At 37.7% G+C, this 72,089-nt stretch overlaps 1 long non-coding RNA gene across 1 annotated transcript; it reads left to right on the top strand.

Moving 5' to 3' along the window:
* The first annotated feature begins 15,972 nt into the window (after positions 1 to 15,972).
* On the top strand, positions 15,973 to 22,454 carry LOC116453220. The gene is made up of 2 exons (XR_004243715.1): positions 15,973 to 16,958; positions 19,411 to 22,454. It is a non-coding gene; the product is annotated as an uncharacterized LOC116453220 (long non-coding RNA).
* Positions 22,455 to 72,089: the final 49,635 nt, after the last annotated feature.

Here is a 72,089-nt window from a genome sequence, read left to right on the forward strand (position 1 = left end):
ACACAAATGCAAAGTCCACAAGGTTATTATTTCCAAAGAGAAACAAATGCAAATAAGGCAGATTTGCTATTATAAATGTTGTAATTTGCATGTCTGGATGAAAAGATAGGAGTTTGACTTAAATTTTGCAGATATAAGTAGAAGGTTCAAATGCTTTCTGCTGTAGGTGTTAACATTTCTGATTTATTTTGATTTTTGATTCATTAATTTTTATTTTTTTCTACAAATGCATGTTCCCATTATTGACTTTAAAGTATCTAACACAGGCTGCAATGTAAATTGTAGTGAGTTATTTTAAACAGAGTTTTACATTATACTATATTTAGGATAGTGAATCCCAGATTTTGAGGTTTGTATAATTTTTTGTCTTTCCTTTTATTTTTTTGTACAAAGCTTTGTTTGTTGACTTTTACTTTTGCAAAGTCACATATTTTAGCCAGTGGTAACTTCTTTTCCCACATCTGCATTTGATTTGTGCTTTTTTTCCCCAAGCTTATATGTGGTGATTAATGAATTGACTAAACTATGTATCTCTTTTTCATGTTTGCTTTTAAAGCAGTGGAAAGAAGTTCAAATTAATCATCAGTAGTCTATAAAGAATTTAACCAAGTTTCTCTTCATCCTGCAGTGTGTTTTTATCACCTGTATCAAAATATATTTATGGTGTCCTTCTCAAATATGTGTTCATCTGCTCTCTTACTACAATTTATTAATCTGACAAATATGATGAACGTTCATGACAGCATTGAGGAAGGGCATTCAGCAAGGTTCACTCAATCTCCCTGATTTTATAACACCAAAGTTCCACAGCAGAACTGCATCTTCAGTGATTTATTATATTGTAGCACTGATTCTGTGACCCATTTCTGCTGTTGTGATCTGTCTTGAGTTCCCAGGCATTGCAGGGCACACCTTCCTGCAGTTTTTGCCGTTGGAAAAAGAGGGGTGTAAAGATGAGAGACTTAGTTCAACCCTGAGTTTCATGGGTCTGTTCTCTGGGGCAAGGCACTGGATGAGGAGGTTACTGCATTTCAAGGAGGAGCATTTCTCATCCTTGAGTGGCACCCAAGCATCCGATAATGATGTGGGACGCAGAAAAGAGCTGGGAAATTCAGGAGATCCATTTGATTCAGTGCTCTGGCCAAAGCCAGAAACAGCATAATGTGACACCAGACTGATGGCATCTAGCTGTAGTGGTACTCTCAGAGATGGTGGTGATGCAAACCAGAGTGCTTTTGTCTGGTGGCATCCATTAGAGTGCAATAGCCTCAAATAGCAATTTTGGCACAATTTTCTCCATTAATTTATTATTATAACTATAATTATATTTTAATTTTAATTTTTTTTAATATTATGTCATATTTTCTTTGAACTTTTTCTCTACTTTTCTGACTTCCCTTGCTGACTTAAACTGTATTTGAAACTTTTCTAGTGGACTATTTCTGCCACCTGCTCTCTGTAGCAATTATTCAAATTATTTGCAACCCTCTGGTCCAGCAGGGGTGAATCTAGCACAGATTTCCTGACTGACATATTTTTGCCCTGCAATATGCCACAACTGGTACAGATCTATAATTTTGTGGGGTTGGGTGGGAGTGGAGGGTTATGCTTACATTTCCAGTTATTTCAGTGTCTGACCCATAGGAAATCATCATGTCTTAGATTTTACAGAATGAATAAAGAGAAAGAGTGGTTCTGAAGGTTCTCTTTTCTTTGCAACCTCAGCCTGTGCTAGAATCCTCCAAATCCTGAATATGCTAAATTGTTCATGGCACTGAACAAAGCTTATTGCATGCCTGCACTGCCTATTCCTTCTGTTACTGAGAATACAGGCCCCTTGTTGTTTTGCTGTGATTAAGGTGCTGCAGTAGTCTGCCCTGCCTCTGGTGATATTCACCTGCTATAACAAGAAGAATGATTTTCCTACTTCTTGTTCTGTGTCACTTTTTCCTAGTAAATCAGGGTTTTTGAAATGCAAACCCAAGTACTCAAAGTATCAGTGGATCTGCATAGACACTTCATAGTTTAATTTTTGTGAAAAATTAGAAGGAAGTCAGGAAAGGCAACGTGCATATAACTGTGAAGAGCAGACCCTTAAACTGCGTTAGAAAGTGCCATAATGCTATAAAGAGATAAGTAAACACCCTCCATGCTAATGGGCATATATGTCGGCTGAGAGCTAGCGGCAGTTCTGGTCCACTTGTGGCCTCCTCAATTAAGGAGACTTTAAGACCAGTATCAAAGTAACTCCACAGCCAGCAGAAGTTATTTTTAGCTTTCAGCAAGTATTTATTCATTTTATAGACAGACATACTTTCAAAACAACATGAGAGGACTGTGCAGCCTCCACCCTGCTCCAAGTTTCCAAAGCTGTATGGGGACTGCTAACACAATGTCCAGGCCCCACAGATGGAGAAAATGATGAAAGATTTTAAATACAGAGAGACACTTCATACCATGTACTATGAGAAGGGCTGTGGGTCACCACAGTTGCTCTTCCTTTTCTTATGGCTATTATTTATTATAGTTTTATAGCATTAAAAAAAATATTATTACTAGGAGCCTGGCTTTGTTTATCTTAAAGAATTTTGACCTCTTTGCATGTTGTGCAATGATACACATGTATGCATGAAACATTTGTTGTAAGTTCCAGGAGTTCACAGGTGGCACCACTGCTGCTTTGACAGACATTCCAACTGCAGAGTAGTTTTATTTCACTCACTGGGCTGATAACATCCAACCCTGCATACTGCCTCACTTTTGTGGAACTCAACTGCTTTTTGGACGTTTGGAGTTCCGTAGAGTTAAAATCTATTTAGGTGGCATCATCAGAGAGTTACAAGACCAAGAGAGGTGGAGATTGGTTTTGTGTAAGGGTCTTAATCCTCAGAACAGAAAGCCAGCCTCAAGCTATGTGGAAGGAGTGAAAGCTCTTGCTTTTTAGTACAAGGTCAACTTTAGCAAAGGTGTTACATGAATGAGTCCAAAAAGCTGGCAATTAATGTTTGCGTGGTTGTAACTTCTGAGACACCCATTGCAGATCTCCTTCTGGGCAGACCATGTGCTGCTGGAAAAGGAGTATGAGCTCTGGCTCCATCTTCAACTGGGCTAGAGGCTGAGGCTGTGCTTAAGGCTTCCAGTTACTGCCCATCTTGAGACCACTAACAAACTTAGGCGCTTTGAATATAGTTCTGAAAGTAATAAAAAGTGATTCAACCCAAAGAAAAATGCAGGAGAGAGATGAAGTTAAAGGTCAGCATAATTGGAACAGCATCTATGGGTTATCTAAATATTTAGATTAGGTGATCTAATGGTAAATTTTATGAATCTTTGCATAAAATGTTTCCTTAAGTTCATTGCTGCATGAAATTGTTTATAGTCATATAAGGAAGTGAAAAAGTTTCCACTTTAAAAAGTTTCCACCTGAGAATATTGGTAAAAATCATTGTCTTTGCAATCCTTACAAAAACATTTAAAACAAAGTCACTGCCCACTGGAGTTTTCCTTAGTGGAGCAGTAAACTCAGTATGTGTACATGCAGTTTGTCTCAGGGCTCAGCTTCAACTAGAGTGAATTTTCTTATCACACAAAATTTTCTGAGTTTATCTTAGAATATTTTCCACATCACATCAGGGTGAGTCAGAGGCTTTCCAAGGTGGTGGAGGGGGAAAAATTTGGCAGTTTAATAAACAGCTTGTTGATCAGCAGAGCTATGTGAGAGACCAAAGATTAAGCTCCCATCATGATTTGCAATAGCAGTTAATTCTGGATTTCAGATAGTCCAAAAGAGTCTTTGGTTATTTGTGGTTGAAATGTTCACTGTCTTATTTTAGCAAAAATTTAGTACTGAAGCAGAGAAGGCTTCTTATTTTTTTTTTTTTTTTTTACAGCTACTATATTCTCACCTAAATCTTTGCTTTGGTCTAGCAACAAATACACATCTCTACCTTTTTCTCTTATGGTGTACATTTACAGTATATTTTTTCTCTTTCAATTTGTCCTGTTTCTTATGCCTCCTCCCTTGCATTTTCCAGGTGTCTCCTTTCATGATCTGAAAGTGCTGCTGAATAAAGATGAGCCAATAGTTAGTCCAGTCCCAGACAGTCTTTTGTTCAGGTAATTGCTCGGAACCAAGCAGCTCTTAAGTGCCCTGATTCCCTGGCTGAGATTGACTGATGGAAAGATTAAGTAAGGCAGAGATTTATAGCCAGCCTAGTAAGAAGAAAGGAAAAATGTAGGCTCATTTAAATAACGTGGTTTTGGTTTTGTTTTTTTTTTTTTTTTCCTCTCTCCCCACACTGTATTGAGGACACATCCTGAATGTTATCCAAAGTCACGTAGATCAGAGCCAAGCTCCTTTGGCTGGAGAAGTGAGCACCCATCCAGCCACTCCTGAGTGGTGCTGGAGCTGTGCTGGTAGTGCACCCACAGCTGATATCACACCCCTCAGGAGAGCTAACTTAAGAAATTTTACCAAGTCTCTCAGAGAACATAATGTAGTTCTTACATTAAAGCCAGTAATTTAGATTTATACCTGATTTATTTGCCTCGGTTTCTCACTTGCTAAAGACATTTTCTAGTATGTATCAGATGACATAATCCATTTAAAACAAATGAAATTGGCCTTGAAACCTTTGTCCCCATCTTATCAGTATGACCACAGCAGATTCTGGGTAATTAAGTTTTGCAAAAAAAATTACAAACCCCACCATAACCTGATTTATATATGGAAACACCCATTGTAATCCTTGCTAAAAATTATTTAATAATTAATATTTAAATTTTATCAGTCTATATCTAAGAGACATATTTATGAGAAAATACATAAAATATATATTCATAAATATGGAAAAATGTCCTAGGGCTCAACAATGAATCTGATTAAGTGTATTTGCAATATTGCCAGCAGGTTTTTTAAAAAATCTTTTTAATGAAGCACTGAATAATGGAGAAACAATGGTATGTGTTGGCCTCTTTTTTAAAAGATTAGGATCTATAAAATGACTGACATTTTAACGTAGTTTGGAATCATAGTTAGATCATTTAATGTAAATTGCAATATCATATTCTCTCCTGAGTTATAGTCAGTATTACAACTGTAAAGCTCCTGGGTCAGTCAGTTTAGATGACTATCCCTGGTGCAGACCAGCAGCAGAGCTCTTTTTCTCTTATCCTACTCATCATCTATACTGATTTGTGCTTGGGAGGCGGGGCCAAAGCTCCCCCCTTTTCTTTCCTTTGGACGCTATGTGTGTGAGCAAGAGAGAGAGGAGAACCATACTTAGAGGTGGTTGCTTTCTCTCATGGCTTCCTCGGGGACCTTGGGGGAAGAAGCCTACAAAATTCACCACATCTATAATTCATAGTGTGGGATGTACAGGTTGTGCCTTTTCTAACATGGCTGTTCACTGGCTAGAAGAAACCCTTTGTGTTGACAGTCCAGAGACATTTTGGCTTAAGAAGTCAAAGAGAGAAAGAAAAAAAAAAGTAGTATATTTCAGTACAAAGCTTTTCATGCCTGTGTTATATGGTGTTAATCTTTGGGTTCTAATGTGAATAAGATTTGCCCTCATATTTTTAAAACTGCATTATAATTTAATCTCTGGTCCTCAGACTACTAATATCTGTGAAGGATATTCCCTTAGTAAGCTGTGTGGTAATGATCTTGATGTACAAACGAGCACAAATATTCTGAATTAAATGTTGAAGAGATGGAAAGACAACACAGAAAACACAGAAGTTCTTAGACTGATGTAATTAGATGATTCTATTATCTGTTTCAAGAGTTATCCAGCATGATTTATAATTTCTATTAAAAAATATCAGAACACTGTCTGGACTGTATCTAAACTGGTGAAGATCCCTCAATCTTTGTTTTATGTCATTCTAAGAAAAACAGTACATGTTTACCCATGCACTTCACCCTCTAGTCTTTGCTCAAAGCACAACTTTATCTACAATAACAATGAGGAAATCAATCTTTCTTGAATCCTTAATTTCCCATGGAATTAAATGCCTCTTTCTCTTGAGAGAAACGTTTCAGCTTGTTGGTTGGGTAATCTCTTCACTTTCCGCTCTTTAACCATGTTTTTAAAAAAAAAAAAATACAATACTAATCTTCACTCGCCTCTATGACTTTGTCCTCTAAGCCCTATGTAAAACACATCTATTCTCGAAGAGTAATTTACAGTTTAACATTTTTACTTGAAGCAAATGTGGGGTAAGAACCAGCTCTGTTGAGATTCTCATATCTGGGAAACAGCATATCTAAACTTAAACTTTAAGAATTATTTCACCAACAACATACTGTCTAACTATTGCGCTTTAATAATATATATTAAAGTAAAAATAAATTCTTTGTCACTGGCTATATTTAGAAAATATTTTTATCAGATATTCTCTGGGAACAATAGAGTGAATTCCAAGGGCTAACCCAACAAGATAGAATACTACCTTACTCTCTGAAAAAACCTCAAATAGAACTAAATATGAAGTATCTTTGCTTCCAAATCCTGGAAAATTTAATGGACAAGAATGAATGATACTATTTTTTTTAATATTTGGTCCAAGATATTAATTATCTAAAAAAATTTCATTTGTTGGGATATGAGAATGTTTCCCAGTCTCTGCTTTGACAGCTGATTATTGCAGATGTCTCCATAATAGTTCTCACTCCTTCTTTAAACCATATAAAATGTTAAAGACCACATGGATAAACTGAGTTTGAAGGAAAATTTGGGGTCTAAAATATTGGTTTGGTTCTATAAGAAGGGTCATGTTTTATGAACATGTTCTCAGTTCTGTTTATGCATGTAGAAGTCTGGAGAGAAATTTGAGGGTAATCCCATGTCTGGTGGAATGTCATTAAATTCATTTTGTGGTGAATCTACCCTGATCTCAGAAAAGGAAAATATCTACCCGACTCAAATTGCTACTGGAATAAAAAAAGTGGAGATGGGACAGTAGGTAGTATTTTTCACTCATGTGATCTGTCCTTTGCAGGAATGAAACAGGATTTATAGTCTTATAGTGCTATTTAAAGCTGAAAGCCTGTTTTTCCAAGCAGACGTGTGTATCTGCATTTGCAGCATGCCACTGGCTAGGTAAATGGGATCAGCAGTAAGCTGAAACTGAAAGCTGCATCTGGCTGACAGTTGCAATTTTACAAAACGCCTTTTTTCTCCTTCAGAGTCTATGTAGATATGAGTTTCAGCAATACTTGCCTCCAGCCTCTTTTAACTTTCTTTTTAATTAAAAAGCTTAATTGGGAGTAATAAAAATTCCAATTAAGCTTTTTAAATAAAACCCAAAAGCTCAAAGTGGCTGCGGTTGCAGATAACTGCTACTGCAACCCGTGACTAGCACTGCTATTTGAACAAGGCATTTGTTTCACCATAATTAATATTGTACTTTATGATTGTACCTCCACATCTTTCAAAAGTACTGTACCTTTAAGTCTCACAGAGTTACAGTTTGCATGTGAAATATGGGCATCCTTGTGAGTTTTGCTAAGTGCAGCACAGGGGCTCAAGTCTCTGGGTTGCTCGGCATATATTCCCCTCAGCATCATGCTGCATGTCATATCTGTAAGCAGAAATAGAAACGGTAACGAGTCCTGATCAGCCAATTTCCCAGTGAATTAATGTGGTTTTGTAGATTGTCTAAAATTCTCAGGACTGTTTACTGCTTCTCCTACAGCTTCATAGGGGTTTTCTTATATTTTTATTTTTCTATCTTTATTATTGACTGATTCCTAGCTCTTGTTTTGAAAGCCAACTTGTGTTGGCTCCAGGTACCACTGGCATTAGGTTCACAGGCTTTTCTCATCATCTTGATGGATCCAGGTGGCCTTGTCTTTCATTCTGTTTTTGCTTTCATTTTCTCAGCCATCTGTTTCTGACGAGGATGAATTACAGCCCTGTTTTCCAAGAAGTACATTGATAGTTGTAGCTCAAATGATTACAGTAAAAAAGCCCCCAGGATGGCTTGAAAAGCAAAATATTAATATAGAAAACATAAATGCATGTAAACACTCCAAGAACTTCGAGGAAAATAAAAATGTTAATCTTCTGCTCCGCTAGTATTTAATTTTTTAATGATGTTGAACATATTGAGTTAAATGATGAATAGGGTTGGTTAAAGAATGGCCACATCACAACACAAAACGTACCTTTTTTCCCAAATTAAAAGCTTAGTATAGAAATTTAAACCAAGGTTTTTTACTTACTTTTTGCCCTAAAATTTTGAAAAATACAAGTATTTCTTTCCTCCAACAAACCCCTTGGCTATCATTAGAAGGGATCACTCTTCTTTCTACCTCAGCCTGTTGCACTGGAAAATATTCCTCCAACCCAATTCTCTTGTGCAGTAATAATGTGGTACATACACTAAATGATGTGCTTCTGACAGATACAATGCCTTGTGTCACCAAGTTGCATCTCTGTCCAGGAAAAGTACATTTGGCATAGGTTATGGGAATTGAGAGAGACCTACTGTAGGTTGGGTTTGCTTGACTCAGTATCACTTCCTTTCTGTCAGGGTTTCATCTGCTGGGTCTGGGCTCTGACTAACAGCTTTATTCAAGAGAAACTGGCAGCTTGAATTACAGGAAGGTAGGAAAGATCATGCTTCAAATATAGAGCTTTTTTTTTTTTTTTTCTGATCCTTCTTTGAAAGCATTTTCTGGAATAAATCACAATATCTAATAAACCAATGGGTCTTTTACAGTGGAGTTTTAAGAGTGTACCAAGGTCTTACTGACTCATGTTACCTAGTATTTCAAATCCTCTTGAAGTTAGTTACAAAGAATAATAGCTATATGTTCAGTCTGAAGAGTTCTAAGATTTTAGTGACTTTGGATTAACAGGAAGATTTCAAACTATCAGTGTTTAAGCTTCACCTTTCTGTCAGTCATTCTTGACAAGGCCAGAATAAGGTAGTAACTGCAGTGACTTTAGAGAGGGTGGTTTTTCATTAGCTTAAGCAGAATGTCAATTAAAAAAGAATTGAGATAAAGAGCCAGAAACTAGATTAAGTTTACACTTCTTCAACGATGATAAGAAAAATCCATTTACAGGTTCTATTTCAGACAGAATATACTTTCTAAGGTAAAGGCCCCTTATATTATAGCTTCAAAAGTCTACTGGTAATTTCTGAAAAGATTTAATAACTATTGTGTCTGAAATATTGAAGAACTTTTTAACTGCTGGAAATAATTATTTCTTACCTGTAATGAATATACTAAAATTAATTTAAATTTAATTTCACACATTTTATGACAGAATGTTATCATCTTTCATAATTTCTTCTCCTTCTGTCTGACTACCGTAGGTATTCTCTAAGAACTGACAAAGCCTATTTAAAATGGGAAGGGAAATTTATCTTTCTGTGATCTCTGAATGGGGGAGGACTGCCTGGGGCTGATTTACGGCTAAGGAGTATGGGACACAATGGAAGCCTATATACACTAATTTTTTACTATTTCTGTGATCCATTGACAAGATTTTGAACAACTTAGTAGGAGTTATGAACTCAGAATTTAGAAGACTGCATGGGAATGGGGCAACACTGGCCTTTGGCCAGGCTTAAGGCAAAAGAGGCTCCTACAGGGATTCACCCTTCCGTATATCTTTGTTACTCCTTGTGACAACACTGAACTTTAGAGTTCACATGAAAATTATCATTTCAGGAAGGATCACATAGGTATTTATTACCCTTGACTCACATATTCAATATTTTTCTCTGCCTTCTTACAGGCTCGAAATGTTTTCTCTAATGGAAACTGAAACTGTGATTTAATGTTACTGTGTTCAGAGCCTAGTTAGTCATGGTTTTCTACTTGCCCAGAAATGCAGACTAATCCAGAAGACAAAAGTGTTGTGGGGGATGCTTCCCAGTGAGAAGTGCAGTCTGGGCCACAGTGTATGACAAAGGATAGGAAGGGAAGTTCAAACAGTTTGGGACTGTTAAGCAGTCTTGTAAACACCAGCAGGAGATCTATAATCCACTTCTGCACGCATTACAAAGGCAGCTTTTCTATGTTTAATTGTAATCTGAATAGACTGCAGTTTCAGAGCAAATGTCACATAAAAGCTTACATACACCCGAAGTTGGGTAAATCATTAATTCCTAGTATTATATAAGGGATTTACTCCTCCTTGCTTTGACTAAACCCTTAGCAGACGAGTCAGGTGTGGGGTTTTCTAGTAGTGAAACAGCTTTCAATTTAGGTCTGTTTGCCATGAAATGGTAAAATACTGGTTGAAAGAACCAGAACTTTCTATCACTAACATAACAGGTAGTTTCTCTTACAGGTAATCAAGTTTTCTCTTATAGGTAAATAAAGAACAGGAAGCAGGACACCCACCCAATCTAGAGGGGAAGTGAACTACCCTTCAGAGACATCCAAAGCCAGGAGAGATGCTGACAAACTCTGATTCTCCTACACTATTTATACAGCCTGACAGAATGAGTCACATTATGCTACTTTTTAATAGCTTTCTCACCTTCGTGAAATGAATTACATGCTTGCAGAGTTTAGACGGTAAACTAGGAGTCATAGCTATCATTAATAGCTTTGCAGGATCCTTAGCGTTCAGTACTCATGAATCAGCTGTAATATATTGTGACAGATAATCTGTCCAGAGGGACATCAGCATTGCATCTGAAGTACAACCCAGGCTAATCCTGTGAAATCAGCTTTGATACAGTCTGTAAAGTTAGGTCTTGCTATATCTCTCTGAATCAGGGCAAGATTCGGTTGGTTCTTCCTGATAAAGAAAATTTTAAGCAGCTTTTTCAGAAGTACTTCAATGCTTTGGTGTGAGTATTTTAAAACTGATGTTTTCCCCACTCTTTCTATTAGCTACCTACACATCATTACATCAAAACCTCACCTAAAGCATGGGCATGATGGAGGGTATTCTTTTGAACACAATATTCCAAGATTTCTTAGTGGTTTTGAAGGTTTCAGCTGAATCAATTTTTTTGTAACCAACTTATGCGATAGATTTTTTTTCCATTACAAAAGCTGGCATTAAAAGACCGTGGGATGATGTGAGGAGCTTTTGCAGCACTAAGCTAAATCTGTAAGGTAACAGCCTGAAACAACTGCAGATTACAGAAAATAGCCCCAGAAGGGGCTCGGAGAAGTCATCTACATAGTGTGCATGCTGAAGCTCATTTAGCACTCAGATTTATTCTGAGAAATGCTCATATATCCTCCTCTTACAAACTTCCCATAGCACTGGGGAAAGCTATAGATTAACAGCTTTCACCTACCAGTGGAAACCAGAAGTGGTAAAGGCCAGAAATTGTGGTGCTGGCCAGAGAGCAGGTGTTTTTAGCTTTTTTTTTTGCTGTTGGATGGACCTTCAAATCTGTATAGAAGGGAGCCAAAATTAATGTGTGTAAGTTCTTGCCTTTCATTTACTAATGTTAGAGCTGTTGTGTTTCAATACCACAGAAATTTGAGAGTGCTCTAAAAACCTCATATGGAAACCTCATGTGACCATTTGGTTAGTGCAACGTTTTCCAACCAAACCTCCACAGTTCACCTACCAATGAAGAAAGAAATACCAAAAAGAAGGTTTATAGCCTGTCAAATGCAAGTTTTACAATACAGCTTTTATATTTAAGGTACATTTATGCTTCTTGCTGCAGTAATACAAATGATGATGATGTGATTTAATGGGCTGTTAGCACAATAATGCTCTGTGCTTTAAAAGTGACACAAATTTCCTCCATTTGGAAGTCATCAATGTCTTTAAAGGCAATGAGATGTGTTCTTCAATTATGTATTTGCCTATTGTCTGATGGTGAATTTAGAATTTTATGGATTTCAAATATATTTTTTCTGACAGCTTTAATTGTTGACTTCCTTTAGCCAGCACCTGATAAATCTATACCAGGGGTTGATACAGACACCTTACACGGTTGAAAATGGCATTTAGCAGTTTGTGTCAAACAGATAGATAGATGTGTTCAGAACCTGAGCTTTCTTTAACAGGCAATATGATGCTGATAAACTGTGTTCCTTCCACAAATGGGCCATTACAAGAGTTAAAGTATGAAAACTAAATGTCTATACATAGGTGCTAAAGAATTAGGGGTAAGTATAAGGTGTGGAAACAGCTGGTTGAATACAGATTGGGTGTTACCTCGGTGAAATCAACAAAGACTTTGCAGTAGTTTAAAACAAACCTTGTGATTTGGTTTAAAACAGAGGGTTTCTTTACAGGAGGAAGCAGATCTAACATGCAGGGAGAAGTTTGTCTCACTCTGTAGTACTATGTACAGACAAATTTCTTCTGCCTGTATTTTATTTTGGAGTCAGATCAATAAACAAATCCATTTAGACCCCCGCATCTGTTGCATGTCTTCTCCTCAGGGGTTTGATGCAGCCTTGGGAGAGGCCTGATGGAGCACCTTCTGCACATCCTAAGAACTGCATCTCCTGTGGGATGTGAGGTGCTCATGCTGGGCCTAGGGAGGAGAAACTCATTTCTCCTGTCCCAGAGGAGAGCCAGCTGTGCTGCCTGACCAGGAAGTCTGGTTGGGATGGCTAAACCAGGACAGTTCAGGTATTACTCAGAAGAATGGCATCAAGATACTTATGACAGTACTTTTGAAGTAAGATCAGAAGACACAGGTCTCTATCTGGCAAACACTGTGTCACCCCCTTTCTGCAGGTTTGGGCAGAGGACTGGTGAATTCATTTGCTTTGGGATAGTTTGACAAAGGATCAGTTGCTTTCATCCAGCCAAGGCAGTACTTTCCACCACCAGGGTGTGGCATTATTGGTGTATCCTATTCTGTCAGGGAATAGGCTGAAGCTGTCTAAATATTTGTTACAAAACATTAACTAAAGCTTTAACTGCAGGAGAACTATTAATATCCTTTTTGTTTCAGAGGCTAAAGCAGTATATTTATGGCGCTCATGGACTGCTAGCTTGTGCTGGTTTCAGCTGGGATAGAGCTAATCTTCACCGTGACTGGTGTGGGGCTGTGTTTTGGATTTGTGTGGAACACAGGGCTGATAATATAGAGATTCTTTTGTTATTGCTGAGCAGGGCTTGCACAGAGCAAAGGCCCCTTCTGCTGCTCATAATGCCATGCTGGCAAGGAAGTTGGGGGTGCATGGGAGGTTGGGAGGAGACACAGCCAGGACAGGTGACCCCAACCGACCAAAGGGATGTTCCAAACCATGCGGCATCATGCTCAGTATATAAAGTGGAGGGAAGAAGGGAGAAGGGGGAAACGTTTGCAGCAACGGTATTTGTCTTCCCAGGTGACCATTCCACGGATGAGGCCCTACTCTGCTGGAGATGGCTGAACTCTTGCCTGCCCGTGGGAAGCAGTGAATGAAGTCCTTGCTTTGCTTTGCTTGGGTGCACAGCTTTTGCTTTCCCTGTTAAACTATCTTCATCTCAACCCATGCATTTTTAGCTTTTACCTTTCTGATTCTCTCCCCACTGCTGCTGTGGGGGAGGGGGTGAGTGGCTATGTGGGCCTTGGTTGCTGGCCGGGGTTAAACAACAACAGTCCTTTTTGGTGGCCAGTGTGGGTTGCGAAGGGTTTGAGAAAATGACAGGTTTGATTGGGATGTGCTAGACTGAATCTAGATCTGTTAGTAGTTAATTAGTAATGAGCAGGGTTCTGTGATTGCTATGCAGCTTACTTTCTCAGGAAAGGGTATACTGGAATCTAGTGCTCATTAGTGTTGCAGTGGGGATACTGCAACACGCATATATCAAACCAGGAGTCCCGTGGAAAGGAAATATATATGGACAGACAGATTCTTGCTAGATGTTTCAGAGATGTTTATTTCTCCAGCCGCAAGGCCGGGGCTCAGCGGAGGAACTGTTCAATCACGGGACCAAGGGTCCTTCTGCCCGCGCAGGGAACACAAACCAACCAATGGGAACGAGGCTGAGCAGGGGCAGGGAAACCCCGTGTCTGTGCCCTCAGGGCCCCTCTCCCAGGGCTCCATGGCAGGGGAGGGACCCCAACACCTCACCCGTTTTATTTTAATAAAAGGAGAATGAAAACAACTGGATAAACATTACAAGAACAGTTTCAAGACAAAACAAGCCACCCTCCTGAGTCTTTAAATGTCCAAACAGATTCTGTGGAACATCTTAGGGCTGACAGAAGGGAGACAGAACTCTCTGAGCATGCTTTGTGGGGAAACTGAGGCAGGAGAGGGTTTAACTTCTTCCCTCCCCCTTTTCATCCCCCACTCGGCATTGGAAAGGGATTTTTGGGGAAACAATTGGCAAAAGCATGGTTTTGTGAGGGAAACCATGGGTGAAAAAACGGATTGGGAATACACTGGGGGTAATAGGACATAGGGTAAAAGGGAAAGGTGGGATTAGGAAAGGGAGACTGTAGGGGGGTTTTACAATAGAGATACTGTCTAACATGACTACGATTTTTTGCATATATACTGCCTTTTACAGGAACACCATCAGGCCCAGTGACCTGCGATGCTTGTAACCCTTTTCTACCTCGTATAATTTTAAATTCCACCACCTCTCCATCTCCCAAGCTTGGGATGCATTTTTCAGGGTTATTCTTTTTAATAGCAGTTCTATGCACGAATATGTCTTGCTGGTTGTCACACCTTGTTTTAAAACCATAATTTTGCTTAACATTATACCATTTTACTATCCCTAAGGTCTTAGTTACTATGATCTTTTCCTTTTTCCGAGTGGCTGCTGTTTTCTGTCTTGCTGCGTCTTTGCTCTCTCCTTCAGTCGCTCCCGTGTTGGAATTGTTGGGGCTGCTGGTGCCTGCGCGCTCTTCCCGGGGTCGCGTTTGGGGCTGCGCGGGCCGGGCCGGGCCGCGCCGCTCAGCTCTCCGTGCGTCGCCTCCTCTGGTCGCAGCTTCGCTGCCGATGGCGGGCGCTGCATCCACGTCTCGGCCGGGCCCCCGGGCGACGACCCCCCCGCGCCCTGCTCCAGCGCGCGTCTCGGCTGGGCGCGGCTCCGTTCCACCGCCGCTGCCGCCAGCCGCTGCCCGCGCGCCGCCCCTCTCGGTCGGGCGTTCACGGGGCTCGCTCCACCACGCGCTGCGCCGGACCGGGCAGACACTGCCGGGTCCCGCCGCGCCTCGCTCCGCCGCCGACACTGCGGCTTGCTTGGCTCCGCCCGCACGCGGGAACTGCCTCGCTGCTGCTCGCAGAGCGCTCGGTGCACGTGGCCTGGGCCGCACGGTCCCTGCGCCAGGCTTCCCTTCGCCAGGACACAGCTGACATTGCTCAACAGTCTCGGTAACTAAATAATATTCACGAAAATATTCTTCCATCGGCATATATTTTGACTCCAGTATTAACTGTGTCCAAACGGTTTTCCAAAAGCCCTTGGTAAGAATTAAATCCCAAGAAACATAGAAAAAGTTCTTAAACAACCATGCCAGGAAGTGTTTCAGTTCTTTTTGAGCTTGAATCAAGCTAAAATTTACAAATTGTTGTTCAAGAATCATTTTAAGTTTAAGATAAATGTCCATATGCGGCTCTGAGAGCCAAGAGTCTTCCCACGGTTCCTCCATAGTTTAGATATGGAATAGCAAAGCAAAACCAAGAAGAGGAATCCAAAGTTTCCAGGGTTTACTCACACAAATCAGTCGCTTAGGGATCGGGGATCGTTCTGCTCTCATTCTCCACCATTTGTTGCAGTGGGGATACTGCAACACGCATATATCAAACCAGGAGTCCCGTGGAAAGGAAATATATATGGACAGACAGATTCTTGATAGCTGTTTCAGAGAGATGTTTATTTCTCCAGCCGCAAGGCCGGGGCTCAGCGGAGGAACTGTTCCAGTCACGGGACCAAGGGTCCTTCTGCCCGCGCAGGGAACACAAACCAACCAATGGGAACGAGGCTGAGCAGGGACAGGGAAGCCCCGTCTCTGTGCCCTCAGGGCCCCTCTCCCAGGGCTACATGGCAGGGGAGGGACCCCAACACATTAGTGTCCACTTTCTGCTTTAGATTTTGCTTTAGCTTTTTGCTAGGATTAGCTAAACCTAATGGAGCCTGTGTCCCCGTGTCTCTGTCACCTGGCACTGTTAGTGAGGCAATGAAACAAATCTACTCTTTGCATTTCCGCTGTGGTTTGGTGGTCACCCTGGTTACCTGTATGTGTTGATTCACATATAGCGAAACTCACTGTCATGGGAATTGCATGAATCGATTCCCATTCAATTCAGCAGAAGTTGAGTTGATGTGTCCTGGAGCCAGGCTGTGGAAAACCCCACGAGAGACAGCCTGTATACCCAACCTGTCACAAAAGACTGATTCACAAGATTTAAATTAAAAGCTTAATTTTCAAGTTATGTATAAGGAGTCAGTTATTTAAATAACACCCTAACAAAATTAATACTGTAAGGATTTATAATTACAGCCACCTTTTATAAATTTTAAAGGCAGAGAGGCACTGACAAAATATTCACAATGTTTCTGCACTTCACTGGTTTACAAAGAATGTTGCTAGTAGGCAGACTAGTGGGGCAAGGAAACACAATTGCTTACAACAGCCAAGCAGGTGTGCTTAATTTTTAAGCCTGCCAGCCCTGACATAAATTTCTTTAATTTTTTCTGAAATCCTCTTGTATGTCTAATTATCTTGTGTAGTCTCACAGGATGGATTTGATAAGGAAAAACATGAACTATTAATTTTTGTCTTGGGGTCTTAAAATAGCCAGTTAAGCTTGTATTAAGAGAAAAATGATATAAATCTTCTGTGCCAGAATACAATGCTCTGTGTCTCATTAGCATTCAGTTTATATATTCCCTCCAACCATAACCATTCCATGATTCTATGATTGTATATACTGTGCCTTCTAGCAGCCTTCGAGTTTTCAAACCGAGAGGAAACTGACCTTTACAGGAGTACAGGGTATACGAAAATGCTGGGATAACTGACCTCCCTATCAGCAGTTTGCTATCAGCTTTTGCAAGGTATGTTTAAGATATATTTATCTATAAAATTATGTACTTTCAAAAATTTAGAGATAAACAGACAACATGGTACATGACAGAAACACTGTAGCTGGTTAACCTAAGGGGTGTGAGGATAGTTTGTAGATTAAAAAATATGCCAGCCTTTCTGGTAAAATTCTTTTGAGATGCAGCACAACACAAGCCAAGGTTATATGGTTAGAAGATATATTTTCTTCTAAAGTTCTTATAGCAAAAAGATAAAAGCAGCAGCAAAACCCCAAGGAAATCATGCCTCTTATTATTATATACCTAATTCTGGCAATCAGATAAACCTCTAGTTGGGACAAGATATGGTTTTTTTTGTTTGTTTATTTATTGCTCTAAGTCATAACTGCTAGTCATTGCTAATTTACATCAAGACCTAACCGATAAAAGAAGTTTCATTATGACAATAATTTGAAGTATTAAAAAATGTCCAGTTGTGTTGCTAAAATGCTTATTTCATTGTTCTGGTCAAACACGAGCTTCCAGTTACCCAGTCTGATGACCTAGTGTGAAACATGACCTGATCATCTTCAATAACCACCATATAGATAGCAAAAATGCAAACAGCCTCAGGGATAAAGACAATGCTATCGTAGAAATTAAACTTTTCTATTCTATAACAGTAACTGTGAGATTGTTTTATTAAAATCTCAGGTTTGTTTTTGATTTTTTTTTTCTATTTTATCATGAATTGTGAAATACACGTTTATGAATTCTAGTAATGTCAGTCATTTCAGGGACGAGAAGAAAGGATGCTGAAAGGAAGCAATAAATTCCAGGGAATTAGTGGAGAAAACAGCAGAAAATAAAGATGAAAAAGAGTGGGTGATGGGGAGAGAAAATATTGCACACGAGTTTTAGGAAGAGGAAAGTGAGATTGGTCATGACAGTGCAATGGCAGAAAAAAGTGACTTATGAGTTAGTACTAAGAGAAATCTGTGATGTTACCAGAATGAGGAAATGAAAAATGTGTGAAATTTAAATGAGAGCTGGTGGGATGTCTGGTCTTACCTGAGTCAGAAGATCCATCATGTAGTACTGCCAATGTTTTGTCAAGTATTCCCTACACAGGAGTGCCTGGGCAGTTGAGAGTAATAAGTGGCAGGAATTTGTGTGTCAGGAAATGAATTTTAAGGGAAGAATGGGATCTTAATTTGACTGATTTGATTGCCTGGACCTACCTCTTTCTCCATTCTGTGAAACTAGAAAGTGTTCTCCCTGGACAGAGGTAATTTATAAAACAATGCTTTGTGTCCCTTCCTATATTGTGTACATAAAAAGAAATTAAAATTAAGAATGATAGAGAGGGAAAATGGATCTGAGTTAGAGCTAGAAGAATGTGTGTTTGCAGGAGTATGGTTAGAGATATATAATGTATTGTCTAGAAATTTGGAAATTCTGCTTGGAGTTGCAGAACAAAGTTGCATTGATCTAACAGTTATGTAGCTCTCTGGAATATTCTTGGATTTACGTTCAACCAGATTTATTGCTTTTGTGTCATAGAAACAATAAACTGAGCATCCTTTACGACACCTTTTCCAACTTAGTGTATCATGTAATGCAGAAGTACCAGTGAGTCCTGTCTGTATCTCTTTAATAAGTTGCAATTTAAGCAGGTTCCTCCATACAAAATGAATATTTAATAATAAAAATATGGTTCTGTTCGAAGTTCCAGCAGGAAAAGGTTTTATCAATTGTTTGGATCAGGGAACAAACTGATTACTTAAAGGGTTATTTTTATTTTCTTTGTAAACACGTGTTGCCATTTCTAAAAGAAAAAAGTAGAAGAAACATCTTGATTTAAACAAAGCAAAGAAGCTTTCTATGTGGGTTTTCTCTTCTTTATACTAAGTGTATTTCTTTCAAGTGGCTGAAATCAGTATTGCTTACTTGTGCAAACTGGAGCCAAGATCCCAACTTAATTTACAGAATCTCAGAATCAAGATTGGAAGAAATCTTCAAGGTCATGTTGTCCAACAGTCAGCCTAGTTCCACCATAATCACTCCTAAACCACACCCCCAAGTACCCCATCCAGACACCTCTCGAACAGTTCCAGAGACAGTGACTCCACCACTTCCCTGCGCAACTTATTCCAATGCCTAACCACTCCTACAGTGAAGAAAAAGGAAAAGGGACTGACAACTCTTAAATAGCCATGGAATGTGTTATTCGTACCAGTGGGAATGCACAGGGAGATAGCGGATATTTGTATAATCCGGTGTTGGAAACTTTGCTCAGTCAAAAGGGGAATACATTTGCATACCCTTTAGAAATGTAGCAAACCACTAAAACATACATAAATTAAATGGATTCTTCATATTCATAGGCTCCCTGCATGATGTTAGATTGTTAAGTTTTCATGGTTTATTTTGTTACTTTTAATGATGCTATTAATCATACCTTCTCATTTTCTTTCACTGCCAGGATTTGACAAGGATTTTCTTTCACCTTGAAAAAGTGCCTGTTCTGAGGAGTTTCTTCTCAGCACTCCTGTACACGCAGCACACCCTGCTGAGTGAAGGCAGCTTGTCTTCTGCACCGCACTTCTTTCTGAAAGATGGGTTCTTAGTAGTGAAAGATCATAAACAAATGTGTCTTTCAAATTGTTTTTCCACTTGAAGCCTTTATGATTCCATCAAAGAGGAAACTGAGCTAACTCAATAAGCAATGGACTGTAAGGCCATAAACGGATACATTGTTAATTTTTATTGCTGAAGTTTCTTCCTCTGACTCTAGTTCAAAATGCAATTCATATCTTATAATGATGAAGATGATTTTTTTATGTTTGCAACAGTAAATCCTTCTGACATTCTACTTAATATTTTTTGTTGAGATGTGTTGGCCATAGCAAGCAACAAGGCAGGGAGCATAGTAACGTCTCCATCTGAACAAATGGAGACCAAACAAGTTACAAATGGAGCTGCAAGTTGTTGGCCAGGGCTAACAGAGCACCTGGCCGGCTGCTCCGGGAACCTGCTCTAGAAAAGCCTTGGAAGAACAGATTTAGATGTGTGGTGAAGAAGGATACAAGGGTATGAAAGCAGGAAAATTTTTTTTTGTGATGGGTGCTCAATAGCCAGCTAAGCAAATACCTAAGCTTTGTCGATCTCTTGTGTCCCATAGCATTTTAGAGTGTTGTAATTGTGGACTGAGAGCCCTCTGAAGGGGCCTTAGAGACTGAGCTCTGGAGGAAAAGCTTCTCAATAGGTGGCAGAAGTTCAAGTTGTAGGGATAATTTCTCTCTGCTTGTACAGATGCTTCTACACTTTGTTTAATAGCACACTGTAATTTTAATGTTTGTTTCACCTCCAAGCCCTAATTTCTCATGTTTTTTGATTACCTAGCTGAACGAGACCCCAGTCTTGACTAGGTTCTGCCCTGATCCATCTGGCCAATATAAAACCCTGTTTAAAGGTTATCAAGGTACTGATTTTGCGGACTCCATTCACAATGTGGTTTGTCAAATAGCTCCGAATACAAAAACACAATCTGCTTCACCAGATTGTGTTTTTGGTCCTTCAGGTCCATTATTCTACTTCCAGCAGTCTCTTTGTCTAATGCTTCAGCAGAAGGGAGAGGAAAAACATGACATATCTTGCCAACAGTATGAGGGTTTTTATAATGGGAAAATTCTGTTTTTAATCCTATGTCATCAGCTCCTGCCCATTATACACATTTTCCCCATCAGAAGAACTTTTTTTTTTTAATGAAAATGACCACTTTCTTTTAAAGTCCAATGCAAGACTGTAATCCTGGCAGAAAAAAATTCACTGACCATCAGAAAACTGCCTGGAGAAATCTTCTCTCTTTTCCTTCAAAATTACTTATATACAGTGTTCTACTTCCTATAGATAATATGTATTTGAGGTTAACACAGATACTGTGGACATCTAACCATCCTTTGAAGGTACCGTTATAAATCAGAGAGAACTCAGTTTATCCCTAAGGTTAGCTTAGATTGATTTAGTCCGTTTTACTCTGATATGGTCCCTGACTTGCAGACTTTGTTGTAAATTGGATAATATTCCTCAATGAAATGAGTGTATGAAGTAAAAATAGGCACATCTATGCTGCATTTTCTTGTGGCTGTGGAAGATTATTCAAACTTGTTCATCCAGGTAGTCAACATTACAGTTTTTCAGGATTTGGAGTCCATAAAGTTCTTCCTTGGCCTACCACCAGTGACAGATCTAGTGAGGGATGAACAGAGATTTAACGTTTGAGTGCTACAATGGTCATTGTAGTCTCACAGCTAGACCTTTAAAAGCTTTGGTCAGTCATTGCCTAACACTCAGAGCATTTATGGGCTCTGGCTGCATTCCTGCCAGCGCTGTTCCCCGGCAACCTAAATCAGGAGTTTGTACCCTGGTGGTTCTATATTGGAGTTCACTCACTGTGTATCCACTTTCCTGCTTGTTGGTGTGATAATCTGATAGTTTGCCGTGTGGCTTTTCAGCCTAAAGAAGGAGGAAGCAGAGTTTTCCTTCCCTCACCCCTTACAGTTTGAGAAATTGCACGGGACACATTACACAGATAAAATGCTATCTTGTCTGTGGAGACTTGGAACTTCCAACAGTTGGGGTCCTCTGTCACATGCCTGAATGAAAATATTAATAAATTCTGGGCATCAGAATTTTTCTTTTTCTCCCCATCTTTTAGGCTTCTGTGTTGAACAGGTTGCTCAGGTGCTCTACCTGGGTCTGTAACATGTCAAAACAACTCAGCTGAGAATATTACAAAGCTGAGTTTGTGGCACTCAGGTTCCTAGGTGTGTTTCTTCTTAAGAAGGAAACTTTTAATGTGGTCACAAAAATATATGCTGAGTGCACGTCATCTGACTTTTAAAAGGTTTACTTAGGTCATAAGACAGCAGTAGGGTAGTATTGGGCCTCAAGATATCATTCACCCTTGCTTACTTGTACATCTGAGACTGGAAGGCAATGCAGTTTAAGCTCTGTTTTCTGTGTGACTCAGATTTCCTTTTGGTCCTTGCTTATGATGCCGAATTGATTTCTTGCCTTTTTTCTTTCATATATTCTCTGTATTCTTTGCACATATATTTGTAAGTCTATTATTGTATTCAAGCTAGCTCCAGTACTTTTTCTTACCCTACCTGATAGGCAGAAAAACAAAATACATTCCAAAGGGTTCCAAGCTGGGGGTCCGAGGCTCCTATCCTATCTTGGTTTTTCCTGTCAACCAAGGTTGAGACCAGCTCTTTGAGATATATTCTTATAAACAAAGTTCAGTTCCCATCTGAGGGGGGAAGATTTAGAAGGGGCTTGAACCGAGGGGGAATTACCTCACCAATTAAAATTCTAGTTGGTGATTCTTGTCAAATATGCTAATTTGCAAAACCTATAAAAATTGTATACTCATTATGCTGTGTGTGCATCTTCAGCGTTTTCCACCTGATGAACTGTGCACCTAAGGATCTTTATAAAGGCAACCCCTTTTTATCACCCTAACTGTGTCTGGCTCATAATTTTAGGACCAACGAAAAAGGCATCACTTCATTTAGACCAGCAAATGTGTGATTGGTAACAGCATGGTCATAACACCTCAGTTTCAAATGAGTAACTTCTGTTATTCACTGAATTCAGCATAGTGTTTTGTCAAATTCCTGATGGAAAGTTTCCAGGGCTGGGTTGATTTCTTTCAGAGCAAACACTGGGATACTAATGTTCTAATATCTTCCTCACTGTATAGTTTTACAAACACTGGAATAGATTGATATTAAAGATGCAGTTCAAATGAGAAAACTGCAAAGTTTGCCAAATTTAGTTTGCCAGGTGTACAGATGCAGTGAAATTATTGCTTAAAATTTAAAATAGATTTCTCATACTTTATGAAAGTTTACTGAACTTGTGTATTCTTAAGAATACTTCTTCAGAAAGTATTTAAAATTGCATTTAACCAGTTTAATAGATAGTTGTTTTCTGCTAAAATAGCTGTTTTTTATAAAGGCATACAGATGTTGGTTTTCTCTCTTAGTCAGTTTATGATTAGAAGTGTGCAAAGAACAGCATTAATGTCAGTTTAAATGTTCTTGGCAGTGAGAATCTAGATATTTTTATTCTATTATAATGATAAAGCTGTGAAAATATAAAATATTACAGTGAACTATCAAATCAAGAACTATTGAAATAACACCATAAAAGCTGGTATTCAGGTGAAACAGTGTTCATAGTTACCAGATGTTTCTGTTCACTACTGATACTCACAGAAGGGAGTCCACTTGTAAAAGATAGAGGCTGTCAGCTTAATTTTTGTAGCTGTGAAGAATAAAGGCTCACCCATACCAATTTTGTTCTGATGACCTTAAAAAGAGATGCCTCAGAATTCCATTACCATTTATTTCCCTGAACCACCTAAATGCAAAAGTTTTAAGTTTTTCTAACATATTTCAAAATGATAAATATGAATGAAGACAGTGCAGTAAAAAAGATAAATAAAATCAGGACCTATTCTGCATCTGACAGGGCGAGCTGAATAGCTCCTTGTCTTCAGTCCTTAACTAGCTGGAACCATTGTTCAGCTTCTGTGCAGAAGGAGACAATATGTAATTCAAAAGCTTTACTTTCAAGACTTAGTGAAAATTGACTTCAGAAGCAGTGAAAACATCATAAGACCACATCAATAAATCTACAGATACATGCTGAACCCAGTCATCTGTCAATTTACATGGAATTCAGGCTATCCTCTCTCCCACAGAGAGGTAGATTTTGTCTATGTCCATTTCCAAAGACAAAGATATAGAATAATTATCTGTCAAGGGATAACTCTCTTTATAAAATATTCTATTTCAATATTTTAAAGCTCTCCCCAAGACTGAATCCAATTTTTTTTCCTGATCCTTCCACTATGATGCAGTTTTTCTGTCTCTTCCCATGTTTCTTTGCTGCCCACATGACTTGGGAAGAAGAGAGGGGCTGCCAAAATGACCCATACTCTCTGCCCCAGTGTTACACTGCAGCAAAAGTGGCATTGTCCTCCTGTGATGCCCTTGGGTGTTGTTCAGTAAATGAGGGAGTCGCTCAGATTTTATGAAATGATACTTCAGCAGCTGAGACTTTGAAAGAGTAGCATAAGTTCAGATAATACTGTCTATATACCTTGCCATCAAAGCAGCTAAGAGCACACATCCCTAGTAAAGGAAGGTGCTGTTTGTTTTCAGTCTGTGCTGTTCAACTGAAAAACAAAGCATCCAATTTTCTCAAAGGTTCAAGAAATTCAAACCACAGAATGCTTTTGCTCTTGAACATAGTGGTACTTAATAATTTCAGGGTACTCTCAGCACTCAGGTAAAAGAACATTTTGAGAACATACAAACAAAACAAGTGTGGTAATGATAGGTGGTGTAAAATGAGTTATTTTGTGTCTCTAGAGTTATAAACATTAATGGCTTAATATATATTCTATCTCCAGACAGCTAAATTAATCCTCTCAGCAGAAGCAATATAAATTTAGACTGTATTTTCCAGATGATTTTGCTTACTTCTGATCTCCTTTAGTACATAATGTGCTGTAGCTCTAAGAAAATGAATGCTTACAAGTGTAGATATTTATATGAGTCAGCAAAGCTGGCATAAAGTTGATGACACCTTGTATGCCCAAAGGAGCTGACATTCACTGCTTAATGAAAAAAATAAAAATCTGATCTTCAGGCTGATTATAGTGCTGTAGATTAATGTGTCAATGAGCCTATTTGAAAACATTATCTTGTGCTTGCATAGCAATTTACGTAACTCAGATTGCAAGAAAAAACAAATATGAACAATACCCATTAAAGACACAAGTCAAGAATAACCCAGCTGAAGCCAAAATACTCCTGTTCCAGCTAGTATTAGCTGATCTGCTTTAATCTTTGCTAGGTCTTTTAGGGAGCAGTTTCCTCATGCTGAACTTGGTCTTCAGCTGGATGCTGGTTGCAATTTCTACAATGAATCTGTAAGAAATGCTCCCATTGTCCCCATCATTTTACTTCATCTTGAAAATTTCCATTTATTTTATGGCAACCACAGTTTGTGACTTCATACCATGCCTGTGTATTGCACCTCTCTGCATTATTTTGCTTTTCTTTCTCTGAGAATTAACAGAACCCAAAGGAGAAGTTAAGGCTTAGTAATGAACAAGGAAAAAAAAATCTCCTCATTGCAGAGGTATATTGTTAGATGTGTTCCATCCTGTTAGTGGGATTTCAGCATTTTACTTGTGGTGCAGATATTGAGACATGAAAGTTTCAAATTAAAGATATTTATCAAATCAAACCATTATTTTAGCAATGAGTGTAATTAAGGAATAGCTCTGGAAACTGCTGTGTTCTGAGTAATTGTCTCAGCATGGTAAAGAGTAAAGATGAATCCTAAATGTTTCTCAGGTAAAAGCAGCAGTAATCAGTGAGTATGATGGGAGGAATGAGAAACCTACCATAAACTCAGGGAGATGGATGATATCTAAGCAAAACTGCAGAGTGCTGTGTATTGGGGTGGCCAATTTTTCATACCATGCTAGCAACAAAAACTAGTTCTCTTTTCATTCTGTAGATTTTTTCAGGGTAAAAGTCATACTTAGGAATGTCATATTTAGTAAAACAAGCCAAGAAATCCCATCAAGTTAGAAAACGCATGGGATTTCTTTTAGCAGATGTATTTCATCTAGAAACACTTAGATTAACAAATGTTTTTATATATCAAGAAAATTATATTTTGAATTCCCAAGTAGACAATCTCCTTTTGGTTTGCCTCAATGTTCAAACAGTCTTCTAATGGTTTACTGAAACTTGTACAGAGTCTCTTACTCAGCTGCTTTTGGGGACAGATTAGGTCAGATTTCACATTGGATGAGATGCTGTGAGAAGACAGTGAAGATGAGGGCTGTGCTCCCACATAGTCGATGTTGTTCTGACAGGCAGCTTGGGTGACAGAATTTTGGAGATTTCCTGAGATATCACAGAAAAAGTAGTGGAACTGTGAACTCTCTCATAACTGAAAGCGTATATTTGGCTAAATGATATAAGGAAGTTCAGTTTGGCTTGATTGAAAACTACTGTATTCAGCTTTCCAAGGGAAAAAAATCTGATTTTGGGCAAAGAATTAATCCTCAAGTAGTAGGCTATGAGGTTTCTAGCTTTTTAAAAATAACGTTTGTTTCAGAGGTGCTGTTTTTCTATTGTCAACAGCTCAAAATGCAGCATTTATTAAAAATGCAAGAGAGTTCATAAGCAAAAAGCATAATCTTAGCTGGACTTGATAATTTCCTCTAGCCATGACAGTCTATGGACAAAAGCCAGAGGCAGAATGTAGACAGAGGTAATTTAGTTAATTACTAGCTCATGTAGCCAGTAAGATTTAAAAAGCTTTGGGCACACCAATGCTTTCTCAGATCCTCAAAGGAAAGCAGAGAGAGGATGCAAGAGTAATTGGAGTTTTGGCATAAAAGCAGGTGTTGACAGCAATGAAGTTGATGATGGATTATTTTAAAAGGCAAAAGCAGTTAAATCTCAAACCTTGTCAAGTGCAGATAGTTGGTTGCTCCTGCTGCTGTTGTGCATGGGTAGCAGAAAGTGGCTTTTTTCCTCACTTTTTCTGCAAAGAGCAGTGAACTTTTGAATTCTCAACCTCTTTCTCTGTTGCTAAATAACAGAGAAATGGGATGTTACTTCAAGCAGTGGTCTCCCTACCATTCAGACTGGTTATGCCCCATGCATGCACCCCTAAAAGTTTTGTTCTGTGATGGTTGGCCCTTTCTGAGATGTTTTTTGAGTATGGCTCAGAAGACAGAAGACACCATGCTCAACGTCAGTATTGGGTTTGGCTGCCACCACATGCACCTCCATTGTTCCCTCAGCAGCTTTGCCTTCCCAAACCACAGAGGTGTGTTCACAGCACACTGCCAGAGACCTGGAGTTTCATCCTGCAAAACACCTCTGTGACAGGCTACAGAACAGCCTTGATTTCAGACACTTTGGAATGAGAAAGATCCCCTGCCTCCACATTAGGTGCATCTTTGGGCCATAAGGATGCTAAATAGGGTTGTGGCCCTATAATGTCAACCCAGGTGCGTCCACAGAGAGTGGCAGGAATAGAAAACATGCTGTAGATTCATGTCCTTTGTGATGCACCATGGCTTTCTATGTAGGAAAACCATTTATATAGCAGCATTCAAAGCTGTGGCTATAAATGACCCCTAAATCTTCCCAGCATGCTTGTCTTTGGAAACAAATACCTTTGCTTGAGTGAATAAGTTTTAGTCTCTGTGTCATTTAGGAATTGTTACTTAACTATTCTTTTTTAGTGTTTTGTGTTCCCTGCCAAAGTCATCTTTTACTTACCTTTTCTTTGCTTGAAAGAGAGGAATAAATACTTCTACAACCAAGTTTTGAAGAATAATCTTAGAGAAAAGAATGGTTTTTTTCCTCCAGTTATTGTCCTCAAATATGACTACAGAAAACCTTATCTTTCAGATTTCAAATGTGAGTATATGTGTCTGGTCTTCACCATTTAACAAGCTCTAAAACCCCTGCTATTTAAGTTGGGTAGCTTCCACAACATACATAGATATGCAATGAAATACAAACTTGTAAGTCTGAAAGATTACAATTAACATCTTGCTCTCATCCATAAAAATCAATCTACTTAGCTTTAGTTTAAACCTGGTCTAAAATGCAAAAGGTATTTATGTTCTTCAAGGGCCAGAGAAACTAGCTTTTTCTAGTCAGATGCATAGCTTTGAAAGACATACAGTACATGGCTAGTCTGTCAAAGGTACAGAGAATTTTAAGTAGTTTGGCATTATCATAACTGTATTAAGCTATGTTTGGTTTTATCATGTCATGTTCTTTGACATTCTGCTTGGCGTGTGTATGCTGCCTGTCAATCAGAGAGTCAGCATGTCATGAGGGAACTTCACTGCAGGAATGGTGCTGCTTGGAGAATTCAGATGAGCGAGGAAAAGGAGCAAGGAATGCTTGACAGCTGTGAGGAGAATTTGTGAGGTGAATCTCAATCTCATTAGGTGCATGGTTAAAATCATGAATAGTGATGGCATGGCAGAGTAAAAAGCTCTGACATACGAAAAAACTCTTTGCACTGGAAATGTTTTCTTTTAAAAAATTCTCTACAGTTTTTCACTGGTGAGAATTGTAGTGAAATGAGTGAGCAGCTAAGTATAAGAACATCTTTCTAAAGCAAAAAAAGGTAACTCCTGAATAATTTAAAGTATGCATGTAAAACTATGTAATATATGCTGAACAGGGGGAAAACCAAAACAGGATGAATTCAGCTAAACTTCCTTTTGTGAACAACTTGTGACAAATTTGTCCTGTGTCATGACTTGGCTGTGCATCTGCAACAGTCTAACGGTTCCAGAGCTTGCTTGCTATTGCATCTTGCTGAACAATTTGTCAAAACCTTTGCTTATCTGCCTTCTTGCCTGTTTGAAATTCTCACTTCCTTGTTGGATGCTGCTATCACTGTATCCATATGAGTAAATCAAGTGGTGGCAGGAAATGTTCCTGGGGCCCGGAAGATGACCAGCTACGTTGGTGACATGTCATTGTGGTCCCTGGGGTGGTTTTGCCCTTGCCAGGGCAAAACCCAGCTCTCAGCCCATACTGGGGGCCTTGTTCAGGTGTTAGCAAAAAGGAGGGACCAGTCCTAACAAGCAATCTCGATACAACTATCCAGTTTGGGAGGCGAGAGGAATTTAGTCCATGGCATTCAGTTTCAGTGTCATAAAGTGGTACTGCCATATTTAATTTACTTTTCCATAGATATCAAGTTTTTCTATACCTACTGCTAAGCTGCTGCTCCTACAATTTCTTATCCTCAACTTCGGAGATAAGACTGTGACTCTTGTTCACATTCAGAGGAACAGAGAATAGAAAAACAAGATATAGGCCACATTTGGTAGTTATCTATAGTGCAAGTGATGGGGGTTTCTGCCACACAGTTTCTCTCAAAATCTGGAAGATAAGAAGCACTTAAAATGTAGTCAGGATTGGAGTGGACCTTTGGCTCAGTCCTTCCTCTAGCTTCACAGTGACCACAGCAATAGGGACATCACTCTGTCCTGGTGTAAATGGTTACAGTAAGTTGCTTCTTCTCTCTTCTGAAAAGGAGAGAGATAGAAATGGGAGTGTGACTGTAAAATATATGCAGAGATATTTTCAAGTTTAATGCTAGAGGCAAGTCCAAATTCTGACACATTTTATCCAGTAATAGAAAAAATATGATTTATCTCCAAAATGATACTAAAGCTGGGTGGTAAATTCCTTGATGGAAACTTACTTGTTGAAAAAAAAACTCTGGCAAGTTAAAAAGCTCTGTGGAACACATAGAATGCCAGATTCTTGGCTTGGGAAAATTTGAACAAACACATATTCATGCAGTGTTGCAATGTTCTCTATTCACTCTTTATGAAATCAATGTTTTGATTTATTTTTTAAATTTTGATGTGACTTTTATTGCAACTTCTTTGGATATTTTGTTATTATGTGCTTAAATGTGGTAATTTAAACCAGACAGGCTGAAATCTCTAAATCCCCCAAATCGTCTTCAGCATAGCATTATCAAACTCCAAAGGAAGACTGAAAGAAAGATTTGTCTCCTAGGTGCTGCAAGTTCTTTCATTTCCCTCATCTTATAGAGATTAGGAACAGTGAAGCTTGCTGCTGAAAAATACTGTTCTTATTTCTTCTGTCTCAGTACCCAAGGAACGCTACAAAGACTATCCCTGTTCCATTTGAAATCCAGATGCAAATAGACAGGTTTGAGCTCCCAGCTTGGAGCAGACTCAGCCCCTTTCTTGTGAAAATTGGTTGGATGATATATCTGGGAGCTTTCAGGAAAAGGAAGAGATTTTATTGGTAGTGAGAAACAACTGGATACAGAAGAGTTACTTTAGGAAAGTGAAATCAGAACTGAGGTCAAGAATGGTTCATTTTAATCAAACTACTGTTGCTTCAACAAAGCATACCAAGTCTTTTCTGGTTTTGTGATATTTAATTAAATTTGGAAGGTTAGAGAGAAAAAGTATATTTCCCAATTAACCTTTACCTCATTAAAATTTCATTCTAAGTTTTAAACTGTTCTTGAGAGTACAGCTGTTAAGCACTATCTGGTCATTTTATTTCCTCGTATAATTGCTACTTATCAGAACTTAAACCAGGGTATCTTTATTTTAAATTCTTACTTTGGGAATTCATACTGCTCTGTATCTATCGCCAGCGATATGTGTCATATTGTCTATTTTACATCTGCAGAATAATTATCTGATTGAGTGTGATTTTTGCTTGATGCAAGGACGAGTTTTCTTTGTATCTTAAAAGAAGTTGCAGCAGGGCATAATATGACTTATAAATAGGTAATGTTTCAGAAAATAAGGCTTTTGAAGAAGACAACCACAAAGATAAAACACTTGGCACTGCTTTTCTTCTACCTGGGAGAAATCTGGCCCAGAACTCTGTATTTACCTCTGAGTTCTTGGGTATGGTTTTCTTGAACATCTGTTGAGTTGAAGTTGCTAAAATTGAAGAGAGAATAGGAGCATGTTTTAATGTAGTTTGAAACTTTTATGATTTGTGGAGCTTTTTCCAGTAAGTGGAATTATTTTTTTAAGCTATTGGCAGAAGTACTAATGAGAAAGCCAGATGTCATTTAAACAGAATGAGAGTTATGTGTCACCAACATGATTATGAACTCTGAGCAACTGTTGTTTCCCCAGTTGCAGTAAATCTGGCTAGAATTATGTGTGCTATGGTAACAAGAGAGAGAAGAACCCCAACCAAGATACTTAAAAGCTGTTAGTGAATCTAACTAGATTGAATCTACAGATCTGGAGGTGGTGCAACATGTGAAATGCAAGATGATGCTTCAGGCCAATGTCATAAGATCAGTGTGGCTGGTCTTTCCAAAATGATGGCATATTACCTTCTAAAATAACTTTGTTCATTCAAATTTTGTTTTGTTTCAGATCAAAATCTTTTGAAGACAGATTTGGAAGTTTGCTATCATCTTCTTATGTAGACCCAAATCTATGTTATAATATTATTCTGAGTATTATGCTGGAACAAGGACTAACCATTCACAAATATTTGATTTGGAAAAAAGATTACAAAGGAAAGGAATTAGTGCGTTTTGCACAAGGACAAGGTAGCCATCTTCATCCTAAGAGAGATTTTAGCAATCTTCATCCTTCATCCTAAAATCATCTTCCTGGATTGAGAGGTATAAAATTAACTTGTTTAAATGTACTCGGATTCTGAGCATAACTCCTGTAAATGCTGATGAGAAATGTACTGAACTTACTGGGGATGAAGTTACTTAATTCTCCAAAGCAGCTTATATTTCTTTTTCATGGCTGTGATCATTTCCTTCCTCTACCATAATTATACTCCACGCTATATAGATCTCAGCATTTTATCTTGGAGTTATCCTTCGGAATAAAATTCTCAATAATTTCTTTGCAGCAGTATTTCTGTAATCATGTCATAAAATTTCCATTCATTTCAAACCTGAGAAAGAAAAAAAAAAATTAATTATTTTTAAACAACTCTCTATTTTTTCTTTCCTGTTGACATTATTTATCTATGTTAAAAATTTGAAAAATACAATTTTGCATTGATAGCTGACTCTGTTATGGTCTCAGTTTGCTATCATACCTAACTTTAACATTTTTGGATAGCATTTCTCAGACAGGAGTTTAACAATAAGATGTTTTAAAAAAAACAGTAGTAAAACCAGGCAATTGCAAAAGATAAACCACACATTTATGTTCACTTGAGCCCAAGATACTTAAAGCCAACCTACTACTGAGTTTCTTGTAATGCAATAAAAAATTTAGCATTGCACATGCCTGATTTTCTTCTTACTGTTTTTATGTCTAAGAACCTTTGCAATTTTAATCTGTTTAAAATTATACAAGATTTCATAAAAACATTTATTACTTTATGCTCCGTGTGACATGTAGGCAATATCTAGGCCCTTTTTCAGCACTTGTGAGTTTATGGAAAATAATGCTGTACACCAGCCCTTGTGAGAGAGGCATAGCTGGGTTTGCAGAGGGCTGGTTGTGGTCCTTGGCACTGGGCAACCTCCTGGCACTGGCTCATACTGTGAATTGCCTGGAGAGAACAGAAAAGAATAATTCTTGGATTCTTAAGTTAGTTTTCCTTTAGGTTACAGTGTGAAGAGAAACGTCACATTTTTCTGGCCTGGGGTTTATTTTCTTGAGTAACTGTGCTGCAGGTTTGTTGCAGGTGCACAGCTGCCTGCTCTTCTGAAACCCCTTTGGGCCGAAAAAGTGTCTTCACTGCAGCAACCAAAGTATCCCAGAGAACTGAAAGCACATCTTAGTTCAAAAATCTTTGCTTGTGAGTGTTTCTTCTCTAGTACTGTAAATAGATAGAGAAGACAGCATGATTTTGCAGGGGAGGATTTCACAGGAGCTGTCTGGGAGGGTCTTGGCTGTCCCATAGGTGCACTGGCAACATCATGGCACAGTGTCTAGTGCTCCAACTTCTCCCTGTACAGAAAACATCAGAGAAAAAAATATTTTATGCCAGGTAAGGTTTAGCCAACTTGTTTTTCTTCCTTGCTGTTCACTCTGTAACAAGGGTAACCTTCGTGACTTCTACCACACTTTAAAATAATCTGCCATTATTACCTGGTAATGTACCTCATGTTATCCGGTGATATGGAAGAAATCAAATTTCTACTAAAGAATCCTCGAAATCAGAAAAAAACCCCCAAAACTAAACGAACCAGAACAAACCAACAAAACTTTGCAGATGTTTAGCCTTTTGAGGTGGAGAAACATGCAAAGATGCCTGTTCCATTGGTTAATAATCCAGTGCACAAATTAACTGAGGCTCAATATGCAATCTTAAGACCCATAGGTTATTAAGCCAATCAATGGAATTTTTAGAATTGACTGTTCCTCTCTGAAAGATCTCTGTTGGAAGGTATTTAAATAACAGGACTACTACAACAGTATGCAAAATAAGGGTTAACAAAGTCTGTTGTGCTCATAGAGAATGTTTTCTCAATGACTTCCTCAGTGTGAGCCAGCATCCTCGATGTTGCTGAAGGATACAGCAGGACACAAAAATCCTAGAGAGACCCTTAGTTTGTAATAAATTTTTGTCAAACAAATCTAGCTAAAGTCTGAGTAGCAAAGCAACGACTCAGGACCATTTCTAGACTCTTAGGACCAACTGCAGCACCCCAAACAACCTGTGGATGTTTGCATCCCTACAGTTGATCTCAGCATGCTGGCACCAGGCAGAGCGTGGCTGGACTGCCAAATGCATCCCAAATGGAAAGGCAGCTCACTTGTCGGAATAACACATGCACTGCCAATAGGGAAAATATTTTATACCTAGGGGTGGACCTAGCTGTTCCAGAGAAGGTTGTTCCTGTGGAGCTGGGATTACTGAACTATCCACATGTATTGTTACTACTTTCGCTGTGTAGTCATCAGGCCAAGAAGAAAAGCTGTGTAAAGATTTCTGCTTCATAAATCCTCTCTGCTTGTTTGTTTGCTTTCTATCTTAAATCCAGCAAGGACTCTTTTTTTTGTTTTGCTTTTCTTTAAATGCTGATACTCTTCAATCACATGGGGCCCTGATTTTGCCTCAAGTCACTGAAAGCTTCAATAATGTAAATGCAGATGTTTTTAGCAGTATTTCTATTCACTAGAGACTAAAATATATCTGTAAACCCACACAAGGTATTGTTTTAAATCAGATTTATGCTAGAGGGCTCCAATTTTGTCTAAACCTTCTAGAAAGCACAGAATTTTGTATTTTCTTATACTTAGTAGTCTAATGGGGTTCCTTGAACGTTTGAAGTCAAATGGGTCTGGGATGATTTCTTAAGTAAACACAGACTTTACTTCAGGATTGAAATTAGTTTTTTGGAAACTATAATACTAAAACTACGGTATTGACACTGACAATTAAGATAAGAGACATCCTTTGCACAGAAACTTAATGAAAAGAATTGCTATGATGTATTTCAGAATTACAGTATGATCATTTCTTTTCATTCTTTATAACCATCACATGGCATATTTTTCCAGAGGTGCTACCTAATTATGTTGTAATTAAATGTGATTCATCAAATAGAACTGAAGACAAAACTGGCAATCAGTGAGTCTTTTTCCTTCAGAGAATCTGTAAAATAGGTGTATCTTGTAATTAGTTTACAGATGTTTACTTTTGAACAAGTAAATAAAAATAATAATTTTCTTCTCATCATCTGGTGGAATGTTTTAGCATATATACGCAGCACATAACAATGGTTTTATGGGTGGAACTACCAGAAATTATCAGTGTAGCTACAATAATGATAATTATTCAGAGGATTTAAAAATATAGCCTCTTACTGAATGTAATTAATAAGACCATGTTTTAAGTCTAGAGGCAGTATAATAATCTTATCTCTGTTTGTGCACACTAACTGTAGCTGAAACATCATAGAATATTTTAGGTTGGAAGGGACTTTAAGGATCATTCAGTTCCAACCCCCTTTCTGTGGGCAGGGGACATTTCACCAGGCCAGGTTGCTCAGAGCCCCATCCAGCCTGGCCTTGAAGGTTGCAGTTGCAATAAAATTTTTTAAAATTTTTTTAATGTTGATTGAGTTTACTTTCCTATGTAAAGTTAAGTGAATACTACTGGCAAAGCAAATACTGCCTGACTCAGTATATTGATTAAAAATGCACCTTCTTGGGAGTATTTGTGGGCTTCAGTTGTGTTTCTGCTAGAAGGATTTGACCATGCTTTAATTTCACTGGCTATAATTACGCAGGTTTTGGATAACTGAGAGAAATGGGTTGGTTTGATCCCTGGTTGCTCAGTTGCAAAAATCTGAACAGACTTAACATCTGTGTGCTGTATACACCAAGCTGTAGTTTTGGCCCAGTGCTCTGCTCATATACAGAAGGAAGAGGGTCTGTCTGTCACTACTGTTTTGGGGCTAGCACGTGTCCCTAGCACGTGGGAATCTGCCATGCACACACTAACACAGAGCTGGTGGGCTGTGGGCCTGCCTGCTCCTCCTACAGGGACCAAAAACGACACACACTGGGATGTTTACTTACATACAACAGCTATAGCATGGAGCCTTCTGGCAGATTCTGGTGGCAGAATAACCCTTGGGATTAGGGCACTTATGGAAATAGCTATCACATTTCTCTCCCCAAGAGAAGACCAAAGACAGACTGAATGTCAGAGTGGTAGCTGGCCTCTGGCCCCTAATGTCCTCATACCTGACACCGAGGGCAGGAGAGCCTTCTCAGAGAAAAGGAAAACTTAACTCAGACTTTTTTTTTTGCTTTGATTGCTGGAAGTATATTTAGCCTAATCAAGCTTAAAACAGGTAATGATGAGCCATCCTATTTATTTAATGATTTCTGCTAGAAAATAAATTTCTAAATACAGACCCAAGCCCATCCTATTTCTATCACTCACTGCGCTTCCCTATATTTATCCACCCACACAATCTATTTGAAGCTACAACCACTTGTAGGACTCTACTTATCTTCCCAGACTTTGGAAAGGCTGCCTGGAGAAAAAAGCCAGCTTAAGTAGGCATTGTTTAGGGTTTGCTTTTTTCCCCTCTTCATTTGTTTAAAGAACATTTGGCTGAAATCTAACTTTTGTTGTTTTACAGGTATTTCTTCTCTTTCAGTGGCAACAAATCATTCATTTTTTTTGACTAACTATTTCCAGGACAACCTGCTATAATATGACAGAAAATTGCAGCTTAAGAGACAATGAAAGAGAAGGAGCAGGTGATATCTTACAAGCCTGCAAACAATCCTGTTGTCATGAAAAGTACGCCTATTAATAGCTATAAAGATGAAGGAAAACAGGTACCATTTACAGTTTTAAAAGGATGGTTGCTAAGCTGAAGATTTTCCTAGGGACTTTGAGCTGCTTTTTGATAGTGATAAACCACTATCAGTTCTGAAAAATGCCTGGCAATAGGCACTGAAACAGGAGATACACCATAGGCAGACAGGGAACACTCTTGAAGCTTAATCACATGCAAACTGGAGATAAAGAGATTATAACTGACTTCAGTGCACGTGAGGATATGGCGTAATGCCTTCATGTATCTTCAGTTTTAATTCCATATTAATCTCTTAGTGTGAATCATTCAGAATTGGGAAGATAAACCAAAGAAGCCTCAACTTCTCTGCTGCTGAGATCCACAGAACCTTTTACACAGTTAGGGGTTTTGTTACATACACATCTTCCACTTGGAGGAGGTTGTGCTGGAGGAGGTTAAAATCTATTTGCAAAGATGAATTGCACAGTAGGGTCTAGAAGAGCTTGCAGAATTTTGGGGGCCATGACTGAAGTGGGAGGTATGGTGCATCCAGCTGCTCAGGCCATGATGGTCTGAAACTCTGATGCACTTGCTCTGTCTGGGACTGGATGATGATGCCCTTGCCAAGCACACATAATCTTTAGTGATTACCTGTGCCTGCCTGATATCTATTCCGAAATCTGTTTAGGGACAGAATAAGATGTGCATTTGCAAGGAATCAACTTCCCTTATTTTAAGACTAACAGACACAGAAGACAGCTGATGATTACTAGTACAAGAGTAGACTGCAGATATACATGTAGGTTGTCCTTTATAATATTATCTCTGTCATGGATTCACAGGGATACAGACCTTTAAACAGAAAGGACCATGATGATAAATGATCTGTTGCACAATTTTGAAAAAAATGCTTCATTTCTTTATGCCCTCTCTGCTCACCTGTGACATCATGGTAATTAGAGGCTAAGTTCAACTTAATATTTTTCAAGGAAACTGCTGGAGCTAGTCCAGAGGAGGCACAAAGATGATCAGAGGGCTCGAGCACCTCTCCTTTGAGGAAAGGCTAAGAGAATTGGGGTTGTTCAGCCTGGAGAAGAGAAGATTCAGGGTGACCTTCTGGCAGCATTCCAGTACCTAAGGAGGGCCAACAAGAAATCTGGAGGGGGACTTTTCCCAAGGGCATGTAGTGATAGGACAAGGGGACTGGATTCCAACTGAAAGAGGGTAGGTTTAGGTTAGATATTAGGAAGAAATTCCTTATTGTGAGGGTGGTAAGGCACTGGAAAAGGTTGCCCAGAGAAGTTGTGGATGCCCCATCCCTGGAAGTGTTCAAGGACAACTTGAATGGGAGCAACCTGCTCCAATTGAAGGTTTCCCTGCTCATGGCAGGGGGATTGGAACTAGGTGATCTCTAAGGTTCCTTCCAACACAAAACATTCTATGATTCTCTGATTCATATATGGTGAGACAGATTTCTTTCATTTTCTCTTTCTGGGTGTGTAAAATAATTAGTGGGATGTATGTACTTACTGGTTGTACTAAGACATTTAACCTTGGTGCCTGGTTCAAAGTCAACCTACTTTGAAATTTTGAGTACAATGACTTTGGCAAGGGCTATAATGTTATAGAGACAAACAAACTGCAAACAGCCTTGGCCTGGATACATACTTCTTGTGGAACCTTGGCCAAATTATTTAACACCCTCCCCACCCCACCCCACCATTATTTCAATTTATAAAATGAGTTCAGATATTGTTTCTTTCTTGTATCTATGAGGATACTTTATGTCATAGTAGAACATATGGGCTAGATTCTTAGCTCAGGATAATAAGGGATGTGCCATTGTTGATTTGTGGTAGCTGAGTATCTTTTTCCTGAGGTAGAAAATATTTATCCATAAAACCACTTTCTTCATCCCTGCTAAATGTATTCAAGGATTTTTCTACTCCAGTTTTTTCCTCCTCTTCAGCCATGGGATATAACTAATATTGTAAGTCCATTTTCTGCTAGTTCCAGAAATACAAAACTTCTGAATTCAGAAAAAATGTATTGTCATAAATAATTAAAAAGAAGAATAATTTAGGCCAGCTGATCATCATTTAGTGGTCAAAGGGAAAGAGTCTTATTTATACAGTAGCATTTCATACATGCTTATCAGTAAACTGTTTTTAGAATATATGACTAGGACTGGCAGCTGTGTGATCACAGAATTGTAATTATTCTGTCTTTTATACAAAAATGCATACAATGAAGGGATTATGTACATATTCTTTCATAGGAAAAATAACCAATAAATTACCAACTACAGGAATATCTCAGTTGGATGGATGCAGGAAGAAGTATTGCATTTTTTAAACAAATCACCTGTATGCCAACTGACAATCTGACACTGAGGGAACTGAAAAGGATTTTCCTCAAAAACTTTATTCCCTTGAATGAAATTCTGGGAAAAAAGTGTTGTGTGAGACCTGTACTAGTAGGGAAGAAAGATAACACTCTAAAATAAACTATTCACAGGCATTATTTACAACCAGAAGCTACTCTAGGAGAAAATTTCTATTGAAAGCCCAAATGATACTGTGGTTATTACAATAGCCATTTTATTCATCATATAAAAGGATTGCTTAGAAGGCATCTTGTAAAATACTCTTCCTTAGCAAGGAAATGAGTGTGTAGAGTTAAATAGACCTGTATTTTCCTCCAATATTGTAGACAGAAATGTTGAATATATGCAATTATCTTCATATTGCAAGCATGGGTTCAGCATGTGTGAGGAGCTAAAAAGCTCAAAAATGATACAGCACTTACATCCATTCAGAAATGACAGGAACGTTGAGAAGGAGAAAGATGGGATCCAGTCCTCAGCTGATGTAACCTGACAGAGCTCCACTGAAATAAGTGGAGCTATTATGATTCAGGCCAGCAGAGGAGCTGGTCAATAAGTACATTGCTTTGAGACTTGAACTTTTCTAAGATTACGGTAATTGTAAATGCTGTGGATACTTTATTTTTTTTCTTCAGTGCTACAGATGCATTTATTTCTTCTGCAACTCACTTGGCAAAAAACAAAATAGAAATAAAAACAAAAACTAGAAAAAAATCTTAAAGCTTCTAATTTGTCAGTCCCTTTTTAAGGCAAAACTCTCAGCACTCAGACTTTGGTGAGCTTTCAGCCTCATTACAAATACACACTGTGTTGAAAGGAGCCATTTACTGTGCGTGTAAATGCATGCTGAAGCTGGTCACTGCTGCCAGTGGGCTGGACTGAGTTCACAATTTCACTTTCAGGACTCAGAAGTGCACTGCAGTCTGCCTAATACCCTATGGCTTGCAGACCTGGTAGGTGAGCTTTTAGCATTCTGCTGTACACCAACAGCTTTGGTGCTCCAGGAAGGTGTCTTGCTGTATGCAATTTTAAAGTATTCTTGTATCTCAGTTGGAAGTACTTGAATTTCTTTTGATCTTGCCTCTTTTCAACAAAAAGAGTGCAGAAAAATATCTGGGGCCAAAAGGTTTCACACAGAGTCTTATCAATGACAACTATCAATGACAAGACATAATGGTTCTCTATGCCAGTATCCTAATATTGTCTCAGTCAACCATATTTCAGTGAAGTGTAAGGTTGTGTTGGGGAGGATTTAAAACAAAAAGTTTACATGTGCTGCTTATATACTATACATGCCTCTAAAATTCATAGAGAATCTGAGTATCTGAGTAACTCAGATTTTGAACACTTCGTCATGGGTAACGAACACTTCTGATTAGGCTTTTGTGCCTCTGGATGTCACTGTTGTTTTGCAATAATATAAACAATACTATTTGACAAAGCAACAAATGAAAATGGCATAATCGTCACCATCTTATGTTTGTTAGAAAGTACAAGGCTGATCACACTGGCAATGTGAGATCTACCATTAATTCTGTGTAAGGGATGAACAACTGAATGTGTAAAATAGTGCTTTCTTCAGTTTAATATTTGGGAAAAAAGGGACAGATTTCATTTTTTTAGAATCCTTGAATTTCGTTTGATCTAAATCTGAATAGAAAATTTTGCATCAAAGAGATCTAGGGACATAGTGATCAGGAAATGCACTGGCATCCTCTCTTTTAAAATCAGTAGCCACTGACTTCAGTTTGGATAGAATTTCTTCTTTACTAATGGATCCTGTAGGATCCCACTCAGTCAGGGTCACACTTACCTCCATGAGCAATTGTTGTGGTTTAATCCTATCTGGCAACGAAGTAGAAAGCAGCCACTTGCTCACTTCCCTCTGCCCTGGCCCTACTGGTGGGGAGAAAATTTGGAAGAAAGGCATGGATTGTGGTAAGAACAGAATAATAATTGAAACAAATGAAATATAATTCTGATATTATTATTAATAATAGCAATAATAATGAAGAGATACAGAGGATGAAATCCCAAGAAACACAAATGATGCACACTACAGTTTTTCACCACTCACTGACTGATGTCCAGCCTATCCTCAGTGATTGTTGCCTCTCAGCCAACTCCCAACAGTTTATATACTGAATGTGACATTCTATTGTATGAAATATCCCTTTGGCCAGTTCAGTTCATCTGTCCTGGCTCTGCTCCCTCCCAGCTTCTTGTGCCTCTGCTCACTGGCAGAGCAAGGGAAAGTGAAAAGTCCTTGACTTAGAGAAAGCACTGCTCAGCAACAACTGAAACATCAGTGTGCTATCAACACTCTTCTCATCCTAAATCCAAAAGACAGCACTGTACCAGATACTAGGGAGAAAATTAACTCTATCCCAGCCAAAACCAGGACAGCAATGAATGAAAGTAAATCCAAAGCATGTTTTGCTATCATACCTCAACTAGACTAGAGCAAATGTATTAAATCTCTCACATACTGTAAAGAAGATGCTATTTTTAGACTGTAAATTCCTTTTCCCAATAGCAGGGTGCTAATGTCACATCGTGCTATGAGGGTGGGTTTTCATTCCTTTATCTTTTTTTAAGCTTGCAGACAAATATCTTACACATTTCTTTTATGGTTTTAAACTGCTACCATTACAAGGCTGATTAATAAGGCTTTATGAGCTAATTAATATGCTTTTATCTATATGAGCTTTTATCTTTATTTGACTGATTGCTATAGCAATTCTATAACATTGCAGGAAGCTATTTATTTTCAAATTAACAATGTCACCATGACCTTTTACCACACAGCTAAGTCAAGGTTGTGGCCTGCCAGGTACATAGAGGGTAGCTCAGACTGTTCAGTGGCGGATGTAAATTACAGGCTGATGAGTGAGTGTGATGATCTCTGTTCCTTGATGTGCATGCAGCAGTTTATTCTCCCAAACATAAGTGATGGAATTCTTGAACACTGAAATGTAGGATAAAACAGTCAATTTTGAAAGTGGTGATGGCAGTACGAGTATTAATGAATGTGCTTACTGGGGAAAGTGTTCGTGTGCCTGGACCAGTCCCTGCTGATACCTTTGGCTGGATCTGGGTCCTGGCCACCCAGGGACATCTCCAACATGTCCAGTTGCTCTGTCCAAGATCCTGTGCAGGGTGTGTTTTGGGAGGTCATAGCACCAGGCTGATGTGAATCTCCATTTTTGACTTGTGGTTCCTCCAAATCCAATATCTGACATTTACAGCGGGAATTATTTTGAAATATTAATTTTCTGATCTTTAAACCATCCAGTGTCTCAAGTCTGTCTTTCATTTGAAATGACAGGACATTGTCAATACCAAATACTACAAATATTATAACAAAAGATGTTATTTTGATGAAAATTATGTGTGGATTCTCTGGGAAAAATTTAGCTTGTATTGATAACTCATCTAATTTAAATCACAACAATAATATTAGTTGGAATAATAAATACTGCTATTATACTACTTGTACCAAAACCCCATGTTTTTTACTCTACTGTAGTTTCAAAGTTGCAGATAAGTAACTTACAAAAATTACTTAGATTTACTTCAAAAAGAGTTTTGATTTGGATTCCTCATAAGTACCTAGAGTGATTTCTTTTAAGGTTAGAACTGATCTGACTTCACTCCATTACTGTTAAAATATCAAATTTTGGATGACTACATAAAGAGATTAAAAACTGTAGTGTATCTAGGGGAAAACACTCACAAAAGGACGGGAAGGAATTTGTGTGGTATTTGTGCAACTATCATACAAGCTTTCAAAGGATTTCAATTGTAATTCAAGATTAGTTGAGCAAAAGTTAATGGACTCTTAAAGTATTACCCAAAGCTTATTATGATAGACGATAGCAGACTATTTTAAAAATGTTTTTTAATAATATCAACTACAAGGTCCCTGAAGACATGATATTTCTAGGCTTAGTATTTCTTCATCAAATATTAAAATAGGTCAAGCAATTTGGTTTCCGTTCCTTTTCTGTTCCTGCTGTAGTGTGCATACCAAGTAGGGTGCATTATGTAGATTTACCAACTGTTGAGTTCTCTGCTTTGTTTCATTATGTTGTTTATTTTGCAGTCTGTACTGAGAGTGGAAGAGCTACAATTACACACCAAGGAATCCTGATATTTACTAATTCCATAAAGTTAAGGTCATCTTCTGTAGCAATGAGAGAATAAATTATTTATCAGAATTCCATCTTGCAGATGCAGGTAATCCATAACAAAAAGACTGAGATGAGAACAAATGACTCAACAAGGTTCTTAGCTGCATGGTTAAACTACTAATATCATACAGTATGAGTAGCAATGCATCGCTGTAGATCAAAATGTGTGTTTCCCAGGAAATATTTGCATTTTTCAATTAGAATTTGTCTAAATTAAGGCTCAAAATTTTATTCTTAGAGCCAAGTAGTCAAAGATAATCCCCAAAAGGCAAATATTCCTCCCTCACTTTCCAGTTGAACAATTTTCCACACCCCTTGTTTTAATTCTGAGCGGAAACAGGGATGAAGAACGTTTAAAGCTTAATTCCATCAATCAGCATTAAGTTATGTACAAAGTTTTGCAATACTAGACAGGAATCAGACCAAACAGGTCCATGTTATAAACTTAGCTTTTGCTGAGTACAAAGGATGTGACCCTTCAGACTTCTTTTATTTAAAAACTGAATGTACAAAGCAATGCACAGAAAAGAAATGTTTAAGGTAGATATTTAGAATAGAATTAAAAACTTTTGATGTTTCAAAAATAAAGCTGCACACATCTTTTAGATATAGCACCTGGCATGGAGAAAGGATTCTTAGAGCGTGAGTTGCAGTGAAGACATGAAAGTGTGTGACTTTATATTTGTAGTTCACCGGTAACACTGTTAAATGTCTTTTAATACCTTTTGTTATAGAGTAGCAAAATGCTACTGACGTTGGTTTCATCAAAAGCAAGACCTGGCAGCAGAGCTGATGCAGGGCAGTACACAAGGTTAAAGGATAGCTTGGCATGTTTGTTTTTTATTTTAAGCAGTCTAACAAATTAACAACTCAGGAGGCTGAGTCTTTTGTTTTGAAAAATGTTGCAGGGGTTGTACAGAGCAATGTCCTTGATACAGGAGCTCCATGAAAGAGCATGTCAAGTATAGTTTGGAGCTGGCAGACTAATATTATCCATAAGTCTTTGATTTAATTTTGATGCCAGAGACAATCTTTGTTCTGATATTTATCACAAAGACTGTCAGGTCCTTGTCAAGTAAAAGTAAATCGTGTTTCAGTGTGCCCCTTTGCCAATACTATCATATAATTGTATTGGTTTACCTTTCTTCTGTGTATCTGGTTATGTTTCTGGCAATTTAAAATGCTTATCATTATGATTTCGAAGATGCCTTATTGGTAATTATATATTTCAGGATGAGCTACCAGCTAATTTCTGATGAAATTTCTGAGTATCACTTTGAGCAAACTTAGATTTATTTATTTTAATAGCTCACTGAGGAATAAACATCATGATTATCCTCTTGTCATTCAAACAAATCTCAGATTTATTTCCAGGCCAAGCATGGCGAGACAAAATAACACTCATTTTTTGAATGGTGACTATGACCAGCAAAATAAAAGAGCTATTCCTTAGGAAAAGACTTGTTCCAACAACCCTGCAAGTTACTGCAACGTGTCTTTTGACTTGCAGATTTTGGATCATGGTGTAAGTGTGCAGATTTAAGGACCCAGCAGTTACAAAAACCTTGTGTCTTTTTAGTGCCTGCCTTATTACATCTTGGTTGCAAATTGTGGCCAAGATTACATACCAAGAGCTTTTGTGGAAGGATTATAGTTTCTCATGTATGTGAAGTATTTTGAAGTATTTTTCAAGTTTCTGTTTGGTCTAAAATAATTAACAATTGTAAGATAGAAAGTCAATAACCTGAATACTAATAACTGCAACTTAATTTTTAAATCAAATTTTAAATATTAGAAATCTGCAAAACTACTTATGCAAATCAAATTGCCCATCTCACTGGCTGTAATAATCCTACTCAATTATTTCACTGCTAAGACATATACATTTATTGAATTTAGATAAATGTGTGCAATACTTCAAAGGCTTTGTGTAATTGCTTCTAGATTTGCCATCAGCTGTACTTGTCTTTGTGATTGTATCTGTACTTGGTAGGTTTTCATGTTGTAATTGTATGTTAATTGTTTGTGATTGTATCTATGAGGTTTTTATGCAGTAATTTTGAATGGCAATTGTCTGATTGTACCTTTGATGAAAATTTTAATGTTATTTTTACCCAGAATGTACTTACTAACAAGCAATTCACATAAACCAATATATACTAGAATGAAAATTATATAAATAAAATGGGAGGGCATTTCCACAGAGATAACACATTGTGAATTATAAAGGTGAGTACTTTAGTAATTTATAACTTTGTACTTCAATTAACTCTGACAAAGAAAAAGTGACTGAGAGAAGCCGGTAACTTTTGTATGACTCAGTAGCTTTGAGGGTTTTACAATCTTTTTGCTTGTTCCACTGTGCAAATTCCCATATGCACTCTAGCAAATTATATAAACTTTTACAAGATACTCAGGTTCCATTGTCATTTTTATCAAGGCAAAAACATGGCATAAGAGCAGAGCCAGAGCCAGCCCAGTGGGCAGGCAGGAATTTTCCTGGGTGCCATCCAGTGGCAGGGACATTGGTGTGGATGGACACCATACACACTTCTGCTCTTGTTAACTGGTCCCAGAAGAACCTTGCTATAAGACTGTTCAATCCAGGTAATTTTGGTAGTGAGTATTCCGAACAATTTGTGTTGCCAGAATATCTCAAGGCTCTCAGTACAGCCCTGGAGTAACCAGGTATTTTCAAGATCATATGTAAGCATGTTCTGGCTGCAAAAAAGGACGAAGTTTAGGCATATTCCATAAATTCTAGTGTATGAAATATACTTCTGCCCAAGCACTCACATATGGAAGACAAAAGCTGAATATACTTTTTTTCCAGCTTATTAACTTTGAGAAATTACAGACCGTCTTCTCTGTTTCATCATTCAAGGCCAGTGGTAGGGAATTCTCAAATTGCTTTTTTTTTTTTACTTCATTTTTATTTTTTTACTTTTGATTTTTGATGTTTTTCCTACATGTCTTTATTTCAGATAGGGGAAGTTGAATAAACATGCTACACTCAACACATTTTCTTAATTGGTTAATGCCACTTCATTCAGATAATGTGATGAAAGAATCTCTTTCCCCTTAGAGACTATTCATTCAGTTCTGACATTGCTTGTATTTCTAGAAAAGATTGGATCCATTTTTTACAGACAGCATATTTTTTGGTTCCTCCATGTTTTTCCCCCAAACAGTTTAACAGCAAGTGATAAAGGTAGAGGCCCCAGCCCAAGTCAGATCTGGTAATTCAGTGGCTACAATTCATCAATAAACCAGAAAAAAGAGAATTAACTACGGTGTTTGTGTTAGCAAATGCTGTAGTAGCGAACCACAAATAGGTGAGCAGGCAATACCAGATGCACTATTTAAATGGATTAGGTGGGCCAGTTAACTATTGTTAGCAGTCACTGCAACTAATTTAATTGAATCTCCTCTTTGGCAGTGATCCCAAAAGGCAGACATTTAATTGCCCAGAATGCCTGCGGCAGACAAACAATTTCAGAATAAATATAATATACTTCTAACAGATTCTGTGTTTTCCTTAAGTGTGAACTATCCTTACTTTTTTAAAGGTAGGAACAATTTGAAACTGATTTTATTGTTTGTGGCCAACTTGTGGAGTTCTCTAGAGTTCCCTGAGAGAGAGCATGAAAACTAAGATGGCATATAAGGAAAGATGTGCCACTTTGGCAGGGAAAACTTCAGTACTTAAAGTAACAAGCCAGGCTCTTCTGCTATTAAGTCCTGCTTGAATAGAAATGTCTCACAAGACTTAAACGAAGATGTCAGGATTTATCATTCTCCACAGTGTAGAATTTCCTCAAACCACTGGATCTTGTGAAGCTTAGCATCATGAATTAGAATGGTTCCCACATTTCATGGATGCCCAGAGTCTGGTAGAAGGGAGAGAGTTAAATATTTGTGGCTAAGAGTCTTTCAAGAAAGAAGTGAATGCATAGTTGAAACCTATGCTTTCTGAGTTGTTTATTTTTTTAACTAACTCTGAAGAAGTTTAAAAAACATCATCACCTCAAATCTCTACACCTCATGCACCTGGAATGGTTTCTGGAGCCTCCTGCAGACTTCCTGAGATCATTACCCAGTGTCTGTGTGAGGCTGTGTCCCTTTCCTGATGCTTTGTAGCCATGACATTGGGCTGTGGGAGTTTTAACACATCAAATGGGACTCAAAAGGATGAGCACAAGGAGGAAGTCATCAGTGAATCATGGAGATTGGTGTGCAGTTGTGCTGCCTTCTAGCAAAAGAGAAGTTTGAGTTTTGGGCTATTTTAAAAATCACATCTGTGTTTTACATTCTTCTAGCAGACCAGACCAGAAAGCCTTCCACAGAAGCAATATGTATCTGTACTTTCTGAGCAAGAGGGATCAATTGCTTGCTGCCCCTACATGGCTACTTACCCAGCTTGTATAGCAAAATATTCTTCATTACAGGTTTTGGACTTTATGTGGCTGAGGAAGGAAAAAAATCAGAGTCTCCATTCACCTAAGACATCTCTAATCACATGAATGCTATGCAAAAATATGTGTGGCTTTAAAAAAATTATTAACAATAATAATAGTTTTGCTTCCTTTCAGATCATTAAACCCACAAACAGTTTTTTGCTGTAATAAGCAAATAAGGGATTTTCCATCTGAACTATTTTTGAAGAATTTATCCCTCCTTTGCTTAATTGAAAGAGTCCTGAAATTGAACCAACATGCCATGCACAGCATTTCTCTGAGAAAAGTATCCTATGTCCATTTGTTTGAAGGTCTGGACCTCCAGAGAAGTTTGTATCGTGTCAAGTAAAATCCACTCTTTTTCAGGAGATCAGCAAAGGGTTTTCTCATGCTCTGCTATGTACAGATGCCCAAGCCTCCTGTGGTGTTCTGCATTCATAGATCTCAATGTGCTCCTTGGAAAGAGAGCAATTTCAAACCTGAGGGGAACAGCTTCTCCTTTAAACTTCACAGCTGGCTGTGCTAAGAAGCCCATGTTCAAACCAAAAATAAGCATCTGCTTGAAGAGTGTATATGTGACTGGTAAGGAAAAAAAGGAAAGGAAAATGTAGGTTAAAAGCTAAGCCAGTTTGAGACTCAATGTGGGCATTTGTTTGCGTACATCTGACAGACTTTTTACAGACAGATCTTCAAGAGATAAACTCTTCCAGGGAAACTCTACCCTAAATATCAATGTTTGCTTTCAATTGTTTGTACTCATTTACTGAGAATAACAAAAAATTTGGCCATTTTAAGTAGCAACAGTAAATTATATATCATAGATTCATAGAATCATCTATGTTCACTGACACTTGATTACTTTATACTAATTGGTTTAGTAAGTACCAATTATATCCCTAAATGGTTTTCTGAATGTTAATATATCAGCTACATTCCTAATTTTCCTACATATTTTGTAGTTAGAAAATGAAGCAGCAAGATTTCTCTTTCATACCTATTAGTCATCATTACATTCTCTAGTAAAATGTTATTTTAATGTAATGATATTTGCAAACACATTTAGTCTGTAGTTCTCAACATTCATGTTAAATGTTAACCCATTATATTACTTGAGGTGGAATCAGTGTGGCACAAAACCATGAAGGATAGAAACCATCAGATAAAGTTATGAACAGAATGTGTTTTATACATTTTTCTGCATATAACTTTGGCTGACTAATTAATGGAAGTATAAAAGCTTTATAATGACTTTAGCTATTGATACGGCCTAATTAAACTCTGGTGCCATTTAGTAACATTGCATAGTAGCATCACATTAGTGATTCCTCAGAACAGAAGTGGTCCCACTGGTGTTAATATAGCTGTTTGGTTGGCTTTGTGTGCTGAAGATTTTTCTGCTGAAGAGTAATATTTTGCTGAAACTTAAAGCCTTGCAGGGATATGTGAAATCCAAGGAAAATTTAAGAAATGTAAAAAAAAAAATTGGTTTTTGAACTGACACTGGGAAATTAAATGGCAATCTTCATTTAGTTTTGCATGGAGCTTTGCTCAATTTTATCCAAAAATGAAGCAAACTAAAACCAATATTTATATCGAAATGTTGACATGAAATGACAATGATTAACTCTGGACTTTTCATGCCCATCTTCTGTTTAACTTCAAGTACTAAAATTCCCAATGCCTTCCTTGATTGTTTTGGAAAAAACTATACATGTTTAACATCCACAAACAGATGAAAATGAACAACCTTTAGCTTATGCAAATACATATTAAAATATATACATATATAAATATATATAAGTATATGACAATAACATGTACATATTCTGCCCATGATGAGGTAGATGAGGCTAGCTGTAAGAGAATTTGCTTGCACTCTCATAGGAGTCTAGCTGCAGTAGAATTGAACTCTATGTGAATTAATTTATCCTGCTTTCAGGCTGCTTGGCAGCTTTTGGCACTTCTGCTCCTGTATTTATGGCTGGCCTGAGGATGTACATGCTGCATGACAGTGTGCAGCACAGGCATATATCCTTATTCAGTGTTTAAGCATGGGAGTAGCTGTTACTCTGAGTTGTCAGCTGGTTATTTCTTAGAGAAACTGTCATGGGGATTGCATGCTGTGCAATTTACATTACTATTTAAATACAGTGTGATTTTTCTAGATTAAAGGACCCTGTCAGGTAAAATACACACCATATTTTGAATTTTATGTCTTCCCTCTATTCTTAATGTGTTTTGAATTAAAATTTTTGAATTTGCATTCCATTTGAATGACTCTCTCTGCTACCACACTTTGCTTTTGTGTTAATCTCTGGTCCTTTGCTGGTAAAAATGTGACTTCTCTTTGTTTTAAATGACTGTGTTTTGAATTTCAGTATAAACACTTAACATAAAAACTTATGCTAATTGTTTGACAGGAAGAATGTAAATTCACTTCCAAATTTTCCCTTCAAAAAGTCCCATCATATTATTTTTTTCAAAGAAAATCTGACATTACAACTTAATGCAACTGTAAAATCTTTCAGTCTATTTTTATTGTTAGGTTGTTTTTTTTTTATGGCGAGGATACCTAGGCTGCCAATCAGAACTGAGGCACCTATTATGCTAGATGCGAGGACTTTCTTAGCTTGTTTCCAGCCCATGAAGAATGCATGAAACAAGCAAGGTACTAAACATCAGATGCATGCTTAAGGGAGTGATCATTCAGACAGACTACGTATGCCCATAAGTGATATCAAATGGTGAAGAGAGGAAAGAGTAACCTTCCTTATGCACACACACACTTTCAGAACATGATATGATAGTAAGAGTCAAGGGGTATTTTAAGGTTCTGTTACCTGAGCTGGAGGTCTCATAGAATTTGTATATTTAAGACATGGCGCCATACAAAGGGATCTAAAAGAGAGTTTAACGTGCTGTTACATCTCCTAGCACAGTGTAACTTGGTTCTAGAGATGATCCAGTCACATCAGCATTACACCATGGCTAGAGTAAAGCTTTTAGAGTCAGCCTGGATAAATCTACATGGAGCGGCATTGCAGAGTAGACCTAATGTATGTTGCTGATGTATTTAGTAAAGAACTTAAGAAAATAATAATGGGGGAAATTCTATGTTGTATTTGCGACAGAATGGAGAGTCTTCAAACTGCTTAATACCCTTTTGTGTTGAATAACTCCAATATTTGAAGCCGTAACCAAGTGGAATCCAGTGGCAAGTAGGTACAAAGACACTCCCTCTCTCCATTTTAAAGAAGCAATGGGATTTCTTGGGTCTGTGATAACTTGTCATAATATGTCTTACACTGCTTAGAAGTCCTCTTCTGATTTTTCTTTGGCTTGTCTTTGAAGTTTCTAAATCAGGCATCAGTGGAGGAATAATCTCTTTTCCATTGTTCCCAAAAGATGGTGTAACTGAAAATTAGGGAGAAAAATTGATATCCTCAAAGGAAAAAAAAGGGCAACAAAATCTAAAATAAAATGTACTGAAGCAGATTTGATATAGTACATGGTAAGCTTGAGCTAAATGGACTACTGCCAAAACTGGCTATTAATTTCCTTAGGAAAAGGAGAGTCTGTTTTGAATTCTATGATCAACCTGGCAAAAGTGTTACTTGTCATTATGTTAAAAATGATAACAAGCTTACTGGAAGACAACAGTGCAGCAAGTGGTGATTCTTGTTCACTTTCTCATGGGACAGATGGTCTATTTGGTAAACTGGACATTTAATAAGTACTTGCAAAACCTAAGATCTGTGATGAATCCTGCTATTTTTTGTCTTTGTGATCTTGAGTGTGTTACTCCTCTGCTGCTCTTCCTACTTGTTTTTGTGTTAGTTGCAGAGGTACTAAACTCATGGGAACAGTGCCTAGCTCTTCTTTTCCAGAAAGCTAAGCATGACACATGGTTTGTTCTCTGTCTCTGTCAAATCAAGTTTCAAAATCCCAGCCTGACTTGCCTCTCTGCAAACCTGTTTATGCTTTCCAACTCTTTGTGGTCCTGCCTGTTCCTCCCATCTGCTCTCCCCTGCTTCAAGAGCTGCAGGGATATTAGAGGACTGTGTTTTTGATCTCAGGGAAAGCTATAATTCTGCACTAGTCTGGCTTGTGTCATTGGCAAAATACTTTACTGTTTCAAGCACATATTTTGATGACTCTCTTCAATAGATATTTGCAGAGCTGAATAAGTCAGAGCTTTTCTGAGTCACATAAATCAACAAGAAATCAGTGGAAGGAAAGCCGGTAAAAAGAACACTCAGGTCTGGCCAGTCTGCTTCTAGTTTTCCCAAAGTGAATATTTTATGCCTAAATTGAAAAGCTGCACTGATTTATGACAGCTCTGGACAAAGACAAACCGTTTCCAAGGAACTTTGTAATTAAGTAATGTTTAATGAAGTGTGAGGCATTCAAATATTTTTAAATTCAACCAGACTCTAACATTTCTATTGCATCACATATTTACAGAGAGGCTAAGGAGTTCTAACAAATTCTGTAGATTTTTACATGAAGGGAAGAGTAAATTTCCCTTTTTTACTAAACACCATCTGAGAAAAGATGGTTTGTAAGAAATACTTGGTTTCCTAATTGAAAAAAAATCAATCTATAAACTTATCTTCAAGGATTTTATTGCCTAAGCTTCTGTTTTTGAATTATTGTTCAAAATATTATTAAAGAAACCCAACATATTAGTTCTGCCTCTGAAAAAAATATGTCTTTTAGAAGGAAATTGGGGATTAAATAATTTTTTAAAATGAGGCCTGTCATATCTTTACCATATCCTATATCTTCCCCAATGTTCTATTTAAATAGAATATAAGCTAGGGGGTTTTGTTTATTTGTTTGGGAGGAAGAGGTAATTTTCTGCTGGAATTAATGGTAGATTAATGGTAAGAGTCAGAGAAGAGACAGGGACATTATTTACATGAGATCTTCTTATAAGTGCTGGTACTAGAAAACTTATTCTAAGGGATTTATATTAATGGGATGTCATATGCAGCAAGGAATAAAACACATACTTAGTGTGGGTAAAAGCACTGAAATAAAATGGAGAGAGGATTAGATCAAGCTTGCAATTACTTCTGTCTGACAATAGCTAATTTTGCAAAGTACTTGGGGAAAACAAGATTGGATCATAAGAATTTAAGCCAGCTACAGTTAAATGCTTGCAGATGAACCTTCTTAGTTTCAGTAACTTTTAAAGGATTGATTTATATTTAATTGACATATGTATACCTATGCATAAGTGCACAGATACATTCATGATTAAAAACTGAAAATACAGCCGAGAGAAAATGATGGGCCACTTAAATGATATAAACTAAATTCCTTTGAAAAAAGATCAAAAATCTGATTTGTAAAAAAATTTAAAAGAACATCCTCTGAGATAATATAAGTGGGTTTATTTTCCCTGAGAAAATGTAGCAAAGTATTTCTCAGTGAAGCTGAGAGGCAAAAAAAGCTTGAGCTAATAATGTCGCTCACTGCAGAGAGCTCTTGAATTCTAGATGTGATTTTAAAACTAAGGTTCAGAAGCTGATTAAGGACCAGAATCCCTGACTGAGTTTCTGATTAACATTTTGAACATGGAGTGAAATAGTCAGTCTCTGCATAATTACAAAATATAGACATCAAAGAAGAAAAATGCCTTTGAGTGATCTATTCTATCTCTTTGTGAAAGTAAGATTATATTTTTAAGCTGGCAGTTACAAGGGTTTTTCAAAATGTAATTTTGAGTATTCCCATTGATAGAATGCAAACTGTTTCTCTTGGAAAAATATTCCATGACTGAAAGGGTCTTTCTGGAAAATTTTGCTGTTGCATTGACATCCACAAATCTTCCTCCGTTTCTGTCTTGGGTGATCCCTCTTTACACTTACTGGTTGCCTTTACATTCATATTTAAATATTAAGTGAAGAGTGAAAAAAGAAAAGACCCAAAAATATACAGAGTTAAAAATATTTTAAAAGCCCAAACCTGCATATAAATAAAAACAAATGCATTAAAATTTTTTTTAAACATTTGACTTATAGGAAGGGACACATTACATTACATTAGAAGCATAATAATTTCTTTATATTTAGTGAAAGCCTTCCTTCCTTCCTGCCTCCCTGCCTTCCTGCCTGCCTGCCTGCCTGCCTGCCTTCCTGCCTGCCTTCCTTCCTTCCTGCCTGCCTCCCTGCCTCCCTCCCTCCCTCCCTCCCCCTTCCTTGCTGTTCCCAAAGTTACATATTCAAATCAAATCAGGGATCAAATTTAAATTATCACATATCTAGACTCATGTGAAAACTGGTCCAATTGTGAAATTTTCTTCTGCTCTGAAATCTCTTCTTAATATTCTGTTAAACAATTTTCTGATGCTTGAATTTAAATGTGTCAAGAAACTGCTTCTTACACAGTGAATAAATAGTGTTTTTTAATTACGCAATATGACTCTTTTGTTTATGTAAAGAAAAATGCATATTCTAGCTTAAGTAATTATATTCACCCTATATTTATTTCCTTTGGTGTTTAGTATGTGCGTTATTCTCTCCCAATTGCCTTAAGGTAACGTATGAAGCCACACTATGTAAAAAGAAGCCAAACATACATCCACTGAAGTAGCATATTTTTTAACACAGCTATGCACTGTTACAGTGTGGATACTGTAACATGCATATCAATTAGCGAGGCCCGTGGAAAAGAAATATCTATGGACTGATTCTTGATAGATGTTTCAGAGATGTTTATTTCTCCAGCCGCATGGCTGGGATCTGCCGAGGAACTGCTTCAATCATGGGACCCGAGGGTCCTTGCCCGTGCAGGGGAACACAAACCAACCAATGGGAACGAGGCTGAGCAGGGGCAGGGAAACCCCGTGCCTCCCCTCAGGGCCCCTCTCCCAGGGCTACACGGCAGGGGGGGAGGGCCCCAACAATACACTATATATTGCTTTTTGGTTTTGGGTTTTATTTGCAACCATGCAACAATTGTTGCAGCCATGATCTGATTGGCTTGTATATTTAGGTATAAAAATCAACATATATACTATCTGTGCATACATTTCTATTTTTATTCTGATCTGTCATACAGGTTTGAGAGACCTCTTTTATCACATGCCCTCATGGTTTGGTTCTTTGATACTTTTCCAGTCATCCCTCATTCCTCACTGAATTTGGTTTTTTTTGGAAATTCGATAGAGAGTACCTTTTGCAAGATGTTAAAGAGCTTTAGACCTGCAGTTTGTGTCACAGAGAAGGTGTTGCAAATCTTATTATGGGACTCCTGATGTGCAGACTCTCAGCTATTTTCTCGGACAGTAGTTTTGCTACTTATTTTTGATCTGTCAACTTCAAGATTTTCTCAACAGTCTTCTCAAAAAGAAAACTGAAGGTATAAACATCAGCTGTTCTCACTGCGTTCTTTTGGCGGAGAGGTTTCATAAAGTCTGACACTTGCCTATATTTTGTTTTTCATTTGCTGTAGGTGGTTGTGTAAATTTGTTGACAAAGACCAGGAAAATGTGAGATCCCTTCAATGTACCCTGAAGATGTCAATTGCTTTCCAGTATTTCTACTGCTTTCCAGTAGTGCCAGTGGTGTCTGAGAACATGATATGAAAACCAGCCCAAAATACAAAAGAGTAGGTGTGTTTAGTGTATACTCATCCAAAATTTAAATTGTTTAGTTTAGGAGAGCTGACATGCATTAAACATGCACACTTTTAAATGCTTCTCAGAAAACATTGATTATATTCCATAGAACAATGACTGTGTTAATTAGACACCAGACTGTTGACAACACTATAAAATTAACAGGCATGTAGACATGTTCCACATGCAGTTTACTTGGTGTTGATACCAATACAGCATTCCTCCTGGCAAAAGTGAGCTTGGAAGTTACATGCTTTTCATAGGCATAATCACAGAAGCTCCCATTTCCCTCTGCTCTTCCTGGAAGTCACACAGGTGTTAATTGACAGAAGGGAATTCTGTAGTATTAAGCATGAAAGACTCCTTCAAGAGGAGAGAGACAAACACCAGCAGGTTCTGTTTCAGCTCCATGCACAAGTGCAGTCACTTGAAGGCAGCATCTGCTCTCCATATCAGTGACTAAAATGACACTTTATTTTCTAATAATTAATGTCATTTCTGTAGGATCCAATATAAACTCATCATAAGAGCAGCCCCATCTTAAGCAGTTGATAGTCATCCATATTAACTGGAGAATTTTCAGTGATATGAGATTTTCCAAAATTTAAATGAGAGATGTCAGATCTTTCAAATCAGGGGAAACAAATGCATATCATCATGGTATAGACTGCTAGACTACACACTCTAGAGAAAACTTACATCAGCTCCAGATGATTATCTGCTTTTTGCTTGTATGGGGAAGAGTGATGAGAGTTTGGAAGCATGGACAATTTTGTCTAAATTATGGAGGATATTTTTTATAGTCCTTATTTTCCTAATCGTAATGACAGTAGGGTTCCCTTGTTCTGCTCATTGGGGAGTAAATGGAAACAACAATTCAAATAATACTCAAACTCTTATATTTCTTTGTTCCTCTCATAATAATCCACTATGGATGTGAAACATAAGACCTATTGATCTGACTGAGTTCATAGACATTTTCCTAACAGAATAATTAATTTCTTGAAGCACTTAGGTTTCATCCAGGAAAAGAATGCCATTCTTTGCAAATATTGCAAGATGACACAGGCAAAATGTTTCCTATCCCAGTTTCAGCATGAAGCAATAGGTAGGCTGCTTCTGCTATAAGTAAATGTACTTTCTAACCAACAATGACAAGCCATTTTCACCAATAACATCACTGTTAGTATTTGCTAGCACCTTGATGTATTAAACTTCAGCTCTGCTGTGAGTATCTATGATCTGTTACAGAATTTTGGAGATTGGACAAACGTATTTGTCTGAAAATAAGGGTTGAAATAGTTCATTCTTATATACTATGAAGCTGTATTTGCAGTAGGTATGCTTGGCATTGCTGATTGTTTTGATTGGGTATGACAATGTGCAAAACAGTAAGGGATCAAAATTGCTACCTGCCTTTCTAATATCTAAATGCGTATAAATATTTTGACATGAGGAGCAGACATTTTAAAATGCTAAGCGCTACAGCAAAATGGATTAGCCTTTTGTAAGGGGAGCTTCAAATTGCAAGTGCCAGGGGGTTAATGGAAAGCAGTGTGTCATATTTCTTGATTTACCCTTTCACTATCTTGTCCAAAACACCTGGGTAATGTGTTGCTCATAAATTATAATTCAATAAGCATACTTTGAGTTTCAATCCTTATTCTTTTCAAAAGTTTCAAATAAACTGTACAGAAATTCTTGCTATGTGGAAAAGTGCTCTGTTTTGGTTAGCACTATAGCAACACCCCATGGGCCGAATGAACATAAGGTTGAATTGATCAGCCTTTTTGATAACTGCGGAGGAGCTGAGGACCTAGAGATACTCTAACCTTTTCCTAGTGGACTCACGGAACCAAATGTATTAATTTTAAATTATTTTTTAATAGTCATCTCTTTTAGTTTGCTGGGAACACAGAAACATTTTGTGTGAGACTAAGTTTAAAAAATATGGTAGCTTTATTATCTCCATAAACAGAGTTTACACATGTGACATAATACCTTGGTGATGTACGCTTAACTTGGATTTCACCTTCTCTTCCTGACACTCTCTGACTGCAGTCTTCAGCTCTGATAGCAGACAAGCCATGGAAGGTGACTGGCTTGCAAAGGATTTACCATACCTCTCGTCATATTTGCAGATGGCTGTGGATGCTGTGCTGCCCTGGCTGAAACACCTCAGCCACAGCAGCACATTTGTAGCCTTGTAAAACTGGGATATGATGAGCTGGAATCAAAGCGTTAAAATACATTTCTACATTTTAAGAAATATTTATTAGCTTCCCCATCTCTTGGGCAGAGGCAAAGCTGTTTTGTTTACAAATACGTTCGTATTGCGTATTGCTTGTGGTAGATTGCCCTTCACACGCAAGTCTTTGTCAGGGACTGGGTTGTGTTTCCCTCTCTCTGGACCTGACCAATGTGCCAAATCTCAAGGATTTTTAAGGGCCCCATAATTTATAAGGGATAATCAGACTCTGCTTTGTGTCAGCTAATGATACTACTTTCATGTCCTGGTTCCAGGCAGGACAGGGTTAATTTTTTTTGCAGTAGCGCAGAGGGGGTATGGCTAGGACGGGAAGGTTGTTCTATACCACCTCATGTCATTGCTGGGGGCAGGGAAAAGGGACCCTCTTCTGGGGAAAAGGGGTTCCTGCTGGTCAAGAAAATGTGGTGGAGGGAGCTGTACAGTGTTTTCTGTTATCAGGGAGTTTTTCTGTGTGAATCATTTATTTTCTTATACCTTGTGTTATTAATATTGTAGCTGTTACTCTCTGTTTTCTTATCTCATTGATGTTTCCAGTAAATTATTCTTATGTCAACTCATGGTCTTTGGTGCCTCCAATTGGAGGGAGAAGAGGGAGTGGTGGATGGTTTTAGTGGGAGTACTGTATTGGAGAATACAATTCCTATAGCATCACATCTCTCCAACTTGTTCCCCAGGAATTTTTCTGCTTCTCCACTCATCCCACTTCCCTCAGCCTTTGCTAGTGCCGCACTTTGCCACTTGACAGAGTGATGTTTTCTTTCCAGCTATAACACCAAAAAAGGACTAGGGAAACGGAGCAAGGGAATGTTTTGATCTATATAAATTCTCAAGATCAGATTCCCAGGAACATTCTTGCCAGAGAGACAGATGGTGTTGCTACCACCAAGTGTCTTGTAAATTGTTGAACAATTACTCTGAGTGAGATTACTTGCATTTCCATCTTCACATACTATGTTACTCATATCCTTTAATACGAAATTTTTTTCTGGCTGTTTGGTATTAGATACAGCATACAGAATTTATATATAATATTTCTAACTGCTTTTTCACCTTCTTGTATTTTGATTGATTTTTAAAATCAATCAATTCACTGTTTTACTTTCTGATCTTCTTTTCATTCTGCTCCTTTCTAAAACGAATAGCAGGATATTTTCTTTGATGTTGCACTTTCTACCCTTTCTCAATTTCCTCTGCAGCTCTTCCAAGAAAAAAAAAAATCAAACTATTTTCCTGATGATGCATTCACTAGATCTGCTCTGCCTTTTCAAAGAGCTTTGTAGTATTGAATGTACCTCTCAAAAGAAATGCCAAACAAACAGAGTTTTTCGAAGTGAATTTAATAGTAGACACAAAGAATGCTGACAGTCTCAGTCCCAAAGAGATTAATGGGATTTTGGTCATTAATTTTCTATAAGGGCACTATTTTGTGGTGGTATACAAGAAGCTCTGATCCAATAACCATCAGTAGATGAAATTGCATTAATCGTGTTCAAAATGAAACAGCAGTTCAAGATTTCAGCTGCAACTCACAAAAATGTCTAAATCCAAAGGTTTTATTTCACCATGAAATTTTTGATTCAAAATGCTCTTTATTTTTGGATTTTATTTTTATACAAAGGCTATGTTGATTATTTTTCTGTTGTGGGTTTTTTTCCCCATTATTAGTTTAGCATATCAGGAAACATCATGTTATTAATGCATTCCAATGTGACAGCATCCATGTCACTGTATTAGCTCTTGAGCAGTCCTATCTTACATTCTGATTCTCCTGCTGTAATGTTTTCTCTTGTGCATATCACTTTGAGAACTCTGCAGCTCAGTTATACATAAAGATTGCTAAACCAAGAGAAAAGGGTAAAACCTGGGAATGTGGCAACACACATGTTGAAAGGAAAACTAGAATGCCCTCAGGATCAGTGCCTCTAAACCTCTCCTGGCATGTTATATTTAATAATTTAAAAGTTGCATAGTATGATAGCTTTAGTTAATTTATTAAATTTAAATGTGTCTTATCATGACTGGACATTAATTCTTTCTCAATATCTTGTAGCAAACCCTTCCCTGAGTATTTATTGCAGGCAAATTTGGTGGTTACAGGCTGTAAGTTTCCACCCTTAGGTATAGAAAAAGACTCCCCTCATCAAAAAGCTTTCCCATATCAATTTTTCTGATTGAATTGAGAGATACATCCTTTATGTTGATGTGGAAAGGGAGAACATATCACCTCATTGACCAACACATGGTGAAGACACATAACTGCACCAGGGAGTCAGCCTTGAGGATGGGGCAGATACCAGTATGTACTCCAGATAAGTAAAGACATTAAGCACAACTAGACTGGGTTTTGCATTTTTTCTACTTTTAGTAGAGATCTACTTTCTCTGCTATTTAGTTTGTAGGAGCTCATAGATAATATTCCATTTTAGCCTTTACTCTTTCTGTTGTATTTGCATTAATGATACTGAAAACTTTATCAGACATTGTCCAAAGCCTTATATAATATTATCTGTATTATACATATATATATGTCTGTATAATATTTATTAAAACATAGCATTTTTTTCTCAGGTATCTAGAGCAATTTTGGTAGAGCAATTAGCTCTAGTATTTCTGTTTTGTTTTCTTTTTAATTTCATGTTCTTTTATTTTTTTAAATTCTTTTTTGTTTCATCTTTCTGTGCCTCTGGAACTCTTAATTACATAAAATTTAAAATGCTCCCTACATTTACTCTGTGGTATACACTAGCTTTTACTGGGCTTCTTATACCTTGCTATATTTGTTTTGGTGCTACATAGGAAATCCTTGTTTATTTTTTTAAAGCACTTTTAAAGGTTTTTCTGCCTCATGCTTTATGGGGTTTTAAAGACCTTTTTAGATAAAAACAACAGATCTCCTATTTCACTCTTTTTTTCTTTTTTTTTTCTTTCCCCCACGGTTCTGGCCAGCCTGAGGATACCTTTTAAAGAAGGGTGAATAGACTGAGGCAATGATTGAGAAGTTTTCATCCTTACCCTCTGGAGAACTCACCAGATCACTGATCTTTTTCAGAAGTATTGGAGAAAAGTAATGATTTTGTAATACAATTTCTGATCGTACAGAGACATACATAATTCAGTACACAGAAGAAAGAGGTGGTGACCACAACTTTTTTTAGAGATGCTGAGGAACAAGATATACACCAAGATAAATTTTTGAACTTCAGCCTTAAAAGACAAAGCATCTATTGCATATTATCCCTACAATTTTTTTTTTACATTTCCTTTCTTTTTGACAAACTGTACTTCCACATTCCTAATGAATGGTATGTCACTGGCTAGATGGAAACCATTTGGTTTCTGAAGCCTCAAGGAATTTGTGAAAAAAGAAGCTAGCTACCAACCCTCCAGATAGGACAGGGCTGTGCTCTATCCTCATCATCTTCTTCATGTACTTTGCGATGTTCAGGGAGAAAACAACCATTAAAAGAGGCTATGAATTTAAGGCTGAAAGCCAACATTTCATGTAGATATTTCTCAGTGTCTAGAATTAGTATGTGCTTTGTTTTACCCATTTTGATTAGGGTCTCTCAGAACCACTGCCTTGGATATCTGAGGAAAGACACTTCCTGAACACCACAGACATCCGAGGCTGGACTCAATGTTCAGCAACAGCGAACCCTAAGCTGACATAACTGACAGAGATCAGTTGGCTTGAGATAATATGAATATTTTTAAGCAAAAGCTGATATTTTCATGAGATCATGTGAGGCCTGTGCTAGTGTTTAAAGCAAAGAATAATAGATACTGTGAATAAAGTAGAACAGAAATAGAAATGGAATTATGGAATGGTTTCCATTGTGCTCAACAAAGACAAAACGATAATTTGCATAAACCACTGAAAATGTTATTATAATTATCTGTCATGATGATGCAAATAGTTTGTGCTGGCCACAGTATTCAGACCCGCACAAAGTTTTCTTTTCTCACATCAATTTCCCACCATGATGAAAATCTACAGTGTAGGCAGAAATTCAGAAAATGAGATGGACATCATAACCCATGGAGATTAAATTTATGCAGAAAAGTAATCACAGACCAGAACATTATTTATAGGTAGCTTGCATGAGACCTTAATAAAAGAAAATTACACTATAGACAGAAAGAAATTTGCTTTAAATTAGAGCTCAAAGATCAGCATTATATCCCAGTTTTAAATGGAGGAGATGGGAAACTGTTATCATAGTAATTCTGGGGCTTTGAATTAAAGACAAATGAAACCAGCACCCCAGGATTTTTACTGAGACTACTAACTTGCACTCACCACTGACAAAGGTTATCCAGGGCTTGGTGGCTCTGACTGTAAGAGTTTTGAGTAGCATTGGGACTGCAGCTATAGTAATGAAGGACATACGAAAGCGAAGTTCAAATTTAGGATTTTTCATGGTAGTTAAGATGTGTAGCATCTATTGAGAGTAGTCATAGTAACAAGGTCTTGTAAGTGCTTTTTTTCCATGTGTCACCAAATATTGCTGAGATTAAATGGAAAAATCCCTCTTTACATACATTCAACAGCTGATCACTAGCAACATCAGTGTCTGTTAAGACTTTTTTTCTTATAAACACAGGGAAGCCCTGCTCCAGTCATTGTTATGCTAAGTACAACGTACCTGGTCTAGCAATGTGTGTAACTACATGTTTACTTTTCAAAATTCACAGCTCTATTGTACAGAATTAAGGCCTCAGTGCACATTTATTCATAACTCCTCTGAAATCATGGAGCACTGGCACCTTGATGTGGTAAAAATTTACGTGTGTCAAGGCTCCAGAGCTTCAAGGCATATGTGTATGGGTTTAAGGTTAAGTTTGCATCGCTCCTGCAGTTCACATGAAAAACCATCCTAGCACCACTGGCGAGTGCAAGATATCAATCATTCTGCTTCATGTGGGGGCACGTGTGTGTAAAGCTCAGACAGCAATTCTTCCCCTTTTGACAGCCCTAGTAGATGTACAGCTCGAATACTATGTCCAGTTTTAGCATATTTTTCCACAAGGCATGGGCCTTTTAAGCAAGTCACAGAATAATGATCAGAGGTCTAAAAATTGTGTGTAAAGAAATATTAGAAGAAATTAGATTGTTCATTTTAGAGAACATGTTGGGAAGGCACAGTAACCAATTTCCAAATGTTGCTACAGAATAAATGAAAGTGAAAAATAGTACTTTTCATATGCAGGATGTTGGACATACAATAGTCAATTCAAAGAAAACAAAATGTAGGTTATAAAATAAAAAAAATAATAAAAACAGCTAAATACTAAAGTAAATTGACTAAGAACATTGTGGATCTTCTGCCATTTAAGGTTTCAAAAGACAAGCTGGATAGATGTCCCTCTGGTATTTATGTGGGGGAATAATTATGAAATAGCAATTTACTCCCAAAATGACATGTAGGTTAAGAAGTAGAGCTCAAGTTGAAAAGCCGTGTGTTTTTGTGCCAGGCCAAATTTCAGCAGATACATCTTTGTTTGGTTGGGCTTTTAAGTGATCCTTAAAGTTTTAAGTTAAAGTTATCCTGCAGTAATGCTTGGGGAGGGAGAGGGAGCATGGAGACCATGGTGACCCTAAGGGACAGGTAGGGACTGGCAATGTGGTTCAACAGTGGAGATAGGCTTAAGCTAAGGAAAGAAAACAGCAGCAGTGAGCTTTCGGCTACAAAAAATGAGGGGCTATTGGTCTAGGTTGCATCCCATGGTCATATCTAATTGTATCATGCATGAACATTTTCCATTAAAAAAAGAAAAACTTTGGGAAATTAATTTGGAACTGTGCAAGTAAAATATTAATATAGTACTTCTTTTCATTTGGAATTGCCAAGAAATACAACTTTTTAGAACACTGCTATTTATTATATTTTTCTTTTAAGTAAATATTTTAAAAGTAAAATACAGGCTCTTAAGCCTTCAAAAATTACATTTTATATTTATTAGGCTTCGTAGGGTGCTTTTTCATTCCATATTATTAGAAAATAAATTCTACCAAGAAATAGGGTTGCATAAATAAGGACTTTTGGCAAAAAATTGGGTTTGTTTCATTTTTAAATCTAAGCTGTTGATACCTATAGATATGTCCACAAATACTAATAGCAAGGGCAAGATGCATTAAGCATGTTGTTGGAGTAGTTTCCCAAAGTAATTTTGCTGTAGTCTGGCCCAAAGCCAAAAGGAAATTCATCAAATAGATTAAATGGTAAAACTAATGGTAACACTTCAGACCTCAGTCTTAAATGGCAAATAAAGGTTCCACAGAAAACTGGAAAGTTCATCTGTAAATGGTGACTACTTAAATGTGCAGTAGGCCTACAGCAGCCCTTTAATAGAGCTATAATTAAGACATATGGAGGAAAATGTATATTCACTCTTTCAGCAATAATAAAATTAATGTTCAGTTGACATTTTCAATAAATAGCACTGGTCAGTGTCAAGGAATAAGCAACAGACAGATTTCTTTAATAAAATGATGTACCAAAAGATTGTGAGATCAGATAAGCTCCTCCAAGCTGATTTTTTTCCCCCTCACATTTTAAGTCACTTCTAATTTCTCGCCATTTCTTTTCTCAAGGATACCAGATTATTTCTTTTTCTTCTGTTTCTGGTCTGTTCTCCATCATTCTTAGGTGAAGCCATTTGATCAAATTTATTGTTTGCTTTGCATTCATTTCTTTGATCATTAAAAGTTTCCACTAGAAAGTCTTATTCCCTGTAATGGGGGCATCTTTCAGGAATGATGCACTTTATGAGTTACTCCCAGGAATGTCTTTGGGCATAACTCTTCCTCCCTTCCATATTTGCTCAGACTTGGCTTTGGACCCCATACTTCCCAAACAGAAGACTCTAGTCCTTGTTGGCCTCATAGCATCTCCTTCATTGTCCTTCCCCATACCCAGAACAGGGTACTACTCTTGGCAGTGCTGAAAATCCTGTCAGGTTTCCCTCCTGCAACCCAGAGAGCTAAACTTAATACTCTGCAGATTCAGGTTCCAGATTTTATCTGCCAACTATCATCTTCATCTTTATAGATTTCTTTTGCTCTCTACTTTTTTTCTCCCTGCATCTTTTTGATTCTTTCTTTATCGACGCTGTCTTTTTTTGGCATGTGATTTCCTTTTATTGCATCCTATTAATATTCCGATTTTCCCAGAAAGTCTGGGACAGTAAGGATCTTTAAACTTCATCTGATCTTAAAAAAGCAGGGAGAAAACAGAAGTGATGAAGACAAATCTATTGGATTGAACTGACCTTAGTACCAGGATACTGAAAATACAAAGAACCAGTAAAAAATATTGAAACAAAATACTAAAAATATGACTGAGTGATGATATTTGTCAGAAATTCTCCTTGGAACCAAGTCAGCTAGTACTGAAATTAATTTTGCTCCAGTGGAAACTGGATTAGATTGTTTGCAACCTGCCAAAGAAAATTCATTGAAGGTTTGGTGAAAAACTGTATATATTATATTTCAATTCTTTCAGAGTCTTGCTAATATTTATAATAGTTTATTGTTTTATGTTGTTCTGACTGTTTCTGCTTTTGTTTTTTTTTCAGTCCTTTGCAGTTTTTAGCAGTGATAGCAAAGGAATATGTCTAAAACAATGTTGCTGTTATTATTATAGTTGGTGACAATATTTGCATTTGGAAAACTTTGTTTTGCGTCTCATTTACATGTGTGTAATGATGTATCTTGAAATGTCTGTGATATGTGAATATATATCTGCATTGTCTGCTGACAAATGCACTGCACATGAAATATTTCTTCTCTATCATAAAGGGGCCGATTTCAAAAACTATAAAAACCCCATAAAAATTCCTATGGTATTATCTCTGAGAGACTGCTTTATTTTTATGTTCTGCCTCATATGAGGCAGAAGCTTAGATTTCTTTTGCTCTTTTCTGTTTGTATTGTGATGTGTCTTTGATATCCATTGTGAATTAAGATGTCTGCTGTATAACACCAGACAGAATGCAGGGTGTCACTAAAAGAAATAAAATGCGAGTTTGCCATTCAGGGAGCAGTATCTCTGAATCAGAGACTTGCTGTTAATTCATAAAGGCAGTGAAGGCTGAGGATAAGTCTTATAGGGATAAACTGTAGGTAATTTTAATGTGCTACAGCTGGAGACAAATTTTTACATGGATAGTGGAAAAATAAAATAAGAGGATCACTAATAATTTAAATGATGGAAGATACTTTGATCCATACAAAAAAAAAAGAAAAATAAAAAAAATTGAACTTTCAGCTGCTGTGAAATGCCTTTTCTGTACTGATGTCATTTGAAAGGGTTTCCTTTGTATAATGTGAAGTTACAGTTCAGAGAGGTTTTAGTTTCATTCTTAAGGCTTCATGTTGCCATTGTGTATGTACTTCTGGACCAATACTGGAAGTTTAAGCATTTGAGGATTGAATAAATGAAAATTGTATTACCTGAAAGTGTTTAACATAAGAAGTGCTGCACCCCATGCAATGAGGTCAGTCACCATGAGAATGCTATAAATTTCATAACAGTCCTGGTCATTTTTGGATGAAGTGTGAAGGTTTATTCAGAGATACATGTCTGGTAAGGGAGCAGTGATTGCAAGTGAGGCATTCAGGGGCTTCTCATCTCAGCTGATGTTTGAATATAGCTCCACAATGTTTTGCCACAAGTTAGAATAGAAGGTGTAACAATTGGTCTGCCAGTGAAAAAGATATTCTTGATTATATTGCAATTAATCTGACCTAGATAATGTGATAGGAATACTTTACATAGAGCTTAGTGCTAATCAAGACAAAGAGAGGGTCAGAAAGAGGTTCAGAAACCCTTAGGGTTTTTTTTTCTGGGGGAAAGAGACATCACTTAGAGGATGTTTTCATGCCTTTGTGTGATACATTGTGTACCTCCAGTGCTTATGGAAAAGTAGTAACAGATGAGGAGTTTTAGAGGATATGTGAAGGCAACATAAATTGAGTAGGGAATCAAATACATGCAGAGGATCCAATTAGAGTTTTTGATTCCCTAAATATACCATTGCTGTTGCAGAAATACAGAGGAATTGGCAAGGTTAATTGGTTCAGAGATTGAACAAAAGGTTTCTGCTTGAAATATGAATCTTTGGATCAGCTGGCTGGATGGCCAGACTGTAAAGTCATAAATTTTAATTACTCTTGCTCCTATGGAGTTTGTAGAAGACCTAATCCCAATTTCTTTATGCACCAAAATGTCTAATGACTTCTGTACAAGTGAGTGTGCAGAGAATGCACAATCAGACCTGGAATGATTATGCAGCGTTGGATCTTGCTACTGTTTTCTGTGCTATGAACTGACTGTTGATTTAATTTAACCTGGAAAAATTATGTGACTGAATTGATTAGCTCTGCAATTTTCTGGACTTACACACTGCACTGTGTTATTTCTGCTTCTTTTAGCTCAAATACTACAATACACTTTTGTCAAGGTTTCCTTGGGATGACTTTTCTTGAGGACTAAGCTAATAAGTCATGCTAGCAAAAGAGGGGAAAAGAAGAGTAACCTAAATTCTGGCTGTTTAACAATTGTTTACATGAATATTATTAGTTTTCCCTACATAATCAAAATATTTTATGTTAATATGACTGCTTTCATACCTGTACTATCACCATTCCTCCTTGTATTGTTTTGTCTAGGAACTTTTAGCCACGTAAGGAGAAATTCTGTGCATTTTTTAAAACCAGAGCAGATATTGCAGATAAAACACATAATGGAGAGCTGGAGTTAGTGAGTTGTTAGGCTGATCATCATCACCTGCAAAAGGGGTATGATGTGTTTTTGCTGGTAATCAGTCAGGTGCAGAGGGGTCCATGCCTACTGCTCCCTGAAATATCTATGTTGCCATCTACAATTCCCTGATTTTTGCTTTAGCATTTTTTGCGTATTCACATTTCTTTTTTTCCACTTGATCCCTTGGGCTTGTCATGGGGCTGTGAGGGCCAGTGGCTCTCACCACCCCGTGAAGAGAAGGGCAGCTCCATGGTTCTCCCTCACAGCTTAGCAGACTCAGAGATCAGAGCCAAGGCTGCACAGCAGGGCCACACCAAAACAGGTGTTGGATGACAGAGAGATGAACACCCAGGAAAGGGGAAGATTGCTGTGCAAACCTCCAGGTCGTTGGCAGGTGACAGCTCTTATCTTCCTCCCTGCCACCTGCCCTTGGAATTTCCTTGTGATGAAACCTATTTTTGAAACTCGGGACAGTTTAGGGGGCATTAGTTATTGATGGATATTGGGTGTCACAACTGGCACCCATGATCTGCAGGCCTGTGTCCATCTGCATTAGAAACACACGGCAGTCACCACACATGGGTTTTTTTTCTTTTGTACATCTAATACTGTAAAAGTGGCTTTTGTATATTAATGTACAGCAGCTTACTCTATTTATATGATATCTTTAGAATTTGTTATTAATCTTTTACATTTTTTTTCCTTTCTTTGTCAGGAGCATTCTTATTTCAGGCAAAACTAAGTAGCATTGCCTGTTCCTGATGTTGCCAAGCAATCTCCTTGATACATACCTTTTTTCAGTTACTTATAACTCAGCCAGACTCTAGCTGTTTGTGATGAATTTTTCCATGCCAATTTCTGCCTCCAACTGAATCTTTGCATCAAAATGTTTCAAGCTTTTCTGAGAATGATGCTAGGGGAAAATAGGTTGTTTTGTTCATACGATTCAGAAGCGTTGCTTTGAAATACTAAAATATCTTTTACTTGGAGGAAAGAGAAGAGATGAGGAAGGATCAGAAAGACAGCAAAATATGAGATATGTGTATTTTTCTTTCCAATAAAGCTGCTGGACCAAAAGTTAAGGACAGAGACTCAAATTTTGGAAGATAGAATGCTGGGAAAGTATAGTGGGCAATCAGGAAAATGTCTAAGGAGTGTGTATGTGAAGTTGCACCCAGGAATGAGTAGGGGCATAACGTAACAGATCAGGGAGGGACCCAGAATAAACAGACCTGTTGTCCAAGGGAGTATTTGGAGCCAGGCATCTGGGGGAAGCAGGGTGTTTAGGCAAGGATACTGTGATAGGAACAGCCTCTGGAGTCCTGAGATACTCATCGTGGGGCTGGGAACACGGCAGCTGGGATTTAATAAAAACACTTTCTTGGGGGGTTTCACTGCATGATCACTCACTAGTTTTCCACAGCACTCCAGTGTCATTCATTGTGCAGGAGGCATCTCTCCGTGCAATTCTACATTCTGTTAAGTAAAGGAGAGTTTTGTTTGCTGCTAATCTCCTGACTTTATTTATGTATTTAATTTCATAAGCTGGAAATAGTCACAAATGCCACAAAAATTGTGCAGAATCTTGCAATCCAAATTTTCTGCAGTAAAACAAGTTAATGTAACCAACAGTGAAAAAAACCTCTGCCTTCTAATGTCATCCAGAACCTGAGGTACCATTGGAACTGGTGTTCAAAATGAAGGTATGCTAGAAATCAATCTAAAGCAATTGTAAGATTATAATTAAAATTCATTATGAATAAGAACAAAAAAGAGGATTTTTTTTCTCTTCACAATTCTCTCACGCTTCCTTTGCCTTCTCAGGGATGTTTTCCTCTTTCTTATTTTATTCTTTTGCCTCTTATGTAAATACAGAGGCTGATTTAACTAGCTGAGATTTCATCTTTTGTAACAATACTGTGACCCGTGACCAGAAGGGCAGCTAACAGCAATGACTTGAAGAACCCAACTCTGGCATCTGCCCAATCTTGAAGGGGCTGATAAGACTGTGTGATGTGTTTCTCTTTCTTTACTTGAGTTTGCAAGTAGGAGTCTACAGCTCCAACAGAAAATATTTTTTCCTTTTCTTTCATCTTCAATTTCCTTTGCAACATTCTTATCTTTTGCTCTAGAAATAACAGAATTATTTTATTTTTGTTCCCCAATAAAGAATAGTATTTCTGTAAATTGATCAAGCAGGAAATTTTCTTTCTAAATACTCTTTACAGTAAAAATAAGGAAATAAAATGTACTATTAAAAAGAAAACCCTTGGTAAACAAGTACTCTAAACCCTCTGCATTCACTACTTGAGCATTTTTCAACAATCTAATGCTGTCCTATCATATGGTCATTTGACACCTTTGACCATTTAGGCCCATTTAGTCCTTCAAAGAAACACAGGAAGAGAAGGAATAGCAGTCAGTTAAATCAATTGAATTGTGCTCTAAAAATTGGGGGTTTTGTTCCTAGGTTTGTCAGTTGACCCTTTCAATTAATCAAGAGATTAAAAAAACCTCCTTTTTGTTTACTGTGTAGTCTTTGGTTGCTGAATGTTCGACTCTATATCCCAAGAGTTGATCTGCACATGGGCTGAGTGTCTCCAGTGCAACTGAAAGTGATGTAAAATGCAGTTTGAACATTTAAACACCTTATATTATATTAAATGGCTTTGAAAAATCATGACCTCTTTCACAGTTTGCATTCTGTTCCTCTGTTCTATGTTTTCTCATTTGTAGGAATGAAGCTAATATTATTTCCGCTATCTCATTCATTCGTCCTGGTAATGACCAGTAACGAAGACAATGATTATTCAGAGTAAATTGTAATTTTCTGCAGCAGGTGAGATGGATCAGCAGGCTCTGTCTTTTTCTCAGAGGGTATGTCCTTATTTCAATAACAGTCATCAGCATCACCTTCTTTGATGAACCCAGGCAAGGCAAGTGACACATTAAATTGGTCTGTAGCAGATATTTTATTTTGTGGATTTGCAGATACCCAAAAATTTCCCAGCAGAAGTACAGATATGTGGGCTGAACCAAAGCCTTCTGAAAAGAGAAATTTTCTCACCTTTGCTTACCCTTCATGGATGCATTAAAAATTGTTGACAGTCTTGCAGAGGTCTCTGGGCTGCAGGTTAAAAGCAACTTTATAGACACTGAACTTTCTGACTCAGGTCTCTGAAGACATGAGGTTTTCACTGCTGATATCTGCATCGTACAAGTTCTGGAGATAAAAGGAGAACCTTATGGAGAGCTCTTCCTCCTGGACATTCAACCTGCTTTAATATCTTTATTTTTAAACCACATTTGGACTATTTCATGTTCATTTAGTTGTCCCATTAGAAACAGAAGCATATAAAATGAATGTTGGGAATTCTACACAGTATAAAGAATCAACCCTAAATATAGCTTGATATACATATAATGGAACAGCATTCCTTCAAATATGGTCCCCAAATAGACTGTCCTGCTACCTATACATATCAAAGGACGGACTGCTAGGAAGAGTTCCTAGTACTATATTAGCTGAAATGGCAGTCCCATTTGGCCATCAATTGCAACCTACCTGGAAAACACAAATGTGCTTTAAATAATGCTAGAAGGTAAATAAAGAAAACCCATAAAGCTATTGGTGCTAGTAATTTGAGAAAGAATTAAAAGGCTAGTTAAACAGCTCTATTTTGCAGTCTCATTTTAAATTATTCATTGTGGTGGACCTGCAGAAAGAGTGACAAAGCACATGGGATATTGTTTAATTAGCCCAAATCTTTATTAACTTCATTCATCTGGGAGTTATCTGGCAGTAATTTGTGCAGTATAGGTTATCATGCCATTTTTGTTCTTTATGACCTTTTTAAAGGGGGTTATCTTCAGCCTCATCCCTGTCCGCACCCACTGGTACAGGCTCACTGCAATTGCAGGCAAGTTTAGTGGCCTGTTAGTCCACACATTTTATTTTGCCAGTCATCTCTCACATCTTGCTGTCTGCTGCAACCTCAAAAAATCAGTTTCAGACTCTTTGTTATGTTCTGGGTAAAGGCACAGGACTTGCACTAAAATATGACAGTCTCCTCAGTGTTAACGCTAATCTGTTCCAAAGTCTCAGCCCCACAAGGTATAGGTGTCAGATTGCAGAAATGGGATGGACAGTCTCCTGTACTTCAGCTGGAATTGCTCACCAAAATTTCTTACCTGTATCCAGTCACAATTCCACACATACCCTTACAATAAGCCCCAGGTGTCTGAAGAGGGTGCAGATGATAGAATCACTTGCTCTGCTTCGTTCTCTTTCCCAGCATAGTGGAGAGTGGACAGGTTCCTATATGCCCTGTGCATGCTTGTTTCTCTGCTGTATACAGTGCAATTTTGCCTCAGTCCTAAACCAGACTGCACAAGCAATACTTGAGGCTGCTCAGAACTAAAAGTAGCCATAATGAATGAGATGCCCAGAACTAGAATTAACTGTAAGGAATGAGATGTCCACTTTCAGCCTCTTTCAGCAAAATGAAATCCCTGAATGCCTCAGATAGCATAAATGAAAATTAATGGAAGTATCTTTTAGTATTCCATTTACCTTCCCTGCTTTGTATCTGGTATCTCAAAGTCAAAAGACCACTCCACTCCTGTACTGTGAGTCTCCAAATCTCCAGATTCCCAATCCTTGCCAGGAAAGGTGGTTGCTTTATTTTTCCTGTTGTAAACAGTCCACAAATGCCACCTGGAATGTGATTGAGTGCAGTGAAAACACATTGTTATTCTGGCATACCTAAACTAACCAGGGACAATAGATGTTCTTTAAAGAATACTAGGATAATACTTTTGGCTTGACTAATTAGCTGGCAATTTAAAATGGTTTTGTTTTCCATTTCCATTTCACTGTGCTCATATGCATTTCTGATTGAACCTGTGCTTCACTTGAGATTTTCTTTATGAGCAAGTAATTTGAAGGATCTGCTTAGCCCAACATCCTTTAACAAATTTTCCCCTGAAGTTCTGACATGGAATTGTGAAGATTTCTATAGCACACAACAAAGCTCCTCTGAATAGCCAGTGCTGTCCTGAAGGAGAGTTGAGAAAATTCACATTCACTGGGGAGATGGAAATTGCTCAAAGTGCAGGCAACCTTAAAGCATTAGGCAGCCCAGAAATCTTTACATTTTTATTCTTAGGTAGTCGGTCTCAGATTTCCCTCTGACTCACTGGACTGAAACTCACAGACAAACCTAGTAAATATGAGGTAACTTGCCTCTCTGCCAGCTGTCAGGGAGCTAACCATAAGTTGTTTGGATTTCCTCCAAACACATATTTGCTATGTATGTGTTATTCTGTGCATGGAATGGAACGCTTGAAGTGCTTGATACTTTATGTTTAAACTCCATGCTTTTTTGCTTGACTGTGATGGATTTACCATGAATACTAAGAGTGTTGTTTCTACTCAGTATGCAAGCAAGAAAAAATGTAATCCGAAGAAATGACTTCTAACATAATATTTTATGAATTGGTAGATTTTCACTTAGTAGAATAGAATAGAATAGACTATTTCTGTTGGAAGGGACCTACAATGAT

The sequence above is a fragment of the Corvus moneduloides genome, chromosome 1, assembly GCF_009650955.1.
Source record: "Corvus moneduloides isolate bCorMon1 chromosome 1, bCorMon1.pri, whole genome shotgun sequence".
NCBI lineage: Eukaryota > Metazoa > Chordata > Aves > Passeriformes > Corvidae > Corvus > Corvus moneduloides.